At 42.3% G+C, this 71,914-nt stretch overlaps 3 protein-coding genes across 8 annotated transcripts in view; all 3 read right to left on the reverse strand.

Annotated features, from left to right (window-relative positions):
* Positions 1-1,126: 1,126 nt before the first annotated feature.
* On the reverse strand, positions 1,127-17,064 carry LOC308474865 (regucalcin-like). Of its 3 annotated transcripts, none has more exons than XM_081001451.1 (7): positions 16,909-17,064; positions 7,577-7,742; positions 6,070-6,252; positions 4,872-5,087; positions 3,991-4,122; positions 1,940-2,094; positions 1,127-1,424 (listed from the first exon to the last, which is right to left on the reverse strand). In XM_081001451.1, the coding sequence occupies exons 2-7, from the start codon at positions 7,737-7,739 to the stop codon at positions 1,374-1,376; spliced, it is 900 nt and encodes a 299-aa protein (XP_080857577.1). In that variant the 5' UTR covers positions 7,740-7,742; positions 16,909-17,064; the 3' UTR covers positions 1,127-1,373. The 3 variants fall into 3 exon arrangements, with proteins under 3 accessions (XP_080857577.1, XP_080857575.1, XP_080857576.1); XM_081001449.1 differs by lacking the exon at positions 16,909-17,064 and adding an exon at positions 9,267-9,427; XM_081001450.1 differs by lacking the exon at positions 16,909-17,064 and adding an exon at positions 7,870-7,892.
* A 7,226-nt stretch (positions 17,065-24,290) lies between these two features.
* JADE3 (jade family PHD finger 3) lies at positions 24,291-58,557 on the reverse strand. 4 transcript variants are annotated; one of them, XM_081001327.1, is made up of 11 exons: positions 58,535-58,557; positions 42,405-42,464; positions 40,378-40,460; positions 37,557-37,714; positions 35,066-35,256; positions 33,395-33,606; positions 31,016-31,183; positions 30,706-30,822; positions 28,152-28,625; positions 26,447-26,564; positions 24,291-25,402 (listed from the first exon to the last, which is right to left on the reverse strand). In XM_081001327.1, the coding sequence occupies exons 2-11, from the start codon at positions 42,451-42,453 to the stop codon at positions 24,507-24,509; spliced, it is 2,466 nt and encodes an 821-aa protein (XP_080857453.1). In that variant the 5' UTR covers positions 42,454-42,464; positions 58,535-58,557; the 3' UTR covers positions 24,291-24,506. The 4 variants fall into 4 exon arrangements, with proteins under 4 accessions (XP_080857453.1, XP_080857451.1, XP_080857454.1 ...); XM_081001325.1 differs by lacking the exon at positions 58,535-58,557 and adding an exon at positions 58,078-58,463; XM_081001328.1 differs by lacking the exon at positions 58,535-58,557 and adding an exon at positions 48,724-48,747.
* Positions 58,558-65,226: 6,669 nt separating this feature from the next.
* RP2 (RP2 activator of ARL3 GTPase) overlaps positions 65,227-71,914 on the reverse strand; it is an 11,501-nt gene continuing 4,813 nt past the window's right edge. The window contains exons 2-5 of the mRNA XM_081001416.1: positions 68,785-69,450; positions 67,712-67,826; positions 65,940-66,025; positions 65,227-65,425 (exon numbers count right to left, since the gene is read on the reverse strand). Coding sequence (XP_080857542.1) covers positions 65,342-65,425; positions 65,940-66,025; positions 67,712-67,826; positions 68,785-69,450 — 951 coding nt within the window. The 3' untranslated portion in view covers positions 65,227-65,341. The remainder of the gene's footprint in view (positions 65,426-65,939; positions 66,026-67,711; positions 67,827-68,784; positions 69,451-71,914) is intronic.

The following is a 71,914-nucleotide window of genomic DNA, read 5'->3' on the forward strand; positions in this document are numbered from 1 at the left end:
TGGGGTGATAGCCAGTCAATGGTTCCTCCAGTGTCCTGCCCTTTCCTGTGCCTAGTCAGTCAATGTTCAGGCATGGAACTATGATCTCTGGGCTATGATGTTGCTTCTCCTTACCTGCCAGTGGCAATACAGGCTGTGTCAAGGAAGACCCTTGTCCCTCCCTTAGAATGATGTTGCATATATCCGGGGTGGAGAGTCAATGCTACATGGTAACAGAGTGGCAGATGAATCTGGTTTAATTTTTCCAAGATGCTCCTCAACCCCCACTTGAAGAACATTAATGTGCTTTCACTCACAAACTGATAGGCTGTGTGGTAGAGGTCCATAGAATTATAGAATTGTAGAGTTGGAAGGGACCCAGAGGGTCATCTGGTCCAACCCCCTGCAATGCAAGGTTCAACTAGAGAACTACTAACTCTTCTCCTTAAATAGGAATGGACTCCTATCAGCCCAGCCAGCATGGCCAATGGTCAGGAATGATGGGAGTTGTAGTCCTGCAGTCATGGAATCTACATCCGTGTTTTAGACAGATGAATGATATTTCGTGGCCAAAGCAGGTGTGCGATCTTTTTCAGAAATGCTACACAGCCCAAACTGATATGCAATTGGTAGAGTTAAACAAGGAAGCTAACGATTTTCATTTACTAGGAGACACTGGGCAACCGTCATGGCACAGCCACATGTTGTTCAGGAAGAAATCAGGAGGCATAAGAAAACACAGTTGTACAAGTTGTTCCCGCCATCAGAACACTCTGATGGCAAATTCAGTTATCCGAGCCTAAAGAATTATGACCATACCTTGCTACATGCACGGCTGATTCAGATATCCGAACAGCCAGAGCTTGCCCACTTCCTTACTTGTTTCTGCTTTGCTGTTGACAACAGCCATTTTCAAGCAGAAGCCATGGAGGGAGGGAGTGGGGAGAGGGATTGAACAAATCAGATTTTTTTACTTCGTCTCCCTTTCACTGGTTGGCTGCAACCATTTTAGTAATAAACCATGGAGACAGAGAAAATAGAATTTGAAATGTTCCCCTAGGAATCCATGAACATTGTCAGCTCGTTATGTGAGCACTCGCCTAACAAACGGTTTCCTGAGAACATATTGTGTTCAGAAAGCGGGACCTGCATGCATTTCAGTCTTTATTAGGAAAGAATCGATTTTCGTAGAAGAGAAGAAAACATTGTTTTTCTTGTTGTTAACAAAAAGGCCAATTTGGCAAAATACAAAATCTATATTAAATGTTTGGAGGTTATTTAGCTTGGCTTTCCGTGGCTGCCATCTTGCTGTAGCCGTCAGGAAAGAGATACGCATGTGAATCTTTGACATTTTCTTCTTTCCTGCTCTTGATGAGTGCCTTTGAGAGTAACTGTTAGCCCGCATATGAATTTGGCGGGATTCCTTTCACCCCGAGGCCAGTGATCTGTTAAAAAGCATGAGGGGAAGGATATAAATATGACAACTCAAAATCCCCCATGTGCCTTTGGTTATAAACTCAAAAAGTATCCACCACCACCCAACAACAACAACAACAACTCTAAATGCTTGCCTGCATCTTAATATCATATGTAAGTATATAGGGCAATTGCATTTCTAAATGCAAAGTGCACATATTTCACAGGAGAATAAAATAAACAACAGCTTTTTATAGGTTTGGCCTGGCACCAAACACCTCTCTCTCCCACCCTGTTCTTTCATAGCTGTCTTCTACAGGCAACTGGGTCCATAGAACTCAGTACTGACACTGATTGGCAGAGTTTATCCAGGGTTTCAGACGGGAAGTGTTACCCAGCCCTACCTGCAGATGCTGAGGGCTGACCTGGAAAACCTTCTGCATACAAGGCAGATGCTCTCTCACCAAACTACAGCCCTTTCCCACATGTGTGTGGCCTCAAGTGCACTGGACCCTTTCGTATGCGCTGAAAACCATCCAATTACCTTGAAAACATTGCCAGCTTTTGGCTGCCCTGACAGTGAGGCCTCATCCAATCCTTGGCTAGCAGATGTGACGTACAGCTCTGAATAATCATTTCCACCAAAACTGCAGGAAGTAGTTTCAGCAACAGGCAGCTTCACGGTCTGGAGACGTTTTCCTGTTAAAGTATACCAGTTTTGGGGTTTTTTGGGGGGGGTTATGCGGAGGATCAACGTGTGTCCCCCACCCCACAATTTAGTGTTTGGAGCACAACTCGAAGGGCTGCCCCTTCCCCATAAAACAGGGCTTGCTTAGCATATTTGGAAGTAATTAAAGTAATAAGCATTACTATCTGAAGAACGCCCTATTAAAAACCTTGTAATGTCTAGGATTATATAATTGTAGGATAGTGCTGCAAGAATCCTGACAGAATGGATCAGTGCCAAAGCAGAGTAAGTCTTGAATGCAAGTAACATTATCACTTTAAAACAAAACAAAGCAAAACCCTGAAATGGATGTATACTCCAGAGTTGCAGCATAGACTTTGAAGAAGGTTTTTTTTTTTTAATGCAAAAATAAGAAAGTAAACAAATAGGTTTATTGTATTGGTTGATTAAACAAAATTGCCTTACTGGGATTCCATCACATTTCAGCTGAATTTCTTCAACTGTTACACAGCATTCATATACTATTTATGTGAATTTATGATCGTTGCCGGTATGGAAGAGAAACTTTTGTAATGTGGAGAATACTGGACTATATTTTAGCCCAGTGTGGCCTACTATGACTGTGTGTCCATTCTCTCCCACAGTGCACTCAACTGTGTTTCCATTGCTGGGTTTTAAATCCTTGTTCACACACCATTATCCTAAATGCATATGCACCTTGCACTTTGTTAAAAATACTACAGTTTGATGCATTGTTTCTCAAGCCAACGTCACCCCAATTAGAGTCCTTAAGCTGCTCTCAGCACGTTGGCATAGGGTAAAAACGTCCCCACCCTGGTCAACACGTCCTGGTTGTGTACACAGACAGAAATCAGAATCTGACACTAATGAAGCCACTCTGATTCTGATGTGAACAGCTAGGGGGAATGTGAACACACCCTGTGACACAATGGCTCTTAAGCAAAGGGAGGTATTTCCCAGCCCCTCCTACCTGATGCTTTTAATCAGAGATGCTAGGGATTTAACCCGGGGCAAACCAAATTCTCTGCCACTGCACTCAGTCCTCAGTTTTGAAAAAAAACACGAATCTGCACTTTGGTTTATGTAGTTTTTACATTTGCTCAGTTCTTAAAACAAGAGCTGCTTTAGACACCAGGGGTTAATATGCCTTTTTGATTTCCCCTTGCACCCTTGGAGCTGCAGGCTGCCCCCTTCATAGAAGCAGCTCCACATAAGCAAAGGTTCCCCAAAGAATCCTGGGAACTGTAGTTTGCCCCTCACTGAGGTACAATCCCCAGCACCCTTAAACTATACAGTGGTGCCCCGCAAGACGAATGCCTCGCAAGACGGAAAACCCGCTAGACGAAAGGGTTTTCCGTTTTTGAGTTGCTTCGCAGGACGAATTTCCCTATGGGCTTGCTTCGCAAGACGAAAATGTCTTGCGAGTCTTGAGATTTTTTTTTCACTTCCCCCCCCCTTTTTCTAAGCCGCTAAGCCGCTAATAGCCTTTTAGCAGCTAAGCCGCTAAGCCGCTAAGCCTTTAATAGCCACTAAACCGCTAATAGCGCTAATCCGCTAATAGGGTTGCTTCGCAAGACGAAAAAACCGCTAGACGAAGCGGAACGGATTAATTTCGTCTTGCGAGGCACCACTGTAGTTCCCAGGATTTGAATGTATGGTGCGTACACAGCAGAATGGATGCAATCCACACAGATATGTGAGCTGTTCATCACATCATTCGCTTTGAAAAACAACACTACAGGGTTGTATGCAACGTGTTGAGCATTGGGGCATCAAAAAGAGCATGCAATAAAGTCTTCCATGGGAGCCTGAAAGGACCCAAGAGGGATCATCGAGATTCTTTAATTGAGATTTTTCTTTCTTCCTCCCACCTTGCAACTGCTTACCTGTCTCGGGGTCTATACGGATCACTCTTCCTCCATTGTAACAAGCCACCCAGAGCTTTCCGTCAGAATCAATGCACATCCCGTCAGGGATACTCTCTTCCTTTTCCATCTTGTAAACGCTCCTTCGGTTAGCTGCAGAAAGAAGTTGACGCACATTATGGACTTAATCACACTTTAAACGCTATGCCTTCCAAGTTAGCATTTCCGCCCCCCCCCCCCCAAGACATGGACCTGAAGAAAGCTAAGAAAAACTACGAAAGGATCCATCCAAGAGGTTGATAAAGGGTTACCACTGAAATGGCACTGCATGGGGAAAGGAGAAGCCAAAAGTCTTCAGGCAAAAGCACCTAGAAGTGGTGTAGAAGCATAGTATAGAACTGGCATCATTGATACATTCTAGATTTCAGTTCCAGAAAGACTGTGCTATTAGTAAAAACAAGCAAGCAAACAAACAAAAACCTACCTCTAGGTCAGGTTTATATTATCCATATTAGTCTGTGCTACATATCTGAATATTATATAAATACCGTATGGCAGAATATAATCAAATGAGCTAAATGGACCAGTGGTCTGACTCAGTATAGGCAACTTTCTATCTTAATAGTCATGGCCCCAGTTTGCACATCTCATTAAACCAAACTATCACATTTTGCCTATCTAATGAATATACTTGTGGCTTAAACTTCTGAAACAGGTCATTTTAAAGCCAGACAAGTTACCCCAAAACTGACTCACAGCTACAGGTATTATTAGAACGATGCAGTGAGATATTCTTACAGTATAGCAGGTACAGATTTTTGCTCAGTGCTTGGCAGCAAAACAACTGCACTGGGGGAAAAGTTTTTATTTTAAGGATCTCGAAATAACAAAAGCAGCCATACAGAGCTTTCCAGTTTGCAGGTCATAGTCGAAGGCATCCACCGAGTACGAAAGGCTGTCGATGTAATAGAAGGTTCTGTGATCCAGCGACCAATCCAAACCGTTGGAGATGTCCACTTTGTCAAAGTGTTTCACTACCGAGTGATCAGGAAAGAGGGTGTAGAGGGAACCTTGCTGCCTCTCTAGCACTGCTGGCCGAATCTCCTCTCCCATTGTACCTGCAAGGACCACAACATTCAGGTTAAGAGTATCCTAAAAAGACAATAGACAGCCAAAGATGTAGCACCACAACAGTGGGTTGTCTCCTCTTTAATTATTCCACCCAGTGAAGCTGAATGTTCAAAGATTCAGGACACAGGGTAGTGTTCAACTACATTTTACTCAGAGTAGCCTCACTGAAATTAAAGAATACACCACATCCACACCACACATTTCAAACACCACAATACCACTTCAAACAGTCGTGACTTCCCTCAAAGAGTTCTGTGAATTTAAGGGTGCTAGAAGTTGTTAGGAAGGAGACCCCCTACTGACCTTACAGGGCTCCAATTCCCAGAGTTCCCTGGGGAGAGGGATTGACTGTGAAACTACTCCAGGAATTGTAGCTCTGTGAAGGAAAGAGGGGTCTCCTAACAACCCCCAGTAGAAGAAAGTACGGTGCTACTTTTCTAGAAAAAGAGGTGCCGGAACAAAGTTCCGGAGTTGTGGCTGAAAAAAAGCCCTGCTTCTTCACATAGTGAGTAAACAACGGAATTGGCTCTGATAAGACAGTGATGGCCACCAACTTGGGTGACTATAAAAGAAAGAAAGAAGAAAGAAAGAAAGAAAGAAAGAAAGAAAGAAAGAAAGAAAGAAAGAAAGAACCTTATCAGATAAAGTTATCAATGGCTCCTCGCTACAAAAAATGGATCCATTTGCTTCAAAGGCAGAAGTCAGGTTAAGTGACATGAAAACTGTGCTCTGAATTGTTAGGGATATTTATTTGTCAAAGCAAAGTAATCACATGGAACAAGAGAAAGACTAAGCTGCAACACAGAAGAAGCTGAGGGGAAGGAGAGAGGTGTGTGTTCAGTACAAGGTTCTGTGAACTGGGATTGATAGCTACTGTTGGGTGATACACAACGAAGGATCCTAATTCCTTAAGACAAATAAACGAGCTGGAAATCTTCAAGCATGGGACTGATGGCCATCCAAACCTACCTGCAAACAGTCTTCCTGCAGGATCCACTTTCCCATCATTGAACCGGTTATTGGATTTATCCAAGTCAACGTTCTTAATGGTGGTTACTGACTTATTTTTCCAGTTTAAAGCTGCAAACTGGGTTCCCAGGGTAATCATGTAATCGCCAGATTTGCGAAGACACACACAACTCACTGGAGCACCTGGAGTGGAAACCATGTTTTGGGGTGGGGGAGAAAAGAGAGTGAACCACTTGGACAACTTTTTATTGTTTTTCAAAGGCAGTAAATAAACACATACATAAAATTGTTGTTGTTGTTGTTTAGTCATGTCCGACTCTTCGTGACCCCATGGACCAGAGCACGCCAGGCACTCCTGTCTTCCACTGCCTCCCGCAGTTTGGTCAAAATACGTAAAATACATAAAATTAAATATCCTTGTTCACAGCCACAACAAAGCCGAGTCTGACCCTCTGTCCATGACACTACACTGGAACTCAATACTTGGCTACTGTAGTGTAATTCATATGGAGTTGCCCAGTTTGGAAGCATCAGTTACAAAATGCTGCACCAGAAACTTTTGCATAGCTAGAACGTAATCCTACTGTACAAAAGTTAAAAGTCCAATGATTTGAGGACCTCACTGCCCTGGTTATACTCAACCATGTTTCATATAGGCATCAACTGCATGTTGATATCTATTTGGACTTCTGGAGGGCTTATACTAACTTTAAGATTCATGTGCTGATGGTCACTGCATCCACAGTGCAAGCTGATGGCAGTTTCTTGTTATAATTTGTACATTTCTATCATCATTGCTGTTTTCCTCTTCTTTTTCATTGTTTTTGTTTCACCTTTTTTCTTTTTCTTCTCCTTGTTAAATTTGCAAATAAAACAATACAACAGAATCCCTTGCTCTACCCAACACTAGCATGTGGCCCCCATAAGGTTGCCCTCTAGGAAATGTGGCCCTCAGGCTGGAAAATGTTTCCCACCAAAGTTGTAGGGCTTACCGTGAACCAAGTCAGCCTGCTGGTGTGTGCTGCTCTAATTGCACTGCACCGCTCCTCTCTTTTGAAAGCCGGAGGAAACAAAACAGCGGCCGGCAAACCATGAGTGCTGGTTCACATGTGGCACTAAGACAACTTCTGGTTTGTTTCCTCTCAGCTTTGGAAAGGAATGCATTGGGCAGCATGATTTGAGCAGCAGGCACCAGCATGCCTGCCCATTCACAGTAAGCCACAGTTTGGCTTATCATAATCTGTGAACTATGCAACAGACAGAGTTTGGTTTGTAGGCAAATTTCACACTTAATAGACACCTTTCAGTGCCGGAACTGGTCCTAAGAGCTGTATGGGAAGGAATAGTTCCAAAAGTGTGGCTTATCCTACCACAAGTCGATGGGAAAACCATACCTATGGCGCTTCTTCCTCCCATGTAGCTTGTAAAAGTCACACGATGATCCCGCCAATCATCTAATTTTTAGATCATTCTGAAATAAATACTCTACTGTGAAACTGTTCCTTACCTACAGAAACACTATGCAGTTCCTTGGTAAGGGAATTCCATCGGTAGACCTTTTTGTCGGTTATATCCACAAAGAGAAGCGAACTTTCCTTTTCCTCCCAAACGGGTGATTCTCCAAGTTTGCAGTTGTGCTGCACAACGGACTCAACTTTTACAGAGGACATGGCCTTTGGGGAAGAGAAGCAGCAATCAAGGAAGGCAAAGGATGTTTCCCTTCGTTCCTGCCTGCAGTCAAGTTAAGTTGAACAGGAACCAGATGTTAACTACTCTTCCCCACAGTTGAAACACACTTACCTTGAACTGTTTTTTAGCCCACTTTTTAGGCAAAAAGATTCCCAGAGCGGCTCTAAAATCACAAGGAAGAAAGTCTCTCACAATCCACAAAGGCATGATGATGGCACACAAATAAAAGGGGAGGGGGGATGAAAAAGCAAATTCAGGAACCTATTCTAAAAGTTATAAGCTAGTTGGGACCTGGAGCTATTTGGATCCTTAGCCTCTCTTCAGAGCTATATTCCAGGCAAAGTGAGACTCTGCACAGGACCAATGCCTCGCAAATTTATGAAATGATTTACCATGAGGTAAGGGTGGCTTTAAAATGGATTAGTCAAATTCACAAGGACAGGTCTAGCAATGGCTATCGGCAATGATGTACAGTAAATAAAACCAGGAATCTTTATGGCCCAGAAACCTCTCATTGCCAGATACAAAGAACAAACAATAAAGATGTCCAAGTCCCTCATCTCCACCCTTCACCACTTGCAAGCTTCCCAAAAGCACCTTCCCAGAGGCTAAGCATCCATTCAGACTTTTCTGTCACAGACAGAAAGTTGCACTAAAGGACGAGACTTTGGAAGAGCGAAAGAAGCATTTTCAGAATTGTGTGTGTAAATGCTCAGAGTTGATGTCTATCAGGACTGAACGAATTCTGCTTGGCAACCCAAATTCAACCCACTGGCTATGCTCAATCAGAGGCCCACTATGTTCCTCGTTTGGTGAGCCTGCCTGAGATTACAAAAAAAAAACAGGAGGGCTGTTGAGCAAGTGGCAGGATAAAATATACAGCTAGTGGGCTTTGCGCACCTTTTCGGATCACAAATTTTACAGCCTGCACAGTGTTGCCAAATATCACTCCTTCTAATATCAAGCTCAGGAAGTGAGAGCCAATAGAAATTGAGCCAAAACCCGACATGAAGAGGGAGCTATCAACATGCTCAGGGCAACCTTGGGTATTCTGAGCAACAAAAAAAGAGACAAACCATCCAAATGAAGACAGCAGGAATCCCAGAATTTTGCCTTTCAATTGAAAAGAAAAATGGGAAGCTGAGAGGGTGAGGAGTAAATGTGCTTGCTTGCATCCCATGGCTCACAAGTATGACAGGCTAGCAGGATCCCTGAGGAGAAGGACTTCTAGAACAGATGCACTCAACAATTTGTTATAGGCTGCACTTAACCACTAATGCCTGAACCCACAATGCGCGGCAGCTTAGTGAAAGCCGCAATTATATTTTTCCTGCAGAGCAAAAGATATTAATTTATTGAGGCTGTATGGTGCCTCAAGATTTTATTTCAGAGTTCTCCTAGCAAACTAGACATTAACAACTATAATTATTTCAAGAAAGCAACTCTTAAAAAGAAAAAAAAAGACAATTGGGGCTGGGAGGAAAGACACAAGAAATAAGCATTCTTACAGAATCAAATAAGAAGTCCTGTTCGCAGTCAGCTCAGTCAAATCCCAGTCACAATGTCCAGCAATGTGAACTACAACCGAGAAAAGTTCAGTTTCTAAAGGAGCTGCTTCATTCAGCTTCCTTGCTACTAGAGTCTAAGCCATCTACTCTTCCAAAAAAAACCCAGTCAGCAAACTTATAGCACCCAGCATTGCTAATCTTTAATGAGAACGCCTATCTTCACAGTCAAACATTAGCAAGTTGCTGCTGAGTATAGTTCTTTTCTGTGTGAGTGCACTAATAAGTAGGGCAAACATCAATAGCACATCATCAGCATTCTCCCCAGAAATGTAGGCAGGACAGAAGAGAGGGATCCGGGTGGAGGAGAAAGCAAGATGCATTGATGCTAGTGAAATACAGATGTTCAACGTTAAACATGCAAAATAGTGAGTGTGTTTTAACCGCAACAGTAACATTATACACCATGGAACGCATGCAAAATGTGTTGCTGTTTTTTTAAAAAAAGAAATGAAGATCCATGCCCATTGTTACCAAGGAAAAAATGGCTACATGTAAATATATACAGAGTATATGTTTCAAACAAGTAGTTACACTAAAATCAATTATAATTATTGGTGGATAACTTTCGAGCACAGCAGAAAGTACAAAGGAACTTTTAAAGCAAGATGTACCCTGTGCTACCAAGAATAAAATTATGACCACAGCCAGACCCATTAACTGGATTGTTGTTTAATTTATTGTATTAATCTGTGCTTTTTACATTTTGTGCCGGCACCCACAGCACTTTTATCAAGCTTTCAGTACTGACACCTTGTTGTTGTTTTTTAATTTAAAAAAACCCACTGGTTTTAATAGGGTTGTGATTTTGACTCCAATGACTTTGAGTGGAGGATATGGGATGTATGTGGGTTTTTAAAAAAATAAAAATTAATAAACCTCTGTTGCTTCTGCGATCTCCCCACTCTCCCACAAGGATATCTTGCCAAGCTTATGCAGACAATTAAGGAAACATCTCTGTGTAATAGTCGACAGGCCTGATTTTAAAACACGAGGTAAAAATGGGAGTGCCAGTATGGTGTAGTTGTTAAGAACTGGACTAGGAGACCAGGGTTCAAATCCAGACTCATGTATGAAGCTTAAAGGATAACCCTGGATTCGTCCTGCTCCATCAACCTACCTGTAGCAGGAACCCCCCACCCCAATCATTCTGTTTGCACAAACTTCACACACACTCACACTCACACACTACATACGCCCCATTTCTGTTACAAATTCATAGAAAATCAACCATACATCGGATTTGCACTGTTCCATTTTATTTTACTCCATGTGACAAGGACTATCAAAGGGGGGTGGCTTGGTTCTGGTCAGCCATAATCCCTTCAGCATACCAGCACATCCACAGGAGCCCTGCCCAGTTGCTATGTCAGCCTTGATAATCCCAGACAGAAGACAATCAAAATGACAAAGAACTTGCATATGATAGTGGATTCAGCACGGACTGGAACAAAGGACAATAATCAGATCTTCCCTCTGGGGGCAGGAAACTGCAAACTCCCCTTTGTCTCCTGGAAGACACTCCAGGACACTCAGGTTACCACCACAACTCCTCCCTCAACCCCTCCTTTCTGTAATGTATGCATGATGTCAACCCCTTCTGTAATGTATGCATGATGTCAACCCCTCCTTTCTGTAATGTATGTATGATGTTTCTGGGGGTGGGCTTGAACTGGAGGAGGGGAATTTCAAAAGTTTTTATAAGGTCTTGCAGACCATCTTTCTGGGTCTTTCCTCTCACCTGCAAGTGAGGGGAGCACCCTGTCGCGACAGTCTTTCTTCAATAAAGACCAAGCCTACAGGCTGCTGATTTGCTTCAATTTACTCTGGTTGGTGTCTTTGCTTTTTGTCCAAGGGAGCCCTCAGATTTTTCCGTTAACATACCTCAAAAGGTTGTTGTGAGGAAAAGATGGGGAGAGGAAGAACAATGTATTTATTTTTTATTAAATTTGTATACCACCTGTTATGTACTGAGTTGAATAGGATCCAAACTGTAGCAGTCTGATTGGTCCTAGAACAATAGGATCCAAAAGGCAGCAGTCTGATTGGTCCTAGAACAATAGGATTCAGAATGCAGCAGTCTGATTGGTCCTAGAACAATGCAGCAGTATGATTGGTTGGCAGGAACCACCCAATCCTGCTCCAGATAGAAGTGAATCCACAACCTGATTGGCTTACAGTAGAATTCCAGAATTAGCCAATCATGTGCAGCCCATTGTGTAAATAATGTATATAAAGCAGATACTGTGAGGGGACATTTATTCATTCCTCCTCACCACTATGAGCTGAATAAAGAGCATGAAATCACTTTGCGACTCTGAGTATATTTCACTGGCGACGAGGATGGGATCCCGCTGAGCTGACTGCCACACACAGCACCGCAGCACCGCCAACTGCCGCACCGCTGCCTCGCACCGTGTATCCAGGCTTCAGCTCCGGGGCACAAGGAACTCAGAATGGCAGCCAACAGCAGCTTCTCGCCATTCAACCCAGCATCTGGAGACTGGGAAGCGTACGCCTCCCGTTTCACCTTCCTCCTAGAAGCCAAAGGGGTCACCGACGAAGAAGACGCCAAGAAGAGGGCGATATTCTTCAGCGTCTGCGGAGAGGAGACGTTTGAAATCGCCCGGGCTCTCCTTGCGCCTGAAGACGTCGCTACTGTTCCATACAAAACAATAATGGAACAGCTGAAGGGGCACTTTTCGCCGCAGCCCTCAGTGGTGGCTCGTCGAAATGCCTTCTACGCAAAGCGGCAAGCCCCTGGGGAAACCATAACTGGGTTTGTGACCTCTCTCCGCCAAGCCGCCCGGTTCTGCAACTTCTCAGAGCTGGAGAACATGCTTCGTGACCGCCTCGTCGGTGGCCTGAAGGATGAGAAGCTGCAACGACGCCTCTACGCTAAGAAGGACCTAACGTTCCAGGTCGCTCTGGAGGAGGCCCTGGCAACAGAAGCTGCCGAGAGGTCGACCCAAGAGGCACGGCCGAGCCTGCCATCCCAACCGAGGGTCCACCATGAAGACCTCACCGACGACTCAGGATCCGACAGGGAGGAGGTGCACCGAGTACAGCAGCGCACTCAAGCAGCGCACAGACCACAGCTGCCTCGACGAGAAGGAGGGAACTGCGCAAGCTGCGGGGAGAGTCACGAGAGGAGGACCTGCCGTTTCCGCAACGCAGAGTGCAGGCAGTGCAGAAAATCGGGACACATCGCCCGGGTGTGTCGGGCTCGGCCCACCCGACACCAGGCATCAGATGACCAATCCAAGAGCCCCAGGTCCCGGGGCCCAACGCACCAAGGCAACTCGACGGAGCTCACGGACTTCCAGGTATACCAGTTGCCCCACCCCAACGTAGAGAAAATTTATGTAGAGGTACAGATAGAGGGGGCCCCATGCCGCATGGAGCTTGACACGGGTTCAACTCTATCCATAATCTCGGCAAGGACCTTAAGGAAACTGTGTCCCACTGGGGGTCCCAAACTCAGGCCGGCCCCATTCACCCTCCGGGACTTCCAGAAACGTAAGGTCCCCACAATGGGGGTGGGGACCTTCAGGGTGCAATACCGAGGGCGGACGCGGCAACTGGACTTGCTTGTGGTCAAGGGCCCCTACATTAGCTTACTGGGATTGGCATGGTTTGGACCACTGGGGCTAGCTGTCACCGGGGTGAACCACACTAGCTTACAAGTGGACGTGGACGCCATATGCAAGGAATTTCCAGGGGTTTTCGATGGGAAATTGGGACAGTATACGGGCCCCCCCATTGCGCTACAGCTTGACCCCGCAGTACGACCGGTCAGGCTCAAGGCCCGCCGGGTCCCGTTCGCCTTGAAACCCCGTATAGACGAGGAATTGGACCGACTCGTAGAGCAAGGAGTGCTGGAGCCGGTGCCTAATGCTCCCTGGGAAACCCCAATCGTCACACCCGTCAAGCCTAATGGTTCGGTCCGCATCTGCGCAGACTACAAATGTACCATAAACAAGGCCCTCACGGCCCACGCATACCCAGTGCCAGTGGTCAGCCATGTCCTTGCCACCCTGGCTGGGTCGAAAATTTTTGGCAAGCTGGACTTGGCCCAAGCATATCAACAGCTGCCAGTAGATGAGGCCACAGCAGAGGCACAGACGATTGTGACGCACAGAGGAGCGTTCAGGGTAAAGCGGCTGCAATTCGGTGTCAGCGTGGCACCAGGCATATTCCAGAATATAATGGACTCTCTCCTTAAAGGGATTCCTGGCGTCACCCCCTTCTTCGATGATGTGTTGATTGCCGGCCCCACACCAGAGGAGTTTGAGGACCGCCTCCGCACCGTTCTGCACCGTTTCCAGACGGCGGGTCTCAAGGTGAAGCGGGAAAAATGTCTACTAGGAGTGCCTCAGGTGGACTTTCTGGGATTTATGGTGGACGCAGAAGGGGTCCACCCGACTGGGGACAAGGTACGGGCCATTTGTGATGCCCCAGCGCCCAAGAGCAAGACTGAACTTCAGGCCTTCTTGGGACTATTGAACTTTTACCATTCCTTCCTTCCCCACAAGGCGGCGGTAGCGGAGCCCCTACACAGACTCCTGGACAAGCGGGCCCCTTGGGTGTGGGGCCAGCGCCAGGAGGCCGCATTCCAGGCAGTCAAGGACTTGCTTGTCTCAAACTCGGTCTTGGCACACTTCGACGAGAGGCTGCCGGTGGTGCTAGCATGCGACGCCTCACCCTATGGCATTGGAGCTGTCCTGGGGCACCAACTCCCGGATGGAAGAGAGGTACCGGTGGCGTACTTTTCCCAGACACTCAACACAACCGAGCGGAACTACTCGCAAATCGACAAGGAGGGTCTGGCAATCGTAAAGGGAGTAAAAAAATTCCATGATTTCTTGTACGGGCGGCCCTTCACCGTGGTGACTGACCACAAGCCGTTGCTTGGTTTGTTTGCCCCCGAAAAGCAGACCCCCCAAGTGCTGTCTCCTCGCGTCCTCAGGTGGTCAATTTTCCTTGCCAGCTACCAGTATGCACTGATTCACCGACCTGGGAAGGCGATGGGCCATGCGGACGCCCTCAGCAGGCTACCACTACCGGAAACAGGCCCTGACCCAGCACCTGCACAAGAGGTTATGAGCCTGGAGCTGCTTCCCGACCGCCCCATTCAGGCACAAGAAGTTGCACACCATTCCAAGAAAGATAGGGTCATCTCCCGGGTCCTGGACTGGGTGTGGAGGGGATGGCCCAGCAGCAGCCCCGGGCCAGAATTCGCCGGCTACACAACCCGCAAACATGAACTGTCGGCCCACAAGGGGTGCCTGTTATGGGGAAGCAGAGTCGTTGTTCCCCAGCCCCTCTGCAAAAGGGTCCTCACAGCCCTACACGAGACACATCCAGGGGTAGTAAGAATGAAGGCCCTTGCCAGGAGTTATGTGTGGTGGCCGGGGATCGATGGAGAGATAGAGGCCTGGGTCAAACACTGCCAGGCCTGCCAAGAATCCCGCCCAGATCCCCCAAGGGCCCCAGTCCAGTCCTGGGAGTCCGCCCGAGCACCATGGTCACGCCTGCATGTGGATTTCGCTGGCCCCTTTCAGGGGAAAACATTCTTCATAGTGGTGGACTCCTACACCAAATGGCTGGAAGTCGCACTGGTACCGTCCACTTCCACGTCCGCAGCCATCCGGGTACTACGCAGGCTGTTTGCAACCCACGGGCTCCCTGACACTCTCGTCTCAGACAACGGGACTGCATTTACGTCAGGAGAATTCCAAACCTTCACAGCGCAGAACGCCATCCGCCACATCCGTTCGGCGCCGTTCCACCCTGCCACCAATGGCCAAGCAGAACGCATGGCGCGGACCACCAAGGACACCCTTCGCCGCATGACGCAAGGGGACTGGGAGTACCGCCTTGCCACATTCCTTCTAGCACAGCACAGCACCCCCAGCTCAACGACTGGCCGGAGCCCCGCTGAACTACTAATGGGTCGGCGCCTTGCAATCAGATTGGACCGCCTTCACCCCGATAGAGCTCAGGATGAGGTAGTGGTGGGGGAAGGCAGGAACCCCCGGACCTTCGAGGCCCAGGACCCAGTGTACGCAAAGAATTTTGGGGCAGGCCCAGCATGGGTACCCGCCACAATCACCAGGGTCACTGGCCCCGTGTCGTACGAGGTGCTAACGGATGGGGGGCAATGCTGGCGCCGCCACTGCGACCAGATACGGCGACGATTCCCGGGAGAAAACCAGGAGGAGGACAGGTCAGAGGAGTCCCAAGGGAACAGCGGGGCAGTGAGGCCCATAGAGCAGGAGGGGCCAGCAGGAGAGGCAGAATCAGTAAATACAGAGAGGACCCGTGAGGCCGAAAGGACACCGGAACCAGAACCACGACTGAGCGAGCCGGTTGCACCAGACCAAACAGCCGCATCACAGCCAGCATCCTTGGAACACGAGCCAGAACCCGGAGCCCGGACCAGGGAACACCCCAGGCCACAACGCACACGTAGGCCGCCGGCATACCTTGAGGACTATGAATGCGACCTCCCGGGCAGGACTGGAACTTAGAGGGGAGGGGTGTTATGTACTGAGTTGAATAGGATCCAAACTGTAGCAGTCTGATTGGTCCTAGAACAATAGGATCCAAAAGGCAGCAGTCTGATTGGTCCTAGAACAATAGGATTCAGAATGCAGCAGTCTGATTGGTCCTAGAACAATGCAGCAGTATGATTGGTTGGCAGGAACCACCCAATCCTGCTCCAGATAGAAGTGAATCCACAACCTGATTGGCTTACAGTAGAATTCCAGAATTAGCCAATCATGTGCAGCCCATTGTGTAAATAATGTATATAAAGCAGATACTGTGAGGGGACATTTATTCATTCCTCCTCACCACTATGAGCTGAATAAAGAGCATGAAATCACTTTGCGACTCTGAGTATATTTCACCACCCTTCATCCGAAGATCGCAAGGCAGTTTGCAATGTAAAAACACAAAATGAGAACATGACAGAGAGAACAAAAATCCGAAAACAAACCAATAACCCCACTCCCACAAACACATTTAAAAGGCCATAGAATGTTTTGTCAGACAAGGGCCAGGTTTGAGAGAAACGTTTTCTTAGGAAAGATATGCAACGAAGGCATCCCTTGTGCTCATTCAACATTGCTAAATTAAAAGTAAAATTATCTGCAATGCTGATTTAGCTCGCTAGTTGAGCAAACGATCTGGGGAATTGCAGGACTTTAAAAAAGCAGATTCTCCCCACCCCACTCCGGCCTCCCCAGGTATGTTTGTGAATTCAGTGGAGATTAAAATCTGGGTTGGTCCCTGCAGGCTAACTGAGAGAGCAAACAGATACAACGCGGGAGCGTCGAACTGAGATTGATTTCGCAGAGTTCGGGGGCGCAGCGTTCTTTTAAGTAGCATTCCGAAGATATTCTTGAACTCGGGTCCCGGGCAAATCGGGAAGCAGAGAGTTCGGATTCCTTTAGCTGGGCCCTGTTTCTACATCGAGAAAAAGTTGCGCTCGCTCCCGGCAGCCACCACGAGATACTGATAGAGGAAGGAAGGGGAACTCGGTGCCTGTTGATTTTTTTACGCCTCAAGAGAGACTCACCAGCTTTTTTGCAGGGTGCAGATTCGGCGAGGGGCGGCTCTGCTCACGGCTGGCTTTGGGAAGCAGCGGCGAAAGAAGGCCCGGTTGGCACAGCCCCCCCCCCCTTGCAAGCTTGGCTAACAAAACTTGTTCTCTCTCTCTTTTTTTTGCATGCTTGCAAAACACTCTTCCCCCGCTGGCGGCCTTGGGCTAAAAACTGGAGCCTGATCCTCTGCTATAGGGAGGTGGGAAAGCAGGGAAGTTTAAAAAAGAAAAGAGGCGGGAGCAGGAGAGAAAGAGACTAGGAAGGTGGCACAAGGTCTTTTAATATCTGGAAATGTGTGGGGCAAGCTTAGCCCCCCTGAAGCTGTTTTGAGCTTCAGGAGGCAGAGTTTCAATGCAAAGCTATAGTTAAAAAAAAAAAAAAAAAAAGTAATATTCTGGCAGAGACATCACCTTGCCCACAAAGGTCCGTATAGTTAAAGCCATGGTTTTCCCAGTAGTGATGTATGGAAGTGAGAGCTGCACCATAAAGAAGGCTGCTCGCCAAAGAATTGATGCTTTTAAATTATGGTCTGGAGGAGACTCTTGAGAGTCCCATGGACTGCAAGAAGATCAAACCTATCCATTCTTAAGGAAATCAGCCCTGAGTGCTCACTGGAAGGACAGATCCTGAAGCTGAGGTTCCAATACTTTGGCCACCTCATGAGAAGAGAAGACTCCCTAGAAAAGACCCTGATGTTGGGAAAGATGGAGGGCACAAGGGGAAGGGGACGACAGAGGATGAGATGGTTGGACAGTGTTCTCGAAGCTACCAGCATGAGTTTGACCAAGCTGCGGGAGGCAGTGGAAGACAGGAGTGCCTGGCGTGCTCTGGTCCATGGGGTCACGAAGAGCTGGACACGACTAAACGACTAAACAACAACAATATTCTGGCTTTATCGCTGGGCTCCGTGGATTGTGGCTGGAAAATGCAGCATCATTATCATCACTTGTTATTTATACCCTGCCCACTCTGAGTGGCTCCCAACAGAATATTAAAACACGATAAAACATCAAACATTAAAAACTTCCCTAAACCAGCGTTCAGTGATGTGAGCCCACAATACACACATTCAGGCTCCAACTCTTAGGTCATTTGAGAACGGGAAAGGAGGAAGATAAATAAAAATATTAAAATTACCTTGCTGGAACATTTGTGTATTTCCGCTGGCCTTCAAACAAAAGGTTGCGACTTTGTAATTCAGGTGGTTGTTGTATTTTATCTTCATAAACTGCGCACACGCCATACACTGTGGTAGGTTAGGGCAGAAGAGAAGTGACTAGGCCGAAGTTGTAACTTCTAGGCCAAAGGGGGCTTTGAACCTAGGCATTTCCTGTCAGAGACACAACGTAACCTCACATAACAAGCCGGTTATTATTTATCCGCATACTGCAAAAGGGGGAGCCAAGATGGAGAGCATTTTGCATGAAGTTGCCGCGTTGTGACAGATTTGCGCTCGATCCAAAGCTCATGCTATTCACTATTGCGCTACTGCAGGATCCCAGCTCTTCCTTGACAGGTTTTGGGCACTGCTTCATTTGAATCCTATCCCTCAAGGCCTGGTGCATACTAGTTAATGGTGGGCAAAAGCAGGGGTGGGGTGGGGATCTTCTGCCAGCCAGAGGGCCATTTTCCTGCTCAGGTAGCCTTCTGCAGCCCACATACCTGCCAGGCATCCTAGATGCAAAAGTAGGCAGTCATGGATGTGACTCATCTTTGTGCTCTAGCTCTACGGAAGTCAAGAGGTTTACTACACACACCACACACACCACATTTCCCTTCCAGGTAAGCAAGAGACAATATCACTGGTTCAAGGATAAGTTCCAGCCAGACAAAACTCTCAAGGATTTGCCCCACGCAAAATAGAGATGCTTAGAGGGCTGCAGTTGCACCCAGAGCCAAGGTTCCCCTATTCTGGGCTAGGACATTTAGACCAAGTGGCATGTTAATTTTAAAAATCGCAACCATTAAGGTAAGTACCACTGCATTTTATTTCTTCTGTCTGTGAGCCGTATGCTGGTGGGCACCCTATATAATTTCAGCAATGAATGAACTATACAAAAATGAGGATGTTCCGCGTTTACTTCGATTCTGTGTTGCTCAAGAGTGCAAGTGAAAACAATAAATGTCCCATTAATGCTCCACTGAACTACACCATAATGGCAATTTGCCCTCCACCATGCCCAGCTGTCTAGAACTTTGATCTCTCTAGTTAAAACTATTGTAATACTACACACTTCTCTTGTGGGTTCTTTCCACAGGTAGATAAGGGAGAGGTCATGGAAGAGTTAATAATTACCTTTAAGCCTGAACTATGACTGAAAAGCTATCTTGCATGCAAAAACGTAACGTCCATGTATTACAAAACTAAAGTTAAAATTACAGAACTGTTGTGACATAGCTAAAAACGGCAAGAACTGAACATGGTCATTTTATGTAGAAAGCCATGAGAGAAGCTTGCAGAGCAAGAATGCCTGGATTTCTTTTATAGGGGGAAGCAATATCTGTTTATGCATGCTTGAGCAATTATTTATTGTGGACCACAGCAAGGAAGTTTTGTGGCAGAGTTGTGACATTCTTACTCTAACAACCCCAGCATCGCCACTATGTTATCTGCAATTCAGGTAACATATCAAACATCTGATGATGCATCTTCTATTGATCATTTTAAATGTTTCCAATTTTTTGTTATACCATTTAGCAGAATAAACAACACTTCATTTCCAAGAAGTGAAATAGAAATGCAGTAAGTAAAATAGTGTTGTTCCTGTAGGACCTTGTTTTTTTAAACATGCACCCATAAGTCCACCAGCCAGAGCCAGATGTAAAATAAGTTTTTGGGAGGGATAGAGATGCAAAATTGTAGCCTGTGGGGTGGGGCCTATTACAGCAATTTATGCAACTAACATACCAGGACAAATTGAAATTTGAAATGACGGGGCCTTAACTGCCCTGTTTGTTTGTTTGTTTAAACAGCCTTTTTGCTGTCACTACTAAACAACTGGGAGTAAAGATATCATGCTCCATTTTCTTCCCAGTTACCCTAAAATAAAATGTTCCCCCCCCTCCTCAATTTACTTCACTTCTGGCTCAGTTGAGCGTTCTAGTGTTTATATTTCACTCCCCATCATTCCTTCAATCTCTGATGGGTCAGACCTGCTTCTGCTTAGTGTAGCTAAAATGGCATCAACACAGAAAGGTGGTTCAATCTTATTTATTTAATTTAATCCTGCCCTTCTTCTCAAAGGAGCACAGGACTGCAAAGAAACAACAAAACACGTCTTAGGAACAAAATTTTATTTAGGGCAAGGGATATCTTACTTGACACCTTCCAGATGTTGTGGGAGCTCAACTCCCATTGGCCCTAGGCAGTATGGTCAGTGGCCAAGGATGATGGGAGCTGTGGCCAAACAATACCTAGAGCTTGATTTTTGTTGCCCATGAGATACGGAATGCCTTTGTAACAAGACATCTAATCTCTTGTCCTTCATCCATGATGTAGGGAGCTGGATTGGCAAACAATTGCTCCATTCTAAACAAAGTTAATGATAAAACTTCCAAGAGCAACTGCCCCGTTGTCAAAGAAATCGTACTAAATGCAAATTAGCTTAAGATGCTATATTATTTACGTTGGAGTAATTTTTCATTGTAAGATGGTATCTTATGAAACAATATTTTAACAAGCTTACCTGGTCAATCTCACAACTGAAATAAGGAAGCCAAGTGCTGCCTTTTTATTGCTGTCCTTATTTCTCTATGTAGATTATTTTTTTAAAGGGAAAATGCTGCATTGATCAATTACACATCAGTCTATGTGCAAGTTCAAAAATCAGATCAGCTGGTTGTGTTGGATAAATAACCTTACCTGAATACATTATGATAAACTTCAGGTCCATTTCAGTCAATTTGTTTCCAGCCACAATTCAGAGTCCTAGTTATTACCCAATAAAGCCCCCTCAAATGGCTTGGGACCAGTTTACCTCCTTCTGCATGAACCTGCTTGTGTCTGCATTCAGCAACTGAGGTCCTGCCCTGTACTCCACCACCTTTGGAGATGCACTTAGTGGGGATATGTGAAAAGGGCCTTTTGGTCAGGGGCTCCCAAAATGTGGAACTCCTCATCCCTCTTAAAGAGGTTCTGTTGGCCCTCTCTTGAGTTTCAGGAATGTACCAAATCCATTTCTTTAATTACACCCTGCCTTCAAATCTGTTCTAACTTCCTGCTATCGTGTTATTTTGTTATATGACCCTCTTCTGCTGTTGCTTTAACGATTTAACTGATGATTTGTTTCATGTAATTTTTACTGTAGCTTTTAATCTGGGAAGCAAAAGACGTTTTCTAAAATAAATAAGATTCCATTATAGCAGAACAGATTCCAGCAAATATTGACACAGATATTTAAGGGCTGCCATGTTAACTATTTGAAAGCTGTTCAAATGAATTAATTCCAACTAATAAAATAGGATCCCTGACTCAGCAACTTATAAAAATATGTTTTACAATGTTTTACTAAAACTGCAGATAGCAAGAATTATCTAAAGAGGAATGTTTCCGCATATGGAGAGAAGCCTTTTCTAAGGCTTTATATAAACATGTGCGCATTATCCAAAATAAAGTCCTTCGTGCCTCAGAGCTGTTGTTTTGCACATGTTCTAATTTAATTAATTTATCAACCTATTACCTTAACACATATAATTAATCTATTAAAATTACCGTATTTTTTGCTCTATAAGACTCACTTTTTCCCTTCTAAAAAGTAAGGGGAAATGTGTGTGCGTCTTATGGAGCGAATGCAGGCTGCACAGCTATCACAGAAGCCAGAACAGCAAGAGGGGTTGCTGCTTTCACTGTGCAGTGATCCCTCTTGCTGTTCTGGCTTCTGAGATTCAGAATATTTTTTTTTCTTGTTTTCCTCCTTCAAAAACTAGGTGCATCTTGTGGTCTGGTGCGTCTTATAGAGCGAAAAATACGGTACTTAAATCATGTTGAAGCCCTATGAATAACAAATTCATACACTGCCAACATCCTACATGGAATGTATGCATGTAGTCTGTCCCGTGTGAAGACTGTGTGAGCATTGCGTGTTCCTAAGAAAATCTACAAATCTGTAGATCATCTCCTGTGCTCTTCAATGCAAGAAGTGGATAATGTCGTTTAGGGGGTTAAGTATAGTAATCAAGGAACTCTTAAGGACCAAAATATTACAGCCTTCAAAAGATCACAACAAAGAAGGTATAGTTAGCAGTTTCATAATTTAATGAAAAAAGTATTGTAAAAAGGGGACGTCTGAAAAAGACATCCATTTGTGAAAAATCTCATACATATATATATATATATATATATATATATATATATATGAATGAAACAAATTAGGTTAAGAGGTAATACTTCAAAGTTAGCCACTGAACACACTGTAAAAACTAGCAAATATATTTTGGAGACAAGATACTTGAAAGCTATATAGCCAAAGGCTCCCCCTCCATGTATCTATTAAAATCATGTAAAATTAAACAAAAACAAAATTACTATCGCGTGAACTGATATATTTTAGTCATCACCTTTAAATTAGCAAAACTGAGGAGTCTTGCTGAAGCACCATTTCCTACCCTTTATATTGTTCTCATGCCACTAGTCATGAAACACGATTGTTGTCGTCCCCCCCTTCAGATCAATGACGTAATTGTTCCCATTTTCAACTCTTATTTACTTCATGACCAGGAAACAATGTTAACAATAAATATGAAAAACTAGAACCAATGTATAGAGAAGTGAACATTTTCAGCACCGTACTGAATGGCTGACAACATAAAGGCCAACCATTTTTTCAACAAAACACTAACTTTTTTTTTTTTAAAAAAAGGTACTATATATTTACATGAAAGAAAATGCCTTAAAAATAGATCTATGGAAAAAAAGACAAATTACACAAACATACCATAGAACTGAGTAAACAAAGCAAACTTTTAAGAATGCCTAAAGCAAAGAATGTGAAACTGTCAAATTTCTTTTATTTCCTTCAGGAATATCTCATTGTGAATCCCTTCTTCACAACTAAAAGTAGATTAAGGCTTTCAAGAAAAATGTGGCTCTTTATTTGTTTTCGCTGCACCGTTTATTATTAGATTTAAATTTACCCCAGTTCCTTTTACTTCACATTATGGAATTTTATTAATTAAAGCAAACTGTAACAATTTCATTAGTCAAATTATTATTGGATGCTGAAGCCCATTTTTTTCCTAATTAAAGATCAATGGTACGCCATAATATAGAGTAATTTCTTTGACACCATTGCCACATATTATGAAGCGTTTTTGTAAAAAAAAAGTAAATCTAATTAGACAATAAAGTGGCCTAAGCAATTCCGAAGCTTTTTTTGGCAATCAAAAATATTTTCATTTACTGTGTCTGACTATATTTAAACTTGGAAACCAAAACAATGTATTCACCAATTTTGGCTCAGAAATTGGACAAAGTATTTGATAGCTGAGCGGCGGCGGGGAGTGTGTGTTTGTGTTGGGATGGGAGGAATGGATGTAATATTGTGGGATCGAGGTTTTAAAAAGCCTTCTGAGTTGACAAAGGAGAATCTGGCATCACCGGTGATTGCCTGAATAGGTTTAGAGATTACATACTTCTAGTATTAAACACTATCCACATATCAGCCATTTGTATCGGCTGGCTGGATAAAATATTTTGCAAGTGCAACCCACAACAAACTACTATGTACACGAGGATTAAAAAATAAAATAAAAAATACTAGAAGTTAAGAGAGTATTTACACAATAAAAGCAAGCTGCAATAGCAAAGGAAAACAAAACTTTTAGCAAGGGCACACTATGAGGAGAAAGGGGGGAATCTAGAGATCAGTGTGTTTGGCAGCATTGACTGTGGAGTCTGTAAACCTTACTCAGCAGGCTATGAGAAACCCTTGAATCTGGATCCTATGCATGTTTTCTTGGAACCAAGTCCCACAGAGTTAGAATGAACCTTGTTTCCGAGCTTTCAGAATCATACCACCTGTTCTGAAATTGGCTGAGAACATGATTTCTGTCTAGTAGTCATATGTCCCAATCCAGACCAAAACAAACAAACAAAAACAATTAAGCAAGCACCATTATTTCAAAATACAGTTTTGCCTTTTAAATTCCTTCCAAAAAAAAAAAAAAGGGGTAAGAGATTGCTTAAGTGTTCTCATGAAGAGATATTATACTGAAGTTGCAGCAAGAATCGCCTGTTCCATCTTCTTGCAGATTGTCACAGAAGGATGGGCTTTTTGGAATACCTGCCCACTGGTACAAAGCCGAACACAATACATTTCCGTAGACCGGGGAAGTGGATATATAAAACTATTTCTGCAAGTGATATTTAAAGTAACCTTTACTTATATAGCACTTATAGGAAAAAACCCCAATTAACAATCTTTTCAAAAAAGGGTAAACCAATTCACCACTTAAAAAAAGCAAGTTCGTCATTTGCTCACAGATCCTACACTGTAACCTGCAGATTTCCTAAGGTTTGCATCAATAATCTTGGACATACGAAGGCTGAGCTATTCCCATTATCCGGGGTTTCTAATCACCTTTGTACTGAACTGTGAGAAATCAAATTTCTTTTACTTCTACTATGACAATCTCTATTAAAGTCTTTACTTGGGACCTCTCTCTCCGAGCTGCTTTTTCTCAGTCTTATCTGTCCTTTATTCTCATCGCTTTCAGCTTCAGAGTCACTGAGTTCCAAATCGGGACAATACCCATCATTGTCCTGGTAGGGGGCACTCCCCATCTGATATTCAAGAGTTTGCTTGCCCCACGAACGCTCTCTCATCGACAGCCTTCTTGAGGGCTTTTCACAGCATCTGAGATCTTCCGTGGTCCTCACCAAACTGTTGGTCGCTTCTTTGAAGGACCTGCTAAAGTGTTCTATGGTGGATTTCCTGAAGCTGCTCTGGCTAGCCAAGTGGGCAGAGAGAGCAGACTGCTGCTCGTATGTCGTTTGGCTAGAGCTGTCTCGCTGAGTGACATCCCCAACTCTGCCCATTAAGCCATTAGACTTTGCTAGATTAGAGTGCTGCTGAATTTTCCCGTTCCCAATGGAGGACTGTCCATGCAATGCAGCTTGAAGTGCTAAGGGTTTGCCAGACGACTGTCCGCGATGGAAGTCTGATGTATGTGCAGGTCCAGAATTCTTTGCTGCTTCATTCCTAGACTTCACCATCCCTCCCAGTAAGCCATTGCTCCTGTTCTCATGCTGAAACCTCGAGTAGGCTTTCATATTTGAAACAAAAGTCTCTTTGGATACTGGAATACCCTTTTTGCTGTAAACCACGACATTGTTGTCAGGAGAAAGTGGTTTACCAGATTTCAATTTATTTTTGCAATCACCTAATGTTGATTTTGGCATCTTAAGCTTCAAGGTGATTCTAGGAGGTGGATAAAACAGAGTGTTTTCCAGTGCACTTGTCAGAGAATGGCCTATAGAGAAAAATAAAAGGGTATGTGAGAAGGTATCTATTTAAGAGGCAGATTTCATCATGCAAATGTATGCAGCACATCTTCACAGAACTTAATAGAATCACAGAGTTGGAAGGGACCCTGTGGATCACCTAGTCCAACCTCTTGCAATTCAGGAATAAGCACCTATTCTAGAACTATTTAAATGTAGCAACCTATAAGTTTATAATATCATTTGCAATTAAGGAAAGTTCCTTTTTCCATGTTTCCTTGATAATAGATTCAAGAAAGCGTTAAAAAAGTATATGCTACTAGATATTTATTGAATGCCTGGTCACATACTAAGGCTCTATCTAGCCTTCCCAGAAGAGAGGAGCATGGGATTTTAAGAACATAGTAGAAGGAAAACACTACTAAGTTTGTAGTATTTGCATATTCTAGTGTATTCTTCTTACTCATGTCTAGAACACAACTTACAAATTTACTGCAATGTAAACAAATGCATTAATAAAAAGTTATACCATATAGATAGTCCATAAGATATATTTCTGGAATAGCTGAAAGGGGATTTTACAATTAACAATCCAAGAAAAGCATGTTTAAAAAGGCTCTGGAAGCTAGCAACACATAGCAAAAATCTAAAGTAGCCATATTGGGACAATCGCATCTCATCTTATTAAGCCAAGTTACACACAAGTGTTTTGCCTGCACATACAGAGACCCTTTGTGCCACACTGCAATCAGACCAAGAAGTCTGCAATTACCCATACCATGTTTTCTTGCTATGCCCTAATCAGGAAACTATGGTTATCAACTTCTGAATATGCCAGGATATTAAACCATAGTCCAAGCTGGTTTAATACTCCAATTTGTTCTCAGTAGGTTAGTTATAGTTTCCTGGTTTGGATAAAACAGGAAAGTAAGGTAAATTACTTCCTGACTTAATCGCTGCTTACACAAATAAGGAAAGAGGGATTGCATGTGTAAGTAAAAAGGTTCATGCATATATTTGTTTAAAAAGCTCAGATATGATCATCTGAACCAGGCTTATTTTGCATTCCTTACCTGCAGCAATTTCCTGATTGATAAGCTGGACTTGCAAATTGAAAACCTGCTCATGTGCTTTGCTGTGAGAAAGTTTTAACTTCTCTCTTCTGCTTACCATGTAGCAAAGATTTCTTACCTACAGCGAAAAAACAAAAAACAAAAGAACCAGTTTAGCTAATGGGGCCTCCTGCTGCCGCCGTGCCGCCGGAGCATGATTTCTGTTCTCATCCTGAAGCAAAGTTCTTAACCTGAAGCACTATTTCTGGGTTAGCGGAGTCTGTAACCTGAAGCGTATGTAACCCGAGGTACCACTGTACTTAAATAATCTGCATGTTTTATTATTCATATTGCAGTGTTAACGCTTGACCTCTTTCTCTGTTTTGCCTTCAATATACTCAACGTTAACTCTAGTCCCTTCTGAACCATCCACCCACAAAACATTCTCAAGTGCTTTTTGAAATTCACAACGAAAAGGTTATCAGGTGGCTATTGACTTCTTGGTCTGAGCTAGTCTCCCTGTTTAGCAGGTAGAAGGTTCCTAAAGCCACAGCTGTATAATTAGGGTGATGCCTGCGGAGGATCCTTAATAGGCTCTACTGTAGCCTCCTTACTAGAGTCAATATTATGGACCCATCAGTAACGCTGACCCCATCTCAAGCATGCAAATGAGCCAATGGGCAAAGCACCGGCAGAATCAGCCTCCTCCGACTGTAATTGAGTGTTGTAATGAAGGAGAAACCTCATCTTGACACTTGAGGAAAGCAACCTGGTGACTGCTACAGAAGAACAGCCATGCACAGCATCTGCCTCCACACAGCATCAGCTGACATATGGGCCATACAGCAGAGTAGCATGGCACACCACAAGTCGTAGGATGAACCCAGAATCTGGCTGATCCTACTTCTACTTAGCTTCTTGCCATTCCTGTTTCTTCTCTCCACCAGCCTCCATTATGTACTTACTTACTTACTTGCTTACTTGATTTCTTACCCACTGTTCCTCATAGGACCCCAGGGAGGGTTACAACAATACAATATACAATTATTAAAAAAATAGATAAAAACAGATGTGGCAATAAAAACAAGTAAAGCCGTTCCAGACAGAACAGAACATTATCGATTTAGCAGAGGAGATGGGTTGCCTGAACTGCCAAGGTCAGAACAAAGAGGTGCATCTTCAGCGTACAGCAAAAATACTGTATAATGAAGAGCTGCCACAGGAAAGGAAAAAAGCCCTTTCCCGGGCCACCATTCCCTGCACTTCTGAAGGCGGAAGTACTACCAAGACAGTGCCCTTTGCCAAATTTTAACACCCAAGGTGGTCTTTCAGCTGTTCAGGGTGCAAGTCACTTAGAGCTTTAAACACGAATGTGACCACCTTGATGTGGACCTTGGTGGGGTGGGGAAAGGCAACCACAGCAGCTATTTATTAAACTGAGGTTGTAAGAGCTCTAAAATGGAACATCAGCCAGTAATCTGGCTGCTGCATTTTGGACCAGTTGCAGCTTCCAAATAGCCTTCAAGGGTAGGGGCACATAGAGCGCATTGCAATAGTCGAATCTGGAGGCTGTCAGATTGTGGCGTACAGTGATGAACTTGCTGGAGACAGAATAAGAAGAAATAAGCACTACAGTGTTGGATTGATCTGCCCCTTCCCGATTCCTGTTGAAGTGAACTACTTTATAAGGGTATTTTTTGTCACTCCCCCCCCCCCTCCTCCTTACCCTCTCCAGATCCTGCCTCAAATGCATGAACATCCTCATTCGAGTATGAATGCTATCTTCTTTTGGCTGAACCAAGCCGTTTTCTTCATCCTCCCTGGGAGGAAATAATGGTTTATTAAAGTTACTTTTCCGTTTTAGTTTCCAGTAATTATAGATCAAGTCCACAGTGAGTTTAGGGAGGCCGAGTTCTGCTGCGACGTCATCAATCCTCACTAGGGAGTAGAACTCCTCCTCCAGCTCCCGAAGTTTCTGAGCACGCAAACTGGTTTTCTCGCTCTCGGTCTGCTTCTGGTCTGCTGTGCTCTTGGGAATAACGTCTGCGTCGGGCATCAAGCTCTGCTTGGTTTTGCTATGCTTTAGACAGTACGACTTGAACTTGACTTCATCGCCATCGTCCAGGATTGTTTTCATCTCCAGGCTATGCTCAAAGGCACACGTGACATGAAAGGCAGTAATGCAGCTCTTCACAGAGCACTGTTGAGTGAAGGAAACCGCCACCAGTTAAAACAAGCATCAGAGGAAGAAAGCCAGCCAATGAAAGCTTAAAAGTATCACAGGCCTTTCATTATTACACGTATGCACAGAGTTTCACAGGCGGTATTCAGAAGACACAGCTTTACTTTAAAGGTTGTTTATTCACGAGTTAGAAATCTGAATGGTAACCTTCAGACAAAACAAGGAAAACAAGCAAATTCTGTTCCACTAAAGATTCTTAAGAAATACAGGTTATAAAATGTAAAATATTGATGTTTAAGTACTTTTATCTTAAGAGTTACAAGCTATGCATATACACTTTCAGAAGAGGCAACACACACCATTAATGAAAAACAGCCTATTCAATCATTTGTTTCTTCTGTATAAGCTCCAGCATTCCAACGCCATGGGCAATGCTTGGTTCACGGTAAAGCCTTAGCAGCAATTTGGCATAATGGCTGTGTTTTGAGATCGCATTAAGCCATAGGTAATATTTAACTACGGCTTTACATGACCGAGCAGTATGCTCCCGCTAGCTAATCAAGTCCCCACATTGCTCTTTCCCCATTCCTGGCTGCACCATGGCGGGAGCAAAAAACCACATGCCTTGGCTTCATATGCAATCCAAATCTGGGCTCGTGGTTTGTTTCCCCAAAACAAACCATGAGCAGTAAACAAATAACAAAGTTTGGTTATCACTTGATAAGTAAAGTCGCTTGCGGTTTGTGGCCAGTTGTGAGGGAAAGTGGACTGGAAACTTTGAGCAGTGTGCACTGCTCGTCCACATTAAACCACATATTAAACCTAACTATGGTTTAAAATGATGTGCAATGCAAGATAACTTGACTTCTGCAAAAACTGTTTAACTAAAGTTTAGCCACCACACTAGCTAAGTAAGTAGCAGAGTAAGATAGAGGATCCACAGCTTCATGACAGATACACAATTTAAGTAATAATGCAAGCATTTGTATAGAGCTTGCATTATTACAGTGGTACCTCAGGTTAAGAACTTAATTCGTTCTGGAGGTCTGTTCTTAACCTGAAACTGTTCTTAACCTGAGGTACCATATTAGCTAATGGGGCCTCCCACTGCCGCCACACGATTTCTGTTCTCATCCTGAAGCAAAGTTCTTAACCCAAGGTACTATTTCTGGGTTAGCGGAGTCTGTAACCTGAAGCGTATGTAACCCGAAGCGTATATAACCCGAGGTACCACTTAAATTATGTATCTGCCATAAAGCTGTGAATCCTGTATCCTGCTACTTAGTGTAGTGTCTAAGCTTTAGTTAAACCGTTTTGGCATAAGCAAAGGGCCCCAAGTGCATTATCTCAGGGATCCTGTACATTCCCTTGCTTTTTAATTTAATGCATTTTTAATTGACTGTTGTTCCTCGTAAACACCCCTAAAGGTTTTGGTGGGCCCCAAAAGGTTTACAAAAGTCTCTTTAATTTTTTTAACAAATATCCCCGCCAACCACTCTCATTGGCCCCCTATCTACAATTCTGTGATGCAAAAAGGTTGTGGTTTGTTTTTTTTTAACATTCTTCCAATACCCCGAAAATGTTTCCTTAAAATATAAAGGTAAAGGGACCCCTGACTGTTAGGTCCAGTCGCAAACGACTCTGGGGTTGCGGCGCTCATCTCGCTTTGCTGGCCGAGGAAGCCGGCAGTTTCCAGGTGATGTGGCCAGCATGACTAAGCCGCTTCTGGCGAACCAGAGCAACGCACGGAAACGCTGTTTACGTTTCCGCCAGAGCAGTACCTATTTATCTACTTGCACTTTGACGTGCTTTCAAACTGCTAGGTTGGCAGGAGCTGGGACCGAGCAACGGGAGCTCACCCTGTCGCGGGGATTCAAACTGCCGACCTTCTGATTGGCAAGTCCTAGGCTCTGTGGTTCAGACCGCAGTGCCACCCATATCCTTAAAATATAAACACTGCTAAAGGCTATTCTGCTGCATCTGTCTTCCACCCAGCACAGGAAAAAGTTGTTCCTTAGCACCCTGAACCTGTTGAATTTGTTAGCATGCAATTTCTGCTCTGCAGCTTCAAAGATCACAAAACAGAATTAACACATACCTGGATACAAGCACCAGTTTTCAATTTGCATAAGCTGCAAACTAAAGCCCATCTACTTGGTGGAATATGGGACACTTTGGTAATTGGTTCCATTCTTTCTGGACAAGCAATGCTTACCTAATAATAATAAAATTTATGGATTACTATGACTGACATGACCAGAAAAGAGCTATCAAGCCATTATATTTCAGCATATTGTAAAAAGGCAAATATAACAGCTACAGCAGCTAGGTGACCGGGGGAAGATTGCATTCCAAATACTTCCATGCTAGTCTACTTAAAGATAGGCTAAAACACTTCTTATTCATACCTCCGGAATCCAAAGAGCACAGCTCACATGCGCCCACTTGGTGCCTGTCCTTGTAGCTTTCATGGCCCCACCTCTCTTTGGACACAAGAGACACTGAGGGTGTATACCTAGAACACAAGTACGACACAGCCAGCTTCCTTCAGGAACCTTTAGGATGCCATAGCATGCCTGAGGATAAAAACAAACTGCTGCTTTATACAATCCATAAGTGAAATGAGACATCACTGATTTATATCAGTACCAACCGAGTATTTTTTTAAAAAATGCTACACACTAAAACCATTTTGGGATAATTCAACTATTTGTCAGATGTCTGAAACACGAAACAGGAAAGGCACTCTTTCCTAACAAGTACCGTATTTTTCGCACCATAGGGCGCACCGGACCGTAGGGCGCACCCAGTTTTTAGGGGGGGGGAATCAAGAAAAAAAATATTTCCCCCCCAGCCCCAAAGAGCAGCATACCCCTGCCAGAGGGGTTGCGCGCGGCTATGGCACAAGCCAAGGCAGCGAGCAGGATGGATCCCGCTAGCTGTTTTGGCTTCCCCTTTAGCCCCGTGCTGCCTCTCCTTGCCAGGAGATGCTGCGCAGGGCTAAAGAAGCCATAGCCCCGTGCAGCCTCTCCTTGCCGGAGGGGTTGCGCACAGCTATGGAAGAAGCCAAGGCAGGGGGCGGGATGGATCCCGCTCGCTGTTTTGGCTTCCCCTTTAGCCCCGTGCAGCCTCTCTTTGCCGGAGGGGTTGCGCGCAGCTATGGAGCAAGCCAAGGCGGGGGGCGGGATGGATCCCGCTTGCTGTTTTGGCTTCCCCTTTAGCCCCGTGCAGCCTCTCCCTCCCGGGAGAGGCTGCGTGGGGCTAAAGAATCCATAGCCCCGTGCAGCCTCTCCTTGCCGGGAGACGATGCGCAGGGCTTTCCTGGCTTTTCTGGGAGGTGGGGGGATTCCCTCACCTTTCGCAAAACTGGCAGAAGCCGTGCACACTTTAAAAGGGCTGCACGGCTTCTTCTGGCTTTCCTGGGAGGTGGGGGGATTCCCTCACCTCTCGCAAAAGCCCGCAGAAGCCGCACAACCCCTTTAAAGAGATCACGGCTTCTCCTGGCTTTTCTGGGAGGTGGGAGAAGCAACTGATGCGGCCAGTCAGTCCCTTCTCCCTCCTGGGGAAAAGCCCGCAAGAGCACACGGAGCTTGTGTGCGGCTCTTTGGGGCTTTTCCCGACTGCCTCCCCCCTGCATTCGCTCCATAGGACGCACACACATTTTCCCTTGCTTTTTAGGAGAGAAAAAGTGCGTCCTATGGTGCGAAAAATACGGTAAATAGTTACACACATTATTAATAGTGCTGAACAGAGAATATCTACAAAAAGACACAGAAGCCAAAGGTCTGATCTCAGAAAGGTTGGCCAATGGTAGCTGCGCCTCCCTAACCCCAAAACCTTGCTATTTATTGGTGTGTATCTCACACACACAAAAAATCTAGAAAAGTAGTTCTCTGTGGCATCTAGTACTAGCATACACTGACCGAGAAAGGTGTCTGTATAGCCTAAGGAAGACTCCAGAAGGATTAGCCTATCACAGTTATTTCTGGAACATTCCAGATTAATCCAGAAGAGCGCACTCTTGCATAGGCATAAATTCTAGGCACAAATTTAAAAGATCAGCTTTCCCTCATTATCTCACTGTGCACTCACTGCAACATGCTCTACTCTTGTCATTAACAAGAATCATTTTATGAAGATTAAAAATTCACCCTTCACTTCTCCATTTTTTCCCTGTTGTAGGAAATTTAATTAGCCGACATCCCTAAGTGTGCTTTCAGAAAAGGAAGAAGTGCGCAGCAGACAAATGCTCCAACACCACAATGGTTCAAAACCTTTCCCATAATATTTAGGGGATTTACATGACCTCTGAATACATTACTTGATCAAAAGCAATCCACGTCTCTTTTAAGCAGTCGCATGTTAAATTTTACAGAGCCTTGTCGGAAAACAAAAATTCTAGACCCACTTTTTCAGAGGCCGCCAGATTTCTTGCACCTTTTCAATGGCTTTTCAGATAGGTTGTTTTGGAGCAAGCTATCTAGAAAGATTTACAGTGGTACCTTGGTTCTCAAATGTAATCCGTTCCAGAAGTCCGTTAGACTTCTGATACGTTAAAAAACCAAGGCACGGCTTGTGATTGGTGCAGCCGCCCTGGAAACAATACCTGACAGCCACATCAGACATTTGGCTTCCGAAAAAAGTTTGCAAACCAAAGCATTTATTTCCAGGTTTGCAGCATTCGGGTTCTGATTTGTTCATCAACTAAGCTGTTCGAGAACCAAGGTTCCATTGTAATCCCATTTCCAAAAGAACGAAGCTTTTTCAAAACCTCTGCTAGCACTAACCTGATGCACACAGATGTTGCATTTGTCACAAAACACCATATCATTCCCATCTTCACTGTCAGGGGACCGGCACACATCACAGATGACATCTTCATCATATTCAATACCCAGCCCCTCCTCTGTCTCAATGGCATGGTTCATGTTCTCGTGACAGTGACGTTCCAGGACTTCCACCATTTTCTCCATTGTGTTCTCATCAAGCTGCCCACAACCTGCAGGAGAATTAAAGCAAAATAACAATCTGCTTAATACTAGATAAAGAAACAAAAAGCACTCTCATTTCCTAAAGCATTGCACTGACAATAGGTTGTCTCCCTCCCGCATTTGTGTGAGACTTACTTAAATTTCAATCCAAGTTTTAAAAGACTTAAGATCTACATTGCATTAATCTGATATATAAATACAGTATCTTAAACAAATGCAGATACATGAAAAGTGAAGCCACCAATTGTAGGTGGACTTATTTAAAACACTGTTATTGTGCCTTTATGGCTTCCTATATTACTATATAAAAATATTCAAATACTTAGATTGAAAGTCCTATTCCCTAGGATTCAGACAACCTGCATATATTCAAAGTAGCAGCTAGGATGTCAGTAATAATGCACAAAATTGATTTTTACCTGTGACATCATAGCATAGCATTGTTCATGCTAAACCATCATTAACACTAAGGTGTCTGGCAGATGATCACATACAACCAAGTTTTAACATCACAGAATAGTTAAAAGCACCAGTGAGGGCAGCTGAAATTTTTTGTTGCTCTTCCAACTTCAGCTCCACTAGCTTTTGGGCAGCGACAGCTCCATAGCCATAGTTAAGGAAGTGGTCCAGGTTTCCACACAATGCATAGCTATGCTTGACGTTAAGGAAGGTTTATAACCCAGCTACAAACCTTGGTTAATCAGAAACTTTTACCGTTGCCAATAAACTGGACTGAGTTCACACATAAGGCTAATCCATGGTTTCATAATGTGCATTATGTTTGAACCAAACCATTGTTTTAAGGAAATTGCCTCTTAACATGACAAATAGCCTGTTCAACTTCATTGAAATCTCATTATATGCCCCATTACCTTTTCCCATTCAGATTAGAAACATGTTGCTTATGAATACTACGTTGAAAAGAATCTGCCACATCAAGTTAATTATTTCCCCACTAATTTTTAAGTCTCAACTGGCCTCATAAACAAGCTATCAAGATAGCGTCTTCTCTTATTTACTAGAGTGGCATAATCCTGCCTCTCTCATGGAGCCACAAAGTACAAGTCTGCAAAGCTGCCATTTTCTCAGGTCATTAAGATCTGAGTATTAGCAAATACAATTAAGATCTGAGTATTAGCAAATACAATTAAGTAAGAATACTGACTTCCATTATTACCTGATTGGTATTTTCCCAAATACATTGTTTTTTATTACTCCTAGAGTCCTGACATAAAATGCACATTCTTCCATGAACCAAGATGGATTTCCAAAGAATTAAGGTATAACTTTTCTATCTTAGGAAACATATTAAAAACATGGAAGTTCCTCAAAATATTTAGATGCAATTAAATGTCTCTGAACCAAAAGAAGCAGTAGCAAAACAGCCTTAAATCAGCGCAGTTGACTAAAGATTCAATTTTTAAAATTCATTGTAGCCTTAGTAATTGCACTTTTTATCACTCTCACCCATTTCAGCAAGCTCCTCATTTACTTCCTGAAGCCAGAAGATGTCCATATCATCCAAGTCATAACGACACATCGATTCTGCCAGTTCCAGAATGTTGATATAGCCAGGTTCAGTGGGCTCTTGACTTGAACAACGAATGTATTTTCTAGGCCGTGTATATAGTACTTGCTTTACTTTTTCCGCTACGACTCTAAAATGATATAGTAATTAAAGTGAGCTGTCATTTGGTGGAAGGGCACTTCTGCAAATTCAGAAGCCAGGTATTTGATGCCCCTAATTGATTATAATAATCTGGGTTACAATGGAATGCATGGGTCAAGCAAAAGTGACAATGTGCATTGGTGCATCGGGTATGAACATTTTCCAGGCTGAGGGTCACAATGGCCAGTGCAGGGGGCCCATGTCAAAGTAGGCATGGCCAAAATGAAATAGTGGGGAAAGGCAGAACCTACCCTTCCAACCCTTATTTCTTATTTATTTCCCTTAATTTCTTTCGTACTAACTTCTACACCTCCATTCCTTATTAATTCCCACCCCATTCTCTCCCAATACATAGGACATTTTGCCCAAGCTATTCAGGTCTTTCCATGCTACTTCCCTCTTTCACAAACACACAGCACAACCTCTTTCTGTCTCTCTCTCTCACACAGCATCCACATGGGTGCATTTAGAGGGAGAGATTTGTATCCCAAACCATACTCCAGACCTGACACTGAGCAGAGGAGAGATTTAAACATCTGTTCAGTGCTGGGATCAGGATACAGACGGGGATGCAAAATTTCTGCCACCCCCGCCCACCTGATTGACTTTGCGAACAGGGATGGATGATCTGTCTCCCATTTTTTTGTTCATTAAGAAACAATAATAATGCACACCCCTTTCCCCAATAATTAATTTCTGTGACTACTAATCAAATTATGCTCCGGACGTGTATGAATTCACGCCCCCCCCCCATTCACAATAATCCATTAATGTTTCTCCCACCAGCAGCTTTTTCTACAGTTTTCCTTCTGCCTCCCATCCATTTCTTTGTTTACATCTCACCCACTCTCTCCCTCTAATCCCGGAGTCCATTCTACACAGCAATCACCAAGTGAGCTCAGACAGACCATTCCAATGCCTTGGGCTGTTCTTCAGCCGATCATTTCATTATTATTTTTTTGTCAACTGACAACAGCAAGAGCAGAGATAGTTGTACTGATCCGGATGCAGCATGCAAATCAAAAGATTTAGGGACTGCTGCCCAGAAAAGCACCATTAAGAAAGGGGTACCCAGACACAAAAAGTGAGTAAACAGATAAATAAATAAATCATTTTCATGGGGTCCTTGGGGGCCACAAAGTCTTTTGGGGGGGCCATATATGACCTGTGGGTTAGCCACCCTTGCTTTTGACCAAGGAATACATTAGGCAATGCTATGCTGCTCACCGAGAACTGCTACACACTACAGGTAAAAGGTAAAGGATCCCTGGATGGTTAAGTCCATCAAAGGGAACTATGGGGTTGTGGCACTCATCTCGCTTTCAGGCCAAGGGAGCTGGCGTTTGTCCACAGACAGCTTTCCGGGTCATGTGGCCAACATGACCAAACTGCTTCTGGCGCAACGGAACACCATTACCGAAGCTAGAGTGCACGGAAATGCCGTTTACCTTCCCATTTATCTTCTCTATTTATCTACTTGCACTGATATGCTTTCGAACTGCTAAGTTGGCAGGAGCTGGGACAGAGCAACAGGAGTTCACCCCATCGCGCAGATTCGAACAGCCAACCTTCTGATCAGCATGCCCAAGAGGCTCAATGGTTTAGACCACAGCGCCACCCGCATCCCTATAAACTACAGGAGCACATGCCAAAAGCCCATTCTGAACTATCAGCAAACCTCTTTCCTACACTCAAATATAGGGATCATTAAAAGAAAAACAAAAAATAAACCCACAAAAGTAAATTCTTTATTGAACAACCATACAGATAATTTCCCACATTGCCTAATGTTCCCTCTTGAGTTGTGACCATATCATACATCAGAGGAAGTAAAGAAAGCCAAAATTACAATGGGACAAAGGTACTTAGGCATGAGCCACTACTAGGCAAATGTATCTGGTGATCTTTATATATAAGACTAGCTCAGGTTAATATACCCTCATCCAGTCTACCACCACACCAACTTTGTGTACTCCACAAAACTGTATTGTATATTTGGAAAACTGCAGTGTACATCATCCACCACAACTGCTGGAACAATACTGAGTTATGCTGAAATAATGCAGTATACTACCTCTTTGACTATGTGGTCAGAATACATTTGTCTGTTGTGGACCTTAATACTTCTTTAAAAATTGCAGCCTCACCTGATCAAAAATCTAGGCTGTGCAACAAAAGTAGTAAACGATTAATTATTGCTTACATGACATGAATGCTGCCCAGTATATTCATATTGCTACCCCAAAATTAAATGTAGTTCAGTCCCAACAACTATTTATTAAAAATTACCTGAGAGAAGGTTGTGGAATTGTGTCTGGGCTGGCTGGGACTTGCACACCCTTTTCCCATTCTTGTTTCCATGTGTCCGCAAAGAGGTAATATTCATCTGGGTTAATATGATGAGAATCTGGGAGTTTCATGGCACTAATGAGGTCCTTTCGAAACACCTGCAGGTGAAGGCAAAGACAGCATTAATGCTTGGGAAGAAACAGTCCAATAACTTATTTTTCTTCTTCTTCTTTAACAATACAAATTAATAATGTACAGGAGCCTTTATCCAAGAGGCCATGTTAAACAGTTGTCAGAACCATACTGATCAAACCAACCCCTTTGCTGCCAAGCATAAAGGAAGGAACACATAATTCCCCAACTATTTAGAATCATGGGCTGCTGCGGTTGTAATCAAAGCAAGTGGACCACCCTGTTCTACTTTACCACACAAATCCTAGAAGGTAAAGTGTGAATGGGATCTTCCAGAGTTATGTAGATATGGGATCTCCCCTAATCGTAGATACTGAAACACCTACAGAACTGTGGCAACTTCCAGCTTAGGGTAGGTCCAGAAACCAAGTAACTGCAGGTGACCAGGAAAGAGACAAGGAGAAAGTAAAAGACTTGCTCACAACTTGGGAGGTTGGGTGGGAAAGTTCAATCTGTTAAAAGTTGTAATAGTCTCTAGCATCTACCCTGGATTGCAGGAATGATGTCTCTTTCAAATCCTGCAACCCTGCAAATTGCAAATGAAGATTTAATTTCACTTTAGCAGTATGGTAGCATAGAGTTTGTTTGTTTTGATACTCTTATGCTCAAAGATTTCAAAGGATAAAACTAACTCTGAATATAAAAAAGAAGAGTGGGCCCAAAAGAGCTTGCATTTAACAGAACAGCTTGAAGGCAAATGAGACACCTACCCATCACTGTCATAATCTACTGTCATCTGCATTTCATCTGTTTTCAGAAGTAATTGTAATGGCATTAGGCATTCAGCAAGTAATTTTCCATTTCTGAAGGTGGCTAACCCCTGAACTTTCATGCTGAACTTTTTCTTTTTAAAGGGTTACGTAAGCTTAAATTGTCTGCCAAGTTCTCCAAGGAAGTAGCTCAACGTTAAAAGTGATCATTTAGGCAAATAAAACACATTTGGAAGTAGTCAACTAAACAGTTGGGCTAGTGCAACCACTTTTAGCTGCACAATGTACCATATTTTTTGCTCTATAAGACGCACCAGACCACAAGATGCACCTAGTTTTTGGAGGAGGAAAACAAGAAAAAAAATATTCTGAATCCCAGAAGTCAGAACAGCAAGAGGGATCGCTGCGCAGCGAACCCTCTTGCTGTTCTGGCTTCTGGGATAGCTGCACAGCCTGCATTCGCTCCATAAGACGCACACACATTTCCCCTTACTTTTAGGAGGGAAAAAGTGAGTCTTATAGAGAAAAAAATACAGTAATTTTCTGGCCTTCTCTTCTCCTGTTCCCAGATCTACTCTGGAGAGCTGGGGAAACCTGGAGCAGATTTAGGGGGTGCACAGGGAAGGGAGAAGGTGGGGAAGTTACACTGTCCAACTAAAAATCACTGCACTACCGTAACTGTTTAGCTGAATACCGCCCACTGTGCAACCAAGAGCAGGAGCCTGCCACTGGTCCACTCTTGACATAACACAGCCAATCTACCCGTGTCCCTCACCTCCCATGCTCAATACATCGGCATAGGGCTAGCCTAGCTGGACAATGGGGCAGTATCTGAAGCAAAGCATGTTTCTTATTCTACATGCAGTTCCCCCTGTCATGCATTAGATGCCTGAAGGGGGCTTTTCTTTTGCACTCTAAATCAATATCATCTTTCCTCTTTTTGTGTGTTTGGGGGGGGGGGGTGTTTCACTAGGACCACAGAACAGAATGAAAAGAGGTTATAGCCCCCTATGCAGGGCAGTTCGACTCATGCCCTTGTTTGTTATTTCTAAAGTAAAAACAATACACATTTAAAATGTGCAAGCATTTATTGACTGGCTTGGCCCTCTGGGTAAGAAGAGACATGCAGTTCCAAGAAATAGGGCATTCCAAATCTGTCCCATAGATATGAATTAAAGGAAGAAGATATGTAGGTATTTGGCCTGCTCCGGCCCACCTTTAGGGTAAATCCAGAACAGGGAGAAAGGATATGTGCATTCTGTATTTTTATACATTACTCAGAGGTTGTGCATTGAAATCTTTTTCAGAATTATGTGTTTGGTTAACTTGTATTTTCATAACTCTTGTTTTCAGTTCATAGTAAGAGATACCAAAATTGAAACTGTGCCTAAGGTAAATTGGGGGAGAAGTACCTGGGGACAGCCTCATAACATTAGGGACTCAAATACTCCTAAGAAAAGTGGAAGCCTTAATGGCTTGTGCAGAAGTTTGCCATAGCCCTACAGGCAGGGGTGGCAACAGTCATATTCCAACAATAAGGAAGAAGGAAAGAAAACACAAGAAATTCTCTTCAGCAGCACCTGCTACCTCAGGACCTCAGTTTCTCTTCAACTGCCCTTAGATTCAGGAAATTATGACCCATTTTACTACAGTCCCTAATGAGCTTTAATCCCATTGAACTCAAATGGGACAAATTCGTTCGTTCTTCCTTCCTTCACCTCTAAAAGGGAAACAACATGAATGAAACTGTTGTGCAATAGAACTATCTCCCTGCTCCCCCCGTGCTCCCCTCCAAATCTGTCCCCAAAACCTCAGGAGAAAATTTGAGGTTTGTGTGAGGAGAGGGGAGAAATTCTTCTTGCAATAGTGAAAAAAAATGTAGTTGAATAGCACCCTAAGAATGTGAGAATTACTCTTACCTCAGCAGGTTTCTTTTGTTCATTTGCTGGTGTTTTTGACTTGCTTCTGTACTTGGAACAAAAGGAGAAAGAAGTAGAAGGACCTGTATAAACAGAGGAAAAGATGGAGAAAATTTAAATGCTGCTGCAACACCAGGATATTCATAAAAATACAGAGAACTGCATTCTGAAATGGTATCTTAGGCAACATAAACCAGAAATTTTGCATCAATTATGGGTCTGTTTTTCTTAAACAGTTGCTTCAACTTTTTAAGAATAAGTGTCCAAAGGGACAAAACAAGTTGCTCCTGACTACCCAACTGTATAGAAATTTATTGCATATATGCAAGCACAGTGGCAAGAATGTTACTTGCCCAAAAATGGAAAGAAGAAGAAGTCCCAGTGAAAGAAGAATGTACACAAAAACTTATGGAATATGCAGAAATGGCAAAACTTACTGGAAAAATAAGAAATCAAGATAACAAACTTTTTATAAAAGAATGGAAATGGTTTATTGAATATTTACAATAAAGTGTAAACAGAGAAGAATATTGGCAGGATTACTGTAATAACCTGTAGTTTTTAATATACATTTAAAGCAGATGAATAAATGAGTAAATTAAGTTAATTTATTTAATTTATTTAATTTAATAATATATGCAGAAAATATAAAAAACAAATTTAAGGAACCACAGAAAGAGGGGGAAGGAAGTCGGGTTTTTAAATGCTAAAATGATTGTAAAATTTTTGAAATGTATAAAACTGAAAATCATAAATAAAATAATAAAAATAAAAATAAATGTTGCCTGTGTTATATGGATGCGGGTGGGCTACTGAGTACTATAAAGAAACACAAAGGCCTCTGAATGACTCATGACAGCCAACAAGTTGGCATGATCCACCCCAAGGAGGAGTTATGGAATGTTCTGAATTCTGAGATACCTTCTGAAAATTTATTATTAACAAACCGTAGGATGGTTTCGTCTACTGACAATTAGATGAGCAAATGAATATGGAAGAGAGAACAGTTTTATATCCTAGAAGCAAACAGTGTTGAAATAAAAGCAAGGTAAAAAGGTTAAAGAGGAAATAGGGAGAGGAGGACAGAACTGGACCATCTTGGCTGCGAGTCCTGCAAGACCTCTGCTTCCTGCCTGGCTAGCCTCTTTCCACCTGGCCTGGGAGGGAAGAGCCCTGACTGACTGACTCCAGCTACAAAAACTGAGGCTGAAGAGGCCAGAGGCCATTCAGTTTGCTGTGTTTTCACATTAACAATACATAACAATTGTATACACAATGCCACCCTTTATATACTTTCTTCTCAAAGGAGAAGTTGTTTCTAAGAGTTGTTTTGAAGCCAGAGATTTAAAAGGTACGTATTCCAATGTTTATGAAATACAATTGGTTGCTGAACTGAAACACTGTTAGAATAGCATCTGAGCAGCAGAAGGGGTAGGATACCTGTAGTTGTTGTCAGAACAGATAATTGCTGCAGACACACAGAAGTTTTAATACCCAGGACACCTTGTTTGGAAGCTACTTTGGGAACTAGACCTAAAGCTCACATGTGGAAAGGAATTGTAAGTAGCACTGAAAAAAGGCCTGTTGGGAGGGTCTAAGTGGTAACCTTTTTAAGGCTCTACAGACACAAAATATTTCACTTAGCATTCATCCCAAAGCATGAAAAGCCTGCCACAACCCTCAAAGATTCTCACATAGAGGAGTGCAGCTAGCACATTATCAGTTTAGAAAACAGAGGCCTCACAATAAATACTAGCTCTCTCTTCAGGCAGAATTATGCACCTTTTACATTCTAAATAAAGATTGTTGCTAAACAACCACATTATTCTACCCAGCGTTGGGTTTCTTAAGTTTCCCCAAGCCCTCTCTGATAAAACTGAATACCACAATGAGCAAGAGAAAATGAAATCAAACGAGAAATAAAAAAAGAAAAGCCATAAAAAAGTGCAGCCGTTTGCCCTCAAACCAGAGGAGGAAACCACAGGAAGCAGTGACAGATCAAAGGAAGACTAGATCACACTACTTACTTTCATTGTCTGAACTGTCACTGCTGCTTAGATGCCTGTGGCGTTTCATCCTGACGCATCCTAGAAAGAGAGGAGAGAAAAGATATAGTTGGTTAAATCAATCACATGCCGTGAAAACACACACAAAACCATACACAAATTAATGCTGCCTGGAGGAATTGTACAAAAAAAAAGAAAGATGATTTTCCAAAGGGAGCTTTCCAGCATATAGTGTCAGATCACAAGCTACTTATTGTAATAAACAAGCAGCACTGAGTGATCCACTGAACCTCAATGTGCTGATTAAAGATGTGTATCAAGCAAAATCAACCTGCGACTAGATTAATAGAGAGAAGGATTCAGGGCATTTAAAGGGGGAGGGTATAACTGAGCATTCAATCTTCAGCAAGAAAGTCAAACACTAAAGAAAGTTTAGTGTTTATAACTTCTATATACAAATTATCGTAACTACTAGAGTGCCCTTTAGATGTTATAGTAGCAGCATGCGGCCTGCTTCATTATGGGTTCACTACCCCACATGGCCATAATGGCAAAAGCAATGCCACCACATGAACAGGGGCAATCACAAAGGTCATTACTATGCAACTTAAAAAACATTCTACTCTTTGTCCCTGTGCTTATATCTTCCATCCAGGCAGACCTGCTTAGCTGATCAATACATGTCATAGGATAGCAGCAGGAAAGGTGTTCACAAATCTAAACCCAGCTTAGTTCTCCTGCCTATGGATACCTGCATCTACCTGCCTGGGTGCAATGAAATCAGTACAAAAGCAGAATCCATCCTCAGTGGTATCTGCTGAACCTAATCTTGCTTGTGATTGTTGACTAGTTATACCAGTGGTTTGGAAGAAACAAGGATGTGGCATTAATCTTTGACAACACTTTCCCCCTCTACCTATGCCATTGGTTTCAAGCAGTAAAAGGTATTCAATATAGAATTACAACAAGTGGCGGGTGAAGGCTTTCTTCTTCCAGCAGGCTTTAGGGGATTGTCTGCTTTCAATTACAGTGGTACCTTGGGTTATAAACACCTCGGGTTGTACAGACTCCGCTAACCTGGAAGTAGTACCTCGGGTTAAGAACTTTACCTCAGGATGAGAACAGAAATTGTGTGGAGGCAGTGGGAGGCCCCATTAGCTAAAGTGGTGCTTCAGGTTAAGAACGGTTTCAGGTTAAGAAGGGACGTGTGGAACGAATTAAGTTCGTAACCAGAGGTACCACTGTTTAGGACAGGTGCCATCCTTTGCCCCCCTTTTTGGTACTTGTTGGTATGTTTTAAACAGATTTTATATAGTTTTAATGCTCCCAATGCATAATTGTATTTTAACGATAGGCTTTTCTGCTTTTAGTGGTTCTTGTTTTTGTTGTAAGCTGCTACGAGTCCCATCAGAGAAAAAGGCAGGGTATAAACAAATACACAAACAATAAGAATAAACATCCACACTTGATCATCTTGATCTAGGATAGCCTCCGCTCTCTTCCTATACACAAAAAATGCCAGGTCTTCTATCCAGATCTCCTTGCTCGCCATCTTCCATCTGATAGTGGCTGGCTGAACTATAACACCTCCCTTCCCCATCCATTCACACCACTTTTTCTTAATATGGTGGAGGTGGCAGAAATCCTATCATTTCCTCCAACTCTTAAATCTTACCCGATTATTTAAATTATGACCTATATTCAGCAAGGCAGACACTCATATGCTGGTAGTAAACTACCATACACTGTGAAAAGATTCTAAATATAGACTTGGCAACCAGCAGCCCAAAATAGCAGAGGCAGAACAAACACCACAAAGCAAGAAGCTTACATTTCTTTCTGAATATTGATTATACTTTTTGTGTTATTACATGAGGTTCTCAGAGGTCACCCTCCCCCGGTCCAAAGGACTAAATTGATCCACACCCGCTCCTGTAAATGGTCACTTTCAGACAATTTTCAGAGTCCCTCAAAATTATGTTTCATAAAGCATTCCTAACCATACCTAAATGTCAGGGAGGTAAAAAATAAAAACAGACTGCACCTCTTAATATGGCATACAACCAATTCACAGTATTGAAATAATAGTTTCAGCAGTGTAATAATTCAAAATGTAATTCCTACTGTAAAATGTTATTAATGAGATGAGTTATTTACAGAACCTTTTTCCACATGGCTGCTGCATGATTTTTTAATGTAGTGCATTAATCCTGACCATTAGAAATCCCATTTTGATTTTATTCAAAAGTTCCTTTGCGTTTCCAATGTCAAACTATTATGAGGATTCGGGGAGGGGGGGCAGAGACAAACATACGTTAAACAGATTCAGCTCCAATTCTGCAACATTAACTAACAAGGCATTGAATAAATTTCCACAAAAACCATTCTCTCTCTCTCTCTCTCTCACACACACACACGGGTAGCATCTAAGATGGCTCTGAATGATCTCTTTTTAAGTTTTATACTACAGTGGTACCTCAGGTTACATACGCTTCAGGTTAGAGACTCCGCTAACCCAGAAATAGTGCTTCAGGTTAAGAACTTTGCTTCAGAATGAGAACAGAAATCGTGCTCCAGCGGCGTGGCGGCAGCAGGAGGCCCCATTAGCTAAAGTGGTGCTTCAGGTTAAGAACAGTTTCAGGTTAAGAACAGACCTCCGGAACGAATTAAGTACTTAACCCAAGGTACCACTGTATCTGAAAAAGGTAAACCTTTTTATATATACAGTGGTACCTCAGGTTAAGAACTTAATTTGTGGTCTTGTTTGGGTGGAAAGGCAGGATATAAATTTAATAAATAACTAAATATTAACGGAAGGTTAAAAAAAGGTAAAGGACCCCTGGATAGTTAAGTCCAGTCAAAAGTGACTTGGGGTTGTGGCGCTCATCTTGCTTCAGGCCGAGGGAGCGGGCATTTGTCCACAGACAGCTTTCCGGGTCATGTGGCCAGCATGACTAAACCGCTTCTGCCGCAACGGGACACTGTGATGGAAGCCAGAGCACACAGAAACGCTGTTTACCGTCCTGCAGCAGTGGTACCTATTTATCTACTTGCACTGGTGTGCTTTCAAACTGCTAGGTTGGCAGGAGCTGGGACAGAGAAACGGGAGCTCACCACATTACGGGGATTCAAACCACCAGCCTTCTGATCGGCAAGCCTAAGAGGCTCAGTGGTTTAGACCACAGTGCCACCCACGTCCCTTATAAATATTAACTAAGCGCATCATAAATCATTATCTGGGATTATGTCTCAACCTCTGTGTTGAAGGGATGTGTTATCTACAGTTAAAATAAGGCTGCTGCATTTGCTCACCCTCTCAGCATAGATGGCTAGAAACCTTCCTCTAGAGGCATAATTAAGGAATAATTAAGGTTCAGACCCACTTCAGCTTGATGACTGAAGCACTCCACAGAGCTGAACACTAATCAGGAATACACACCATTTGGTCTTTGGTGTTAAATGAGAGCACTGCGAAGAACGTGGCAGCACCAGGCAAAAGAAAGATTGATTCTCTGGAAAAAGCATCCCTGAAGGGAAATTTCTTTATGAAGATTTACATGGATGTATCTGTTTCTACAAAGGCGGAAAGATACTAAAGGAAATGGGCAGATTCTGAAGACATCCAAGAACATACATTATGGGACACCCAAGTCTGAAAGACGAGCTGGAAGTATCATAAAGCTGCATCTGAACCACAAACAAAAGCCAGTTTAACTGCCATAACTTCCTCCAGGGAATCTTGAAACTATAGTTTTGTGAGGGTGATAAGAATTCCATTGGAGATCCCCAGCCTCCTTCTAGAACCTAGGATTCTAGTGTTCCAAGGGACAATTATGGCAAACTAATTCCAACTGCAGAGCAGATATTACCATACCAATTTTCTCCGTCCACAACTATGAGATTAGCAAGCAATGCATTCACATAGCAAATCCTTAAAGTTAAATCACATATTACAGCAGATGTTGCATACTTGTTGAGTTGTCTTACGGTGCAATGATTCACCTATGACTGTTACAGTGAATGCCCATCCCTGCTGTGAATACAGGACTTCTACTAAAAATGGTCACGGCTTATTTTTATTTATTAAAGACATTTATATACTTCCCCGCATATTGCATGGCTGTTTAAAATAAAGACTTCCTGCCAGCACTCTAGCTATTTACGGTAAATTCATGCCAGCCCTCTAGCAATTTTCCTTCTTTCTAGGAGTACAGGAATACCAAGGAGGCCTCAGAGAAAGAGAGTATGGGCCCCTCAAAATGGAGATGATTATTTTTTTTTTGCAGCTGTATTTGGGAACATGACCTTGATGCAGTAATAATGCATTTTTATACTGAACCGTCCACACATAATTCTGCTTTATTAGTTGTTCTGTGATGCTCCCCCAGTTTTAGCACATTACTGTCATCCGAAGGGGCACTCTTGCGCTACAGCACAACAAAAGCAGGGGGAAATAAAACCCAGAAGATTTATGGTATGAGAAGTTATGGGATTTCAGCCTCAAGCTACAGGACTTGCACAGATCTGAAAGGAAGCAGCATGTCTGCCTTGAAACTTCTGCAGGCACAGACACTATCAAAAGTGGGATCACATATAACTGCTCAGATACCATCATGAGCACATATCTTCATTCATGCACAATAAAATGAACATCTGGGGAAGCCCTGTGACTTTTGGTCCCCAGACCCTTGTAGGCTTGTCACCTTACAGCACAGGCTTCCTCAAACTCGGCCCTCCAGATGTTTTGAGACTACAATTCCCATCATCCCTGCCCACTGGTCCTGCTAGCTAGGGATCATGGGAGTTGTAGGCCAAAAAACATCTGGAGGGCCAAGTTTGAGGAAGCCTGTTATAGCACAAGACTGAAGCAAGCCTACTTAATCAGTTTTCTGTTTCTCCAATGATACCTGGCAACAGGCTGATCTCATCCACGCTGCTATTTTGCTCTCTATTGTCTATTGTCCTTCCCTCTTTATCTGCCAATATTTTTCCCCCATATCCCATCCTAAGAGATTTTACTCATCAGAATACTCTGCTTTGGCGACATTGTCTTGGGCCATGCTGAACCACTTGCTGCGACATTCCTTCTGCCCGCTAAGAAATGCAGTTTTACTCAAGACTCACTGATAGTAATGCACCAAAGTTAGCCATGTTAACTGACTTCAGTGGATTTGCCATGAGTGGGGCCAGCGGTGGATACAACACTAAGAGAGCTGTCAGCTCTTGGCTACTGCCTGGAGAGGCACCAGCCTGTTAAAGAAACCCAACTAAGCTGTAGGTGTTGCCACTGCAGTTTTTTCTTTTCCCTAGCACACTCCAAATTTGAAAACGGTAGCTGGTATTTGAAGGTCTGTTCTTAAATTACACAGAACTGAGATAAGAAGTTATATTGCTGATTTTCCCCATTTCCACTGCAATGTGTGGCATCTCACCTATGAGAATATCTATATCCTTACAAGGTATGGATCTCACCGTAGGCATGACCCACAGGTACTCATTCCACATTACAATAAGATTCACAATTGCCTTCTATAAAATTTAAAGTCTTTATATACTGTCTCTCTCTCTCTCTCTCTCTCTCTGTGTGTGTGTGTGTGTGTGTCTGTATCTGTAGGTGTGTACACCCCCAACCCCCTCTACTTGTATACAGGTATGTGCTTTTATTAGCTAAAGTTGTAACTGAGACGGCACAGGAAAGAAAGGGTATTTCCTCCAAAAAGGGGATTTCTCAAAAGCAAAACCTTGTAAAGTTTCCAATTTTTTGAGCATTCAAGTTCAACAAAATGAACTTCACAGCTGCTGATTTTAGAAAAGCAAGTTGTATTTCTGATCACTACATTTCCTTTATTTGACAGCTGTGTCTATAAAAACATGCACAGAGTTAGCCGCTATTTTTAATTGTTCTGAGTAGTTCTGACTCTGGGGATTTTTATTTTTATTTTAATCCTCTAAACTTTGGGGAATTGCTTTCAACTATACACTTTCAGGGGCATGACCTAGAGTTCATCATGCCTTTCCAGTCCCTTTAGGGGATCCATTTCCATTTAGTCATCTTTTGATAATTGGGGCACTACTCCCAAACGCGTCATTAAATATTTAATAACCAAGACACGATTCTTCCCTGTTTTCACACTTATCCTTGTATTAATACAGAATGCAGCCAATGTGCAGTGCTTTATAATTTATGTTAAAGTGGTTGTTCTAAAGAGTGTGCTAGATAAAATAAAAACATGGTTGCATTTATTTTAAAATGAAAAAAGCCAAAACTGCCCACAGAGCCTGGTGCTACTTGCATAAGATTGTAATGTTAAATGATGTAAAAGAATGCACCTTAACTCACCTCTGTATAAGCAAGCATTTCTCCATATATCTATAAAGGAAGTTCTTCCTTCATTTAACTCTAGCACACTTCAGAGGCATCGTAGCTGGAAACTCAATTAATCCTCCTAGCACACTGATTATCAAGTTCCACTCCTTGGCATCTATAAGCTCAGTTAAGGCAGCAGCACAGTGGAAATGTAAAATCCAACAAAAACTGAATTAATCAAAGCCTCCAAAGTGTGTAAGAGATTAAAATAACCAAATTCTCAAGTTTAACAACAGTTTAGCTATTTGTTTGTAACAAAAACGAATCTCAGTTGAGGGCATATTTAGTAGAAATATAGTTTTAAATATGGATTATATATCCATATTCTACATTAAAAAATACTCAAGTGGTGTAAAAAGAAAAGGAAAGAATGTGAAACATAGTACAACCACAAAATACATGTTAGAAACATGAAGCCAACAAGAATTAAAAGCTGCAGAAATAAAATAGACTAATTTGGGAAGGCCTTGGCAGAAAAATAAAGCATATAGCCAACATTTTTAAAAATAAGAATCTTGGGACGTGCTTCACTCTATTCACAACCCTAGTCATGATCTGATATAATAATGTGTTAATCCAAAAATTTATTATAGATAAACAGATTTTTTTCTAATATAAAGGAGAACTGCTTAAATAATGCTCCATAATTAGTATATGTAGTTTACCCATTGACATAGCTCCTGAGGTAAACTAAATGTCACTGAATCCTTTAAGGAAGTCATTTTCTGCCTTCTTGGAACCTTTCCCATTGTGATTTGTCTGCTGGATAAGCAACTGCCATGAAAACTTTGTAGGTTGCAGACAATTCTGGGGGATGTTCTGGGGTGTGCACGCGTATGTTCGTATCCCATCCTCGTCGCCAGTGTTAAGTTGTGGGTGAATGTATCAGACGACACAGCTCTTGTTTATTCACAGGCCAGAACAGAACTGAACTGAAGGGTTCAGCCAGCCTCCTTATATAGAGCGCCACTACAACGCAACTGTAACACCTTCTGTAACTATCCAATCACTGAACGTCACTTTCAATCCCTTATTTGCATATACGGACCTGAGTGAAAACTATCTACAGTATCCCCCTGCTGGCCCAGGGTGAGAACTTCAGTACATAATACCTACCATCCCAAGTTAATTGACTGCACAGTGCACAAACAGCCAATCAATCTTTTGGTGAGACATTGCTGAGGTGAATTGGTACCAGTGGTCAACCTAGCTCTATTAGAATTTTATCTGCTAATTGCAGAATCCCTTGTTTCCTAGGAATCTTAGAACTAAAGCTTGAAAACTACTGCTTAAACATATGGAGAATAAAGAGTGTACAATACATACACCTCCTAGATCCAATGGGTTTAGAAAATATCTACAGTGGTGCCTCGGTTTTTGAACATAATCCGTTCCAGAAGAGCGTTCGAGTTACGAAAAGTTCGAAAACCGAAAACTCAAAACAGAAGCCACATTTCCTGTTCAGCTTCCGAGGTGTGTTCAAAAACCAAAGCATTTACTTCCGGGTTTATGGCATTCGAAAACCAAAACGTTCGTAAGTGGAGACGTTTGAAAAATGAGCTACTGCTGTATATGCAGAGATACAGGCACAAACCATAAGAAAAAGAACTAAGTTGGCCAAATAAGCATGACTGATTTTCTATGAGGCAACAAACAAGTGAGTCAATATTTTCATTCACAACAATATTCTTAGCCTCACCGAATAAGTGTACAGAATTTTACCATAGTAAAATAATTCCCATTCAAAAGATCTGCACCACAACACTGGGCATAGCTGAATAGAGTGTATACCCAAACTATGATAAATATAAATGATTACAAATCTGATCCTCAAAAGTTGGGGGATCTTGTGCGCTTTTAGAACTGCAGTTACGAAACACAACGATGATATAATATCCACACAGTCTGACCAAATGAATCCACTTCGGATTATCTATTTCTACACTCAAAATCTCTTAACATGTATGAGATGCTTCGTTTCAACCAAAAATGAAGAAAAATTGGGATACAAATATTGAAATGAAATTGAATGAGAATGCTGCAGTAGATTTACCATCTATGGATTTAGTACTGTATTTGGCAAATACTAACTAACAGGGAGTCATTCATGGTTGTAAAGTACTTTTCTAACTTTCTTTCTGCTTGTTTCCTCAATGCACATATTGATTGTGAGGACTGAAGTACAGTCTCAAATTAAATTAGCGACTGTGTGAAATGTGCATTTTAAAAATCAGCATAATAATGCTAAATTGGAAATCTAATAGCTAAAATTGTTTTTCATTAATATCAGTACCTTGTGGAAGATATTAACTATAATGTGAGGGCCATTTAGACACAAGGTAAATTGAACATGCAAAATTTGTAAGAAAATGTAGAACCAAGATAGGCACACTATAATATTACATTTACACAGCAAATTTAAAGAACTATTTTGCCATTTTTAGGACTGCAGAAATAGCTGGGTTTTTTATTTAAATATTTTTAAAGACATGAAATGTAAGCAATGGGTAGGTTTTGTGTATTACATTCCCCACTCCCAAGTATTTAGGCCTGCAGTTTGATTGAAGGCACAAACCTCTGGAATGAGCTGAAGGGCGAAAGAACAAGGACTCTTATCCTGAAGCTCTCCATTGTGGGCCAGAAACCACCATGCAAAGTAATTAACCAGTTAAGAACAATGGATGCTTATCAAGGTGGTAGGCAATCTGGTAGGAAATTCTAAAACTTCATTTATCCAATATGAAATGTTCATCTGATTTTGTGGGAAAACAGCACCCCCTCTCCTTAAAATTCACTGGACTTCTAGAACTGCCACTCAGAATTTCAGATCATTCTGCAATTTGTAAAAAAGAATTATTTCTTCAATTTGTGCTCATGCCAACAAGAGTTACAGATGCCAATCCGTAACTTCCAAGTATTTAAGCCTACAGTTTGATTGAACAAGACTCGCGAATGTTTTTTACACACCCACACCCTGCTTGCTATGTTTCAGAACTGCAACAAGCACAAGTAAACCAACCTGCAGTATCCATCAAGAGTATCCATTTTATTCTGTTTCCAGAATGCACTAATTTGCCGCTAAAGAATTCAAGTTAATAGCTCATCTCTCTATATATTATTTACCGAAATTGTTTCTGCTTCGTTGCTTAAATACTTGACAATGTTTACATTTCCCTTTACAATAATTCTGTCTTTTCATTACCCACTTCCATTCAGTCACTTGCTAGAAAGGAACACTTCTGTGTTAACTTCCTTCCGGACTATAGCAAGTAGCACTGTTCTTTACTTCCCTACCACATTTGAGACACCCCCTCAGTGAATAGCTGCCCTGTGTCTGCCTGTGGGAAAAGCGGCGAAAAATGACCAACAGCAGCAAAATGATCATCTCTAATTCTTGTCAGTTTCGCTTTCTACGAAAGTCATTTTCAATCTGATCCATTTGGTAGCTTTTCCGCCAACAAACAAAAAAACACTGCAGTGGAAAACTCCAGCACAAATGATGGCAGGGTGTGTGGAAAAAACTGTACCAGTTTCAAATAATAATGCACATTAGTTAGAAAGGGCTTGGGAAAATGAATTTAGAAAATAGGAATAAAGGGCTTCTGCAATACATATTGTCTTCAAAACCCCCAAATATAATACACATCTTACCTTTCCAAAAAGAGGAAATCTGAAATACAGCATTTGTGAACAGAGAAGGCTTTCCTTTTTTAGAAGTTCGTTTCCTAAATCTTCAAAGGTTAAGGACTACAAAAAGCAGTTTATGGATTCTGTGGAGGAGACACATTCTGGCTGTGTTTGGATACAGCACTAAACCCCATTTTAACGCTATGTGAATGAGTCTCACACATGGCTGTGAAGAGATAAGAAGCATCTGCTTCCATTTTCAGTTAACAATATGTATGCATTTTCACCAGTATCTTAAAGAAATAAACTGCAATATATAAATTTAGTACCATCAGCTCTTGATATAAGCCTGATCGGTTGAGTAATCTTTCAACTATCACAGAATTTTGATTGATCTCAAACTTGGGACAACACATAACATTAATAACACTAAATCACTATGAAGCTTTTCCCAATTTGAATGAAAAATTGTGTAACAAGCAGGAAAAAAATTAGGGCCAAGATTAGGAGAAATAACTAAGGATGGATGAACTTAGTGCACTAGAAATTGTAACTGTCTCGCTGTTTATAGAAACTATTGGTGTAATCTTGGCCAAATATACTTTTCCAAAGAGATCCTATAATATTTTTGCACAAGTGTATTGGAAAGTGCAATCGCAGAACATGTTGTGCAAATTCTGCCATCATCATGTGTCCTGCAACATCATGCATCGTTATGCCCCCTTCTTGGCTAGTTTTGTTTGTTCCTGGTTTTTTTTCCTTCTTCCTTTTTTTACAGTTGGGATGGCTCTCAAAAGAGTAGCTGCGGCTGTTGGCAGGAGGAAGTGGTAGAGCAGCAAGTGTTGTGGTGGAGGAATCCTTCTTACACAGCTATCCATAAGTAAGTCCCATTGCACTCAACCGAGTTTGCTTCTGAGCGTGTAACCCTGCATAGGAAGGATTACACTGAAACAAGAAGTATGTAAGAGAGACATGTGAATTTTTTACCAGAAAAAAATATTATCTCATGACCCTTTTTTGAAATATTATTCTAAATAGTTACTGAAAGACTAAAATAATTTGGCACACATATATTGCGAATTGAAAATGGGATTCTCTCGCTTCCTTTAACAAGTAAAAGGTTACTGCAATCAATCTGAGCATTAGCAGAGATAGCAACCATTTATGCCTAGCGATTCTGAATTCACATGCACACCAACTACAAATTAACTTGCAATCAGCCTTGGTGTAAATTGCAATAATTATACAGTTTGCACATTTTCTGACCTACCTGATCTGACCTCCAAACCTACCAATTATGAGTTATAGTGGTATACTAGAAATAACTGATGCAAACTGTCAACTGCTGGGGAAACAAAAATAAAAGAATTCAATGGTTAATTACTGTGGTTGCTAATGTCCCTAGACCTGAAAAATTTATTGAACTATTACTCATCAGTTACTTTGATTCTGGTATTATAGTATGTTCAGGCATCTTTCTTCCTGTAGAATAAAGATGTATAAGCACTATGCCTTCATGTCAGTTCTAGTTGTATAGACACATGAAACATTTCTTCCCTTCCTTTTGCTAGATCAAAATATAACCTGAAAAGTACTCATGTGGGTTCTTTTTACATGATCAATATGTCCCAGTGCCATCCCACGACATCTTAAACACTGAAATTAGATCACTGAAACATAAAGCTCACTTTTCCCCTAAGAGAAGGATCAAATATTTAGAGGAAGGAAGAATGAACTACAATAAGAGGCAGTGGATTGATTATCAATCATACATAAATACTGGGGGCACATTTGACTCCTTTCAATAAAAAAATGAAGATCCAGCAGGCACATTCTGTTTCTCAGCTCTCCTCCAAGATGCTGTTATCATGTAATTGTTTCATTTTCAGATTTCATCAGAAAGCAGGGCAATGTTTTAGAATTGCTACATTTGAAACTAACGAAGCCAGTCTGTTTACCATACGAAATTTAACAAAAGCAAAACAGTTCACCTTTGTTCTAGAACAGGGTTTCCCGAACTTGGGTCTCCAACTGTTTTTGGACTACAACTCCCATCATCCTTAGCTAGCAGGACCAGTGGTCAGGGATGATGGTAAAGAGGCAAACTCCTGCCTCCAAAGTTGCATTTTGTTTCCCAAAATCTTTCCGAAGTGCTTGAAAATTGCAAACGCCAACCTGAAGCCAAACCCACTTCCCTGGACAAGGCCTAACAACCGGCTGGTCAGCTGTCTAGTTGTTTTTCATCCACAGCTAACTATCCAACCTTCAGCCTGGATTTAAAATAACACTTAAAATATTTGTTGCTGTAAAGCACTTATGTCCCTTGAAAAGACTATTGATTTTGAAAATATAGAAGACAGGAAATACATAGAAATACAGTCATACCTCATGTTACGTTTGCTTCAGGTTGCGCGTTTTCAGGTTGCGCCCGGCGGCGACCCGGAAGGGTTACTTCCGGGTTTTGCCGCTTGCGCATGTGCGCAAAATGACATCACGCGCATGCGCAGAAGTGGCAAATCGCGACCCACGCGTGCGCTGACGTGTGTTGCGTTCCTTTCAGGTTGCGAACTGGGCTCTGAAATGGATCCCATTCGCAACCAGAGGTACCACTGTAAAGAAAAATATAGAAGACCTTTCACTGAGTCACACCATTGGTTAATCTAGCTCAGTACTGTCTCCATACCAGTCTTTCTCAACCTTGGGTGTTGTTGGACTACAACTCCCATCATCCCTGAACACTGGGCCCTGCTAGCTAGGGAAAATGGGAGCTGTAATACAACATCATATGGGGACATAAGAATGAGACAGGCTTGTCTAGACTGACTGGCAGTGGCTCTCCAAGGTTTCAGACAAGCAACCTTTTTGCAGCCCTACTAGGAGATGCCAGAAATTGAACCTAGGACCTTATGCGCTCAAAGCAGATGTCTCTACCACTAAGCTATGGCCCTTCTTCTCATGTATCATTTGTAAAAAAAAATTAGGCCCAATTGGAGACATTCTTCCTATTCCACTTCTTTAATTCAGTAAGTTTCACAAATGTGAAGAAGAGAACACGTGGAGAAAATCCAATTTTCTTTCCAAGAAAGAAAATTTATCACGGGAATATTTAAAGCTATTACTATTCTGCATTATCAAATTCCAGTTCAATTGTAGCCAGTGATGTTGGGCAGAAAAGGCCTCAAACCTTCAGCTGGCTGAAACAAGGTGTTCTGATTTTTAATTTAATTTTAATACAGTTGTACCTTGGTTTTCGAACAGCTTAGTTCCCAAATGTTTTGGCTCCTGAACACCACAAACCCGGAAGTGACTGTTCCGGTTTGCGAACTGTTTTTGGAAGCCAAATGTCCGCTGGGGCTTCCAATTGGCTGTAGGAGCTTCATGCAGCCAATCAGAAGCCGTGCTTGGGTATTCGAACATTTTGGAAGTAGAAGGGATTGCCGGAACAGATTCCGTTCGACTTCAAAGGTACGACTGTACATTGATTTCCCAAAGTGTTTTTATGTCTCTGCATGCCACACTTGCATCCCTGAAGACACTTGTTCAGAATTAAGAACCACTGATGTCAATGGGACAAAGTTATGAGCACACTATGGAAGGCTACAGCAAAAGTGAAATTTTAAGCTGCTCTACTATCTCATTCCCACTCCCAGCTGGAATTTCTCCTGTTTAAATCATCCTCTTTCAACACCACCTCAGAATGTGGTGGCATCACAAAAAGAGCCTTCTGATGACAACCTCAGTGATCAAGTAGACTGGTACAGAAAGACTGTCCAGAAATATGTCAGGTTCCATCCAAGCTGCATAGAATTTTAATAAAAGCAAGCACCCGTATTCTGAATTGAGCTTGGAAAGAGACCTGAAGCCAGTGGAGTTATTTCAACACAAGTGAGATGTAATCATAATACCTGGTCCCAGTTAGCAGCTTGGTGACAGGATTCTGAAGTACAGTTTCCAAACCATTTTGAAAGGCTGCTTCACATAGCAGACATGGAAGTAGTCCAGACCGGAGGTTACCAGAACGTGAGTAGCATTATGATCAATGGTCAAGCAGCTAATTAATGCAAACACTGCTCCACTAGGTGAGCTGTAGGTACTATCTAATTATTACCAGCAGGAATATAAAGACCAAGAATAATATAAAAACCAACTGAGCCCAGAAAGTCACTTGCTAGCTTCTGTATTCTCCATGAAAAGCTTTACTCAATCAACTATGCCTTTAGTTAATTATAGCGCATTCCTATACATATCTACTGAGAAGTTTCAGAGTTTGATGAGACTTATTCTCAGCAAAGTGTATACAGAATTACAACCATGTTCGTGGGGCAACTTTAAATTCTGAAGGCACTCTTGCAAATGTTGGTTCTGGGATGATACTGTAATAGGGGATGAAAATAAGCAGACTAAAGATGATTTGTTCAACGAGTGACAGGTTTTGCATTTTAAAATTTCTATTAAACTAAAAAACAAAAACAAAAACTGATTGGATGACAACCCACCCCAAGTTGTGCTTTATCCAAAGTTAAGCTCACACAAATACTAGTCTCTTCAACACCTGTTGGAATAGTTTCCTGGACGAGTTAATATGAACTTCACTACAGGATTTGCATCTAGTATTAGAAGGCAATCAAGCATACAACACCTCAATGGCTTAGCTAGAAAAACCTGAGACCTAAGTTTACAAATACTACATCCACCAGTTAAGGTGCAATTCTACGGAAGCATGCATTATGTTCAGTGGGACTTCCTCCACAATAAACATAAAGAGGATTGCAATGCCATTTTTGGCACCACACCAGTATACAAAGCCTATGCACGTGAAGCCTATGACATGTTTTCTCCAAAACATTTAGATCTACTCAGTGCTTTTTGTTGTTAAAAAGTGTGGCACTTACTTTAACAACTTCATGGTGAGTACCGGCACCTTTTTTTTTCCTAGGAAAAAAGCACTGGACTGAGCAGCACACCCCAGATCATTAGGTGTGAGGTCACTAACTGTTTGCCACAGGCTCATGCGGTTTGGAGACAGCAATAGATCAGGCCATAAAGAGAAACTTTTCAGAACAAAGGATGTTCCACTTTACATACAGAGGAGAAATACTGCCTGGAAAACGCCCACAACCATGGAATCCTTCTGATCACTTAACACGTGAAGACAAAAAACACCCCCAACTCAGTCAGGGTTTTCTTTTTTTTGCAGGGGGGAGAGAAAGGATAACTTATGGGCCCGGCCCATTCGCAACCACATGGCTGGACACCACACATACACAAACCACGCGCGCACAACCACGTGTCGTGACGCGTAAACATCTACCTGAGGCGGCGCTACGGCTGCCGCTCCTCTCCCTCGCTCACCTCTTGCACGCCCTGCCCCCTTCCCGCCCCGCCAACGTGACTCGAGCCCCGAGGCCTTGGCGCCAAACGCCGCCTGCACCCGAGGAGGAGGAGGAGGGGGCGCGCGCAACGCGGAGGCGGGGATGGGCAATACTGGGGAAGAAGCGCCACCCAACAACGCACGGCCTAGGGCCGCCACCTCTCCCCTTTCTCCCCCAGCCCACCTAGGCCGCGCCGGCGAGCGCCCCGAAGCCTCCCCGGGAGAGGAGACCACCTGTTTTTTAAAAAAATAAAATAAACGCCGCTCTCCCTTGTCCGACCCCACAAGGCAACCTTGCGCCACGGGCGGCACTGCGCCCCACGACTCACCTTGTGGCTCTGGGGCGGGCGGCGCCAGCAGCGTTTGCGCGCCCCGAGACTCCCCAGCCCAGGGGCCAAGGCTGCCGCTGCTACTTCACGCCGTCCATCTCCTCCTCTTCTTCCCCACCGCCCTCCCCGGTTCCTCTTCGGCTCCTTCCCGCCTGCCTCGGCCTGGGCGCTCCGTGGCTACGGGCCGGCCCCGCGCTCCGGCATGTCGCTTGGCCAAGCCTGTCGCCGCGAGCGCCCCCCGCCGTCCCCCTAGTCGCTCGTAGGGGCGAGCAGGCCCTGTGCCCTTGCAGTCTCCCTCTTGGCGGGCCAGGCGGCGGCACAAGAGCCCTATTGTATTATTGACACTGCCGCTTCTGCTTGCTGCTGGAGCTGCTGCCGCCGCCACCGCCGCCTCGCAAGCTCCTCCTCTTCCCCTTCCCTTCCCATCCTTCTCCCACCCTGTGCCAGCTCTCCTTACCCGAGCTCGGTCGGTGGGGCTGCTGCTTGCTGCTCCGCCACCTGCAACCCCCACCGACTTACTAGATTTCTTCCTCTTGGTGATCCGTCGTCGTCCTGAGCAGTCCGAGCCCCCCCCCCCGTCAATTCGCAAAAACCTCAGGAGGGACTTGGTGCCAAGGACTGCAGCAGCAGCGCGCGCTCTCCCATCGCGCGTCCGCCGTCCCTCCCATCTTAAAAGAGTATTTACTTTTTACGATGAAAGCAAGGATGCCCGCTGCTCTCGAGGCTCAGCCACCCAGGGGGAATTTTCCTATGGCGAGTCTAGTTTATATGTCCCTCCGCCCGAGAAGTTGGAAGATGAAATGCTTGCTCCAAGCAGACGACGAGGAGGAAGGCAACCTCACCCTTTAAGGCAGGGAACTCTCATGCATGGCTACTTGGGGAAGAAACTGGGACTTTGAAGAATTCCCTCTTTTGGCCCTCAATAGCAGTGTTTTAAATAGTACAGAATCCTAAAATGCACATGGAAACAAGAACAGCTTCATAGTTCTTTTATTGTGTAGTTTGCAGAGATTGTGAAACTTCTGAGGAAGCTAGAATAGTATCGGGAGGTTTTTAATGTTTGACGTTTTGCTATGGTTTTATATGCACTATACACCGCTCAGAATGGCTGGGGAGAGCCAGCCAGATGGGTGGGGTATAAATTATTATTATTAGTAATAATAATGCAAGTCAGAACAGTCTGATGGCATAAGTAGCCCAGCAGGAACTAGAGCACCTTTCAGGACCACAGCTTCACAGCCTCCCATTCTCTGCTAGTAAGCATTAAGGAAATGGATGCTTTTGAGCTGCTGAATCATGTTCAGTCACTTGTGTAAATGGAGACTCCCCCATGCGTGAAAGAACGGGGTCAAAGGTAACGTGACGTGAGGAAGTGGCCTGAGAACTACTAAAACTTCCAGCTAATTTTTGATAAAACAGCACATATAACTGAAATTCAAACACATGGAGATGAAACTGACCTGGGATGGTCAAATTGAGAGGCATTACTCAAAACAAAATGATAGCCTGATGCAGCACACCAGCTCTGAAATACCACAGTAGTACAAATAAAAAACAAGGGAGAAAAGATCAACTTTGCCTCTATCAAGTATAAAAGTGTGATCATAATAGCTGTAAGAAATAGGGTGCTGAGAAAAATGAAATTAGCAGATCAAGGTACATACACACTGCTGCAGGTATACAGGTGCCAGTTTTTAATAAAATTTAAAAAATGGTATAGTAGGTGAGAGCTAGGTTCCAATTTCCACATGAAAAAATGCTTCACATTGGCCAGCTGGATGCCTAGGGAAAGCCCACAATCAAGAACCTTTGTGCTACAGTGCCTTCCCTACGCGATTCCCAGAAACTGGTATTCAAAGGCATGGAGTGATGACATGAATTGGTCTAAACCTCCTTCAAGCCATCCTTTGACGATGCAGCTTGCAGTCTATAGGGATTAGCTCCAGTTGGCAGCTCCTGAGTGAAGCTGTTCCCAGTGGTGTTTACATTTGGCAACAAACTCTGAAGCTTTTAAAGGAATAATTGGCTCCCAGGTGTTCCTTTGAACTATGCCTTTACCCATCCAACACCTCAGATGTGAGGCAGTGAGCATAGCTGAGGCAAAACAGTCTCACAAGCCAAATCAAGAATCCCGGTAGGCCAAATCTGACCTATGGGCTGCAGATTCCCCATGTCTACTTCACCTTTTTTGAGGTAAAGCCTGCTACCTAACCTGGACAATTCCCTTAAAAGAATGTAATGCAGCTCTGATCACTGATGAACCACAATTCTCCACTGATGAAATCATACTGTAAGCTGTTAGGCACTTATGCAGTAGATCCCTAACTTCCACCTTACAGCAAATGATCTTGGAAAGTTTGTTGGCCATCTTTACCCCTGACCAACTACAAAGCTAGCTAGCCAACCAACCAACCAACCAACCAACCACAAAGCTTTGTAGCTGACACATATTGCTGTTGGGTTGAAGTTTTGAATAGTTTCAAGTTTTGAATTGTAAAAAGTGTAATTGAGGCCTGGCTTTGTGTAAAAGGGCTCTAATGCAGACATTTCCCCTGGATGAAGACCCATGTTGATATAGTAAATATATTCTCACTTTAATGCATACAAATCTCACAAGTGGCTACTTGGTGTGAATGTTTGCAGGCTACTTAACTACACATTTTTTGAGCATAACCCTAACAGAGTTGTGTACTGGGTTATATAGCCATCTATGGGTGGGCAGCAATTTATTCACCAGCTATACTTAAGGGACCAAAACAGATGGACCACTTTTATTTATAGGGATTAATATGAAGCCTGTATGCTGAAAAGGAGCTCTGACCAGAACACACAGTAGTAAGTAGTTATTATGCAGTAGTGTTCAAGAATATGGTTTTTACTCATCCAACCAGTTTTGCCACAATGAGAATTTATATTGTCTTGAACATTTTTATCATGCAGTTAAGTTCTACACAATAATTTTCAGTTTTTATCCGAGAGAAAGTATGAGTAAGATCAGATATTTCACTTTAATATACTCCCTTCCAAATTAAGTAATATGTATCAAGTTTGATAGCTCTTAGTGCTGGAAGCTTCTGAGATGATGTGTACTTGGAGTCCATTATCAACATGGCATCTCCAAGGAAATGTGCTTGAGAAACAACTGAGATGAAACATTGCTTAAACTCATTCGAGACCAAGTCTTTAATAGAAGGATGCAAAAGGCAATCCTAAGTAGAAAATGTAGGATTAATAAGAGCACCAGTAAGGAAGAAGGAATTTTAGATGTACAAACCTGTTGTGCTATTCTCTGTTCAATGGTGGCAGATACTAAAAGACCATGAATCCAAACTCACTATGAAGCTAATGAGTAGACACTGACAAAGTCATAAAGGCAATATGAAGCCTATTTAGTATCAAAACAAAATAGGTTTATGATGCTCTGATGGAATTAGCAGTCATCTCAAGCAAACACAGGTCTTTACCATGAAGCACAGTGCCTAGCAGGCCAACTGATGGACTTGATATCAAGGTATGATATGTTCCACGTATATACTGCAACTAAAACTACACAATGCCTTACAATGGACATCACAACTGCTCCTTCGCTCATGAAGAAATGTGTGGAGTTCATCTCATTATACAGTGGTACCTCGGGTTACATACGCTTCAGGTTACAGACGCCGCTAACCCAGAAATAGTACCTCGGGTTAAGAACTTTGCTTCAGGATGAGAACAGAAATCGTGCCCTGGCGGTGTGGTGGCAGCGGGAGGCTCCATTAGCTAAAGTGGTGCTTCAGGTTAAGAACAGTTTCAGGTTAAGAACAGACCTCCGGGACGAATTAAGTACTTAACCCGAGGTACCACTGTATAGGGAAAGTGATGCAGGAGTCATTATCACAGCAAAAGAGGTCCTTGATGTCAATTCCACTTTTGAGGAGCCCCCACATAAGTACTGCAAGATGCAGCAGCTTGAATATGAGGGTCAAATTCATGATTTTAAGTGCAATGGTGTAAGCAGAAATTTTCAAGCAGTTCTTCTACACTCTGACTCCGCTCATATTTCAGCTGAAGAGTGAGCTGAGCAGCTTGAATCTCACACAGGGATTCTCATACAGCCTTGAAAAGCTACCAGAAGAGAAGCTTACCACCCACTATATGGATCTCACAAATGGCAACTGCTCTGACATTGATGGTGCAGATATTTGTGTTGAGCTGGGCCATCTCCATCAGATGCTACCTCCTTGAAAACTCGCAAGATGCCCTGCAGTAACTCTATTATAGTGAAACAAATTACGTATTCCCAAACATCTGGATAGCAGTATAATTTCTCCTGACACTTCGAGTTGTCAGCGGCAAGCGTAGCATCTGAAAACTGAAGCTTACTGAAACGTATTCATGTTCTACCATGGCAGATGAAAGGCTCACATCACTTGCTATCCTATCCACCAAGGAGGACATTGCTCAAAACCTTGCTCTTTCAGCCACTGTGCCACAGTTTGCACAAGCCAAAGCTGTTGTATAGCAGTTCCTATCTTTTGATAAGCATTCATTATTTAAGAATATCCATTTTATCTCTTTTATATATACACTGTATTTTTCTGTGTATAAGACGCCCCCTATTTTGGGGGACTCCAATTTAAGAAAATGGGGGGGGGGGGGTTTGCCCAAAGTTGTTCAGCTTTTGGGGGGGGGGGATTGGCCATACTTGAAGAGCTTTTTTGTGGGGGGGGGGGAGATGCCAAAAATCACTGGACTGAAACGCTGCCAATTGCACACGTCACAAAAGCCACTAAGCATCTGCCCGATCGCCAAGCGCACGCCCAATTGCCGCAGCGGAAGCCAATCCACAGCAGATCTTGCCACAGCCACCAATCAACAACCCAATGGACACAGCAGCAGCCAATCCAAAGAAGCCCTTGCCAAAGACACCAATCGCCCACCCAATTGCCACTGACAACCTCCTGCTCGCGGCTGCAACCAATCACTCATCACCCCTCTGCACTAACCGTGTATAAGACGAGCCCCAATTTTGAACATTTCATAGTAAAAACACCTTGTCTTATACACAGAAAAGTACGGTATATACATAAAGACCTATCTAGCTGACTTCTTACAGCTTAATATTATTATACAGTGCTTGTAGTATTTGAGGGGCTAAGTGCTTGGCAACGTTGCCTCAAAAAAAAAAAATAATGCTATGTTCCATTGACATCCTTTGTGCTAGGTAAAAAAAGTGCAAACTGAAATAGAAACATACTTTAAAGCTAACTGAAATATAATTTTTGTAGTTATCGAATCTTGAAAAGCTTACATACGCTTTCTTTTTGCTGTCCTAAGGCACTGCAGATAATACATTTTTTAAAAATGCAGTCACTGAGCTCAGTTTCGTGTTCCCCTTTGATCAGCACCCAGGGGGACCACCCAGTTTGCCCGTTCTAAGGATGGCCCTGTTTGGACCTTCCTGTCAGGCCTTTAAAAGAAAATAGTGGGAGAGTAAGAAGCCCTGTTGTGAAAATGTCCTGGCTCAGTCTTGTCTGGATCCAGCTCATTATCAGTTGCTACATGAAGTATATAACGTCAAATTTTAAAGGACAAAGCTCAGCTAAATAAAGTGACAAGAGGGCGGCAATGAGACCAATTAAATTAGTTACACAACCGTGAACAGATTCGTTTAGATCATGACACACACCCCTACATCTTTAAAAAGTTACAGGGCTTTTTCATTTAAATATTTATTATAAATCACATTTTACAAGTGCTAGACAAAAAAGGCATTATAAAAGCCATAACAAACATACAAAACCCTGATAAAGCACTTACTGTAGTATGATACCAATGAATTAACTGAACAGTTTACCTTATAAAGAATAAGCAATAATTCACAAAGATCCAGAAATTAACTACACAGAATCCTTCAATTTTGACAGTATAAAAAGAAATTAGGAAATGTTATTAAAAACCTTCAATGATTTGACAAATTATCTCTCCCTACACATTGCAGAGCATTTCCTCTGATTTTAAAAGTTATTTCCTGTTAAAGCTTCAGGTAAAAATTATGTTGTCTTTATCCAGCATATAGTACTATTCTAGCAGATAAAACCCTTATTTCCATATAGCACATATTTATACAGTTGAAGAAAAAGAAAGAAAATTATTTCTTTTTACAGCTTGTATAAAGCACCGGTTTCTACAGATTTCAGTATAATTACAATCTTTTGAGTACACCTACTTTGTACTTAACATGCCACCTTCCAGATTAAGCATAGCCAAGAGACATGATTTGTACTCTAAGCCATTGTGTTGCACTCAGAATGAGTAAACCTGATTGCATTATCTTGTTAATCTTTCATCTTTATTTTGATATTCTAAACCAGCGCAAAGTCCTGCAGTTGCATCTTCCTTCGACGTTTGAGATAGAAGTTAACATTTATAACAGGGGCTTGGAGATGGCACCAAACAAAACAGAGTGAAGTCATCAACACTCAAGTTCAGGGCAGATTTGGAGGACCAAAAAGCAGGATTTGCAAGCTCCCGCTTTAGATTTTTATGCAAGGAGGCTCACCCTGCTTTTCATAAATTTAATACATTTGGAAAAATTACTCTTAATGCAAGAATTCAAAGCAGCGCTCAGTACCAAGAGGTACTAAGTCCCCTGTAGGAATACTAACTCTGCAAGCACTTCCGCAGTGATTGAGTATTTAAAGTGTAGCCACTAAATATACTTTAAGTCAGTGTAGAACCTGAGACTTTAGCACAAAAAATTAAGCTGTCATTTCTCATCTCTGCTACTTGCATGCAAGGGGAACAATCCAAAGTCAGCCATATTGATTTCAGTGTGGGTGAAGTACATTAGATCGTTCCCACTGAAAAATCAAGGTGTGTGTAACTTTAGCAAAATTTTCTGTATTCTGTAAAAGCATATCACCTACAAAAGTTTAAATTATGGTACCTGTGGAGTGAACTTGGGTTGCAAATAAGTTTTAATTTTGACAAAAACCAAAGGGCTCTCTCCTAAATTCTACCAAACATACCGAACAGACTGCCAGGCTTATAACATTGAAAAATTATATGCAAGAAAGAATTGGACTTAAGCAGGTGAGCACTAAAGAGCTTATAAAGGTATCTGATATGTGGCCTGTTATTTGTTGGATGCATTTAATGTAGAAACAATTTTTTTTTGTAAAGGCAACTTCTTGTTTTTCTTCAAAGTGTCCGACTATCAACTGAGTGCTATACAAACCTAAAGTACATCTCAATCATCAATAAGATGCTTATGTCTACTTCACATTCCCATCTGCATATCAGCAAAATTATAGAAGCTGTCTACTTCTCTGGAAGCTGATGCCTTGTCCTCCGATACAAAAACCTGTAGTTTAAAAGGAAAATGAAAATCACTAACATGCCCTCAACCAGATGATTTTATACAAGATTCTATTTTTTAAAAACTGGATCATATTGTTAAGCCACTCCTACTACTGAGTTAATTCAAGTTAAAAGCCAACTTAAATCCTGGATGATACCAAAGTGAGAGAAACATGTTTTGTAGTTGGCTTGTTTCAAACATACCATAGTTATCATTAACCACAGTTTGTCAATTTGGATACTGCAGGCTGTAGTTAAGCAAACGCATTGGACCAGTCACTATGCTTCTATTAAGCCTCTTGCCAAGGGCTGAAACATATGCTTCCCTGAGCTCCTTGGATGAAGGAGGGGATAAAGTGTTAAAAAGTAGTCTTAATTTTGAAAGTTAGCACTGAATTAAAAAACAATCTGGTTTCAGAATCAAGCACTCTTGTGAATAACTATATTTCAATAACTAAAGTAACTTGCAAATGAGATCAATAGTTCTAGAAAATTCTAGAACCTGTGCTGCTACTCACCTTCGCTCCACTGAAGACATTAACAACAATGTCTTGGCACGCTGCTACAGAACCGTCACCACAGAACTCTAGCGCAACAACGGGACCTAAGAAAAAGACAGTATTTTTGTCATTAGGAATTTTCAGATATTTGGCCAACGGAAAATACTGCACTCTTTTCACAGTAAGAGCAGAAGCAGTCCTTGAGAGAAAAAGCTGTATCTCAGAAAACAAGTCTAGTGTTACACCAGAAGTCTGAAACCTACGCAGAACCTCTCTCTGTACTCCCAATTATTTTCTTCTACTAACACTACTGCCCCAACAATCCAGAATGAGGTTTCAGTAAAACCACAGAAAAACTGAGCCACCTAATCACATTTTTTACCAAAAAATTATTTATATATTCATTTTATATTATTTATATACTACCCTTCATCCAAGGATCATAGGGCAGATTATGGTATAAAAACACAAAAATACATAACATAGTAACAAACAAGACAATAACTCCGCAAGTCTAAATATATGAACTAACACACCGGTACATTTTGACCAGCAATACATGTTTGAGAAACAATAATGCCTGTTTAAATATTAGGTTTACCTTTTGAAAAAGAAAATGTTTATGTAGAAGGGCTTAGCAAAGCAACTGGTAAATTTCTTAACTCCTTTATATAAGCCTTTCTTCAAAAGATATATTTAAACATGCAAATCAAAGTGCTTCAATGACTTCATGGGGAAAACATTACACTAAAGCAACTAAAGGTTTTGTCATCCTTATTTGCTAAACCAACAACAATTTCAGCAGCAAATATATTAGGAGAGCATGAAAGACCAGGCAAAATATTGACTTTTTGTTTTAAACAAAAAAAGTGAGCATTATCCTGCTGGTTAGAGGTGGACATAATATGGTCTATAAAACACAAAAAAGAAATAAATTAAGTTTCAGAAGTACTATTCCAATTTTTACGGGAAGGATAATGTTCCTATAAGGATAAAAATGTTCCTATAGGCTGTGATTCTCAAAACTTCTTATTGTAGTTTGTTCTCCTGTAGATATGCGACAAAAGGAAAATCTTGCAAAATCTTTGCAGATGGAAGAAATTAAGAATGTCATGCATAAGATGAAAACCAGGAAAGCACCAGGGCCAGATGGGCTTCCTACAGAGCAATATAAGGCATATTTATACCTTCTGACCCCTAGGTTTTGCTGTGTTTATCAAAAGCCTTTGAATTAGGCACCCTGTCAAGCTCAATTTATGATGCATATTATTTCTGTAGATACCTATTTGGACTTCTAGAGGGCTTATATCAACTCGTATTTTCAACTTTAGATGTAAGAACAAATGACAATTGTATTCTCAATGTGAGATTATGGTTACAGTGGTGCCCCGCAAGACGAATGCCTCGCAAGACGAAAAACTCGCTAGACGAAAGGGTTTTGCGTTTTTTGAGTCGTTCCGCAAGACGAATTTCCCTATGGGCTTGCTTCGCAAGACGAAACGTCTTGCGAGTTCTTGCGAGTTTGTTTCCTTTTTCTTAAAGCCGCTAAGCCGTTAATAGCCGCTAAGCCGCTAAGAGCCGTGCTTCGCAAGACAAAAAAACCGCAAGACGAAGAGACTCGCGGAACGGATTAATTTTGTCTTGCGAGGCACCACTGTATTGTGCTTTTTTATGTCCTTTAAAAAAAGTTTTTTATGACACTTAAAACATGTATCAAAGAATACAACTTCAATCGTTTTATTAAGTAAATTTAAAGGAATGGAAGGGTTTGTTTTTTGGAGTAGTCATACCTTTTTCAACTAAAGGGATAAATTCAGTCGCTCTTTCCTGGAACACTCGCCGAGCATCATCCGCTTTCATGGAAACCTCTTTAGTCTGAACTAGCCAGAAGCCTTTGCCGGTCATCTATTTCAACAAGAATTAGAATTTCATATAAATTAACTAAATATTACTTAACATACCATTTTGCTTGCATAAAGACGATAATTAATATATGCAAAAAATTAAATAAATCCTGTCATTTGCTTCCCCTTTGTTTCTTTATAATAGTGGGGAGGGGGGTAGGTAAGCTCTGCCCCACATTTGAATGCAATGCACGTCAACCATGGGAGGGGACGGTCCCCTCAAATATTTTTTGGTGGGGTGAAGGGAACTCAGGCCCAAGGAGTTGGCTCCTATGCTTCTTCCCCATTTTATTGAACCTCAGGTTATCCACAGCAAGTGCACAAATGAAAAATGTGAGGCAACCCCCATCCACAGATGACATGGGGTGGTATATAAATGGTATAGCTAAGGTTCCTGCATTGCAGGGGGTTGGACTAGCTGACTCCTGGATCCCTTCCAACTCTTAAGATTCTATGATTCTACGAAATGGTGCCCTATGGAAAATTATTTGATGCGGCAGAACCTTCCACCAAGGCAGTCTTCTTCAAGTCCCACTCCCCATACAGTGCATCAGAGACCCTTCCTTCACTAGGGGGACAAGGGTAAAGCAAATGACTGAATATTGTAAACAGGAATAATTTTCATGAATTATTTTTTATGCAAGCTAACTGGATACAATCCATGGTCTTATCCAAATCTGATGAATTTTCTCCAATGGCTAGGTTAAAAGAAATAAGTAGGCTACAGGATGAAGTTACAGCACCCCACCCTCACAGTAAATTTTGTATCTGCACAGTGAATGTGGATATAGGAAAACGGATAAATCTGGAGCAATAGTTTGGCTATACCAAGTACAACTTCCTAGCAGCCATTTAGAAACTAAAGAGTAGTTTGGCACTTAAACGTATGTCTCTAGAAAGGTTTCATTGTTTTTAAGAAATACAAGTCAAGATGTGAGAGACAGCCGTGTGTTTCTTACCTCATCAATTAACTTTCTAGCATTGGCAGTTGTATAATCCCCAGCAAAGAATACGGCCAGGCAAGATTCTTCACTGTGCTTTGGACGTCTACCCTGCGTAACTGGAATTATGCTCCTGCTGGCATCCGTTGAAATCCTGACAGCTTTCAGTTCCTCAGCTGTTGGCAGTGGTACATGGTCCTGAACTAAAGCGTCCGCAGCTAGAAGACTCCAGTTGTTCTCTCCCGATACCGGTGTGAAATCATGGATATTGCTCCATGTATTGTTAAAGATGCTCAGCCCTGCGTCTTTCAGCTGCAAAGCCAGCTCTGGATAGTAGTACTGGAAACACCCAAACTTCATACCTGTAGATGATTCAATGATGGGTTGGGTGGCACAGCACAGAAAGACGTCCATCTTTCTGCAGTCCCGGGTACGAAACTGTTGGCAAGCCACTACACATTTACAATCTTTGCAATCGCGGAAAAACACGCTGCCTTTCACAGGTCCTAAAAATATTCGGCAGTTTGTACAGTCATCAATAGTGATTGTAGCCGAGTGGTCAAAGATGTAGATATTGCAGTTTTCACAGTCCTGAATAACAAACTGTTGCCCTGCAACTTTCCCAGGTAAACGTCCTACTGTTTCGTCCTTGAGTCCAGAAAACATGTAGTCTTTGGGATCAATCTGAAAGAAAAGCACAGGCATGTAGCAAGACAATACGCTTAATAAGCTATTCCTAAGAGAAAGTTAGCACATTGTGGTGAATGACTTACTTCTTTTGTGACACTGGTGTATTCCAAAGAAATATTTTCTCCGTTATTTATATAAGCAACTGTCCTGCTACTCAAGCGTAAGAGATGCAAGGAAAGAGATTCTTTTTGGACTGATTTTTGTTGCCAATGAGTATACAAGTGGCATACAATGGTCAACCAGTCAGATACGAAGTTCTGCCATGAAATAAAACTGAACACACAGAAGTTCAGTGATGCCTTTTCACTGATAGAATAACCTTTTTCAGAACAGAATTGCTAAGGTTTACAGTTAAATATGTATGCTGGGGAGGGGCTGTAATTCAGCAACAGAGCATATGTTTGCTTGCAAGAGATCACAGGTTCAATCCACTTTGCCCCCTCCCGGGGGAGGGCTGGGGAAAATACTCCATCATGAAATCTTGAAGAGCCACTGTCTTTCAGTGCCAACAATATTGAGCTATATGAACCGAAAATCTGAGTTGGCATAGGGCACCATCATATACTCCAGACTAACTTTAATAAGGAAAGGGCAGACGAATGATTACTGTTTTTAGGGAGTATAATTACATTTAGGTAACTTTAGGCTATAGATAGCAAGCCAAGTTACAACACATCCACAACGTCACCAGAAATTGAGGTAATTCAGAACATAATAATTTAATAAAATTAGCCAGCAAGTCATATTACTGCCAGAAACAGAATACAAATAATGTGCATTTTTAAACCTGCTATTTACTTAGAATACTCATATTCTGGTCTATTATACCAAGAGTGACTAAAAATCACCTTTCAGAAGATTCTCAAAATAAAAACCACACTCAAATCTAGTACAGGAACAGAAGCATCCATGTAGAACCAAGACTATTCAGGCAGCATTTCATGCCATTTTTGTTCTTCCCTGGTGTCATAGCGAATTGAAGGCCAAATGCTAAGAGCTTCTTTGTTTCCTTTTTGTCTTCTTTCCCCATTTTATTTGGTAATGTTAAGAATGCAGTTGAAGCACTGTTGCAATCTAGTTTAGCTTCCTCAAATCTTCATTTTCCTCCCAATTCCTTCAAGGAGCAAAAAGTAAAACTGACTTAGATACTAAATCTAACATTTGTATATTACCATATTACTGCACAGTAAACAAATTGGTAACTTGAAGAATGCAGTTCTTATTGACTTGAAAAAGTTCATTCACATGAAACACTAAACTGTGACTTGGTGATAGTGTTGGAAACTGAGATATGAAAACTAGGAGCTAAATGGCACCTTAAACCTAGCTTATGGGTGCAACAATGGAATGTCTAGGCATGCTTTTTTATATAGTAAGAATACAAAGCTGAAAATGAATGAACTGCAGCTAAAATATTATGTTTATTTTTCACATGGTCTAGTCCTTCCCCTGCCCACCCCCCTAATATTCTTAAAAGGGTCTCTTCTCCAGTCTTCAGAGAGTAGCTGGAAGTGGGAAGACAGAAAAAAGTCCTCCTTTCCTTCCACTCTGCATTTTTAATCTGAAATCTTAGGTGCAGTACTGCACCCCAGAGCTCAGAAACTGCTCATGCTAATGAAATTCCCTGTCGCAAAATGTGCCTAGAACAATGGGAGTTTCGAACACTGGTGATAGAAGAATGGTGCCACAGTAAGCCTTGCTCCTTCTGTATAGTCTTAAGACGCAGTCTGGAATGTTTTGCTTTGTTTGCCATGACATCCAAATTGCGACAAACCATAGTTAACATTAATAATTAATTAATTAATGATGTAGGTTAAACCACAGAGCCTAGGACTTGCCGATCAGAAGGTCGGCGGTTCGAATCCCCGTGACGGGGTGAGCTCCTGTTGCTCGGTCCCTGCTCCTGCCAACCTAGCAGTTCAAAAGCACGTCAAGTGCAAGTAGATAAATAGGTATCGCTCTGGCGGGAAGGTAAACGGCGTTTCCGTGCGCTGCTCTGGTTCGCCAGAAGCGGCTTAGTCATGCTGGCCACATGACCCGGAAGCTGTACGCTGGCTCCCTCGGCCAATAAAGCGAGATGAGCGCCGCAACCCCAGAGTCGGCCACGAATGGACCTAATGGCCAGGGGTCCCTTTACCTTTACCTATGGTTTGTTTAAACAAGGCAACTTCAAAGTTGCATCTCTAAACCTTTTCTAAAAGGGATCAACTACATATGCTATTAAACCCAGGTAACATAACTATGTTAAAATAACTATTCAGTTTATTTACTGAATCCCTTATAAAAAAGGAAGTTGATCAGAAAGGGGAAAAAACTCCAAGTCACATCACAGTAGTATTTTTCCTGTAAAATGTTCTATTTATACACTACATGCAGATACATGTACATAATTTTCTGTATTAGACTAGCCCCAAGTGGAACTAAAATTGCACAGAAAGCGAAGTTACACATATTGCGG

The sequence above is a fragment of the Podarcis pityusensis genome (assembly GCF_964106645.2).
Source record: "Podarcis pityusensis genome assembly, chromosome: 4".
NCBI lineage: Eukaryota > Metazoa > Chordata > Lepidosauria > Squamata > Lacertidae > Podarcis > Podarcis pityusensis.

Bases quoted from the DNA above. Each gene is read 5' to 3' on its own strand.
- LOC308474865 (XM_081001451.1), bottom strand. From the start codon at position 7,739: ATGTCCTCTGTAAAAGTTGAGTCCGTTGTGCAGCACAACTGCAAACTT. The intron at 6,253-7,576 runs GTAAGGAACAGT...TTTCCACTCCAG, and splicing joins ACTGCATAGTGTTTCTGTAG to GTGCTCCAGTGAGTTGTGTG. The intron at 2,095-3,990 runs GTAAGCAGTTGC...ATACTTTAACAG, and splicing joins CCGTATAGACCCCGAGACAG to GAAAACGTCTCCAGACCGTG.
- JADE3 (XM_081001327.1), bottom strand. From the start codon at position 42,453: ATGAAACGCCACAGGCATCTAAGCAGCAGTGACAGTTCAGACAATGAA. The intron at 40,461-42,404 runs GTAAGTAGTGTG...CTGTTTATACAG, and splicing joins TGACAGTTCAGACAATGAAA to GTCCTTCTACTTCTTTCTCC. The intron at 33,607-35,065 runs GTGAGAGTGATA...ATTCTCCTGCAG, and splicing joins TGAGGAGCTTGCTGAAATGG to GTTGTGGGCAGCTTGATGAG.